General features: G+C 36.9%; 3 protein-coding genes across 4 annotated transcripts in view; all 3 read left to right on the top strand.

Moving 5' to 3' along the window:
- Positions 1-22,193: 22,193 nt before the first annotated feature.
- Positions 22,194-29,233, top strand: LOC140890860 (SWI/SNF complex subunit SWI3B). Of its 2 annotated transcripts, XM_073298998.1 has the most exons (7): positions 22,194-22,465; positions 22,571-23,004; positions 23,248-23,295; positions 23,380-23,619; positions 24,711-24,849; positions 28,594-28,706; positions 28,814-29,233. In XM_073298998.1, exons 1-7 carry the CDS (start codon positions 22,228-22,230, stop codon positions 28,997-28,999), a joined length of 1,398 nt encoding a protein of 465 aa, XP_073155099.1. In that variant the 5' UTR covers positions 22,194-22,227; the 3' UTR covers positions 29,000-29,233. The 2 variants fall into 2 exon arrangements, with proteins under 2 accessions (XP_073155099.1, XP_073155091.1); XM_073298990.1 differs by having other exon boundaries at positions 23,248-23,619.
- Positions 29,234-38,233: 9,000 nt separating this feature from the next.
- Positions 38,234-44,116, top strand: LOC140877238 (AT-hook motif nuclear-localized protein 10). Its single transcript, XM_073280770.1, has 6 exons — positions 38,234-38,369; positions 38,811-39,428; positions 40,178-40,230; positions 42,565-42,696; positions 42,882-43,043; positions 43,480-44,116. Exons 2-6 carry the CDS (start codon positions 38,951-38,953, stop codon positions 43,717-43,719), a joined length of 1,065 nt encoding a protein of 354 aa, XP_073136871.1. The 5' UTR covers positions 38,234-38,369; positions 38,811-38,950; the 3' UTR covers positions 43,720-44,116.
- A 16,729-nt stretch (positions 44,117-60,845) lies between these two features.
- The window catches only part of LOC140888340 (3-hydroxy-3-methylglutaryl coenzyme A reductase 1-like), a 3,935-nt gene continuing 2,384 nt past the window's right edge, over positions 60,846-62,396 (top strand). Inside the window, exon 1 of the mRNA XM_073296023.1 lies at positions 60,846-61,966. Coding sequence (XP_073152124.1) covers positions 61,026-61,966 — 941 coding nt within the window. The 5' untranslated portion in view covers positions 60,846-61,025. The remainder of the gene's footprint in view (positions 61,967-62,396) is intronic.

Genomic DNA, 62,396 nt, shown 5'->3' with positions numbered 1-62,396 from the left:
CTCTGCTGAACGGTAGCCTGAGAACCCGATCCTAAACCAAAACCTGAACCGCCTCCCCTAGCTAATGGACAATCCCTCCGAAGATGACCAACCTCTCCACATCGAAAAATGCCCCAGAAGCTTTACGACATCTGTCTGTCGGATGGTTCTTCCCACAATGGTCGCACTTCTCCTTCTTCCCAAAACGAATAACACCACCGAAACCAGAGGAAGAAGAAGTAGATTCGGGCTTCTTGAAAAACTGAGCACAGGGACACAAGAAACTCGCAGGCCTAGACTGAGAGAAAGACCTGTTACGCCGAATGCTATCCTCCGCCTGGTGACAACGGCTCACCAAACCCTCATAGGTCATATCATCACTGACCGCCACCCGGTCATGAATCTCTGGGTTAAGACCCTAAAGGAACAGATTATACTTCATCTCAGAGTTGTCAGCAATCTCAGGGAAATAGGATAACAGAACGAAGAACTTATGCTGATACTCGTCAATCGTCATAGATCCCTTATGCAAACTCAGTAAATCACCCGCCTTCGCCTGACGGAGTGCAGGAGGAAAGTACAACTTCTGAAAAGCTGTGCGGAACTAGGCCCAAGTGTCAACTCCTATCACCGCAACGAATGGTGCAGAAGTGAACCTCCACCACTTACGGGCTTGCCCATCCAGAAGATAACCAAGAGTCTCCATCTTCTGCTCCTCAGTACAGTTAAATGTCTAAAAATAAGTCTCCATGCGATCTAGCCAGTTCTCTTCATCCTCCAGAGTCTCGCCTCCAACCAAGGGCTTAGGACCCATCTGTAAGAACCGGCGCACACTGAAACGGTGATCATCATGACAACGATGATGGCATTCCCGACGACGCTCCCGATCAGCATCGCCCCAACGTCCACCATATACTGCCATGGCTACTCTGATCATCGCGATCCGCCATCTACAAAATTACCTCACGGTTATCTTATGCAAAATCTAAATCCCAAGATTACTATGCATGCTCTGATACCATAAATGTAGTGACCCTTACCGAGATCACCTACTAATCATAAATTTAGGCATGCAATTAACTTAAATAAACAGTAAACTAGAATTAGACTGCGGAAGCAATAACAATATACAATCCCAAGAAAAGGAATCTGTAATTACCCAAATAGTTATACAACCAAATCAAATACTGTATCAACCCAATACAATAAAATAAAACCCTAGGCGAAGCTCCAGCTGGCCAACCACTGCCTAGCCTCTCTTGGATCCACCCGCCTCATCCAATCGCAAACCCGTCTCATGGAATAGGGTGTCCAGATACACAAAGTACGAGACGTGAGCATAAAACACTTAGCACAAGAGTATGAGTATACATGGATGCAAGTGTACCGCCTACTGACTAGAGGCCAAGAATCAGATAACAAAGATAGACCGGGCCCTGGCATGTAGCACGTTGTGTCATCGCTTCAGGAGGTGGCTCACATACCAAAATACAAGTGGATACTCCGGACCCAAATCCATGGAAGTCCATCCCCTAACAGAATAGGATAAAACCATACTACCAGACATCTCAAAAGAGATAACTCAATATGCAAATGTATGCAGCATATAATCATGTCATATAAATCATGCAGTCACATAATACATGCATACTCAGTCAGGATATCTCGAACAATACTTTTGTACCTCAAATACTAGGCAAGCTCTACCGGCTCAAAGTCCACGCCTAAACTCCGCAATACATTGCGAAATGATACTAATATCATTATAGTGCTCTAAAAGCCTTAACTAAGCTATTGCATACTCCTAAATATTTTTAGAAAACAAAAGTTATACATGCGTCCGTCATCAGCCCGTTGCTGTCGCTTGCCTCAAAACTAGGACACAGCTCCGCTACGACGTCTGGATCGCTATGCTACTTCCGGATTTCCAATGGGACACCTATCCCTAGATCTAATCTAGAATACTAAGGAATTGAGAGGAGAGAGGTGATTGGTGCGTCTGAAAATGAATCTCGGCACCCCTATTTATAGACATCGAACGGAACATCCGTTCCTCCATCGTTGCGTCCGTTTGACGAACATTGCGCCCGTTGGTCACTTCATGTGCATAAGCAATGACATATTCTTGTTGGCACGAACATTGCGTCCGATCCTAGGACGTTGCATCCGTTCCACCTGACCCTCCGGACCATTTCTGATCATTCTGGGTCTATTTTCGAACTCCGCTAATCCATTAAGAGTTCCTTTAATCACGTTTAACTTCAACAAACATGATTTAATGGACTGATTAACACTTAATCACTAATTTCGAGTACGGGATACTACACCAGGATTCGAACTTGGACCACCAGGAATATATCCAAATTCAACTCAATCCTGGTACCACTAAGCTGAATGGACAGGGTGCATCCCTCTGCATCTGGCCCATCTGGCCTTAGCTCTGGGGGCCTGCGACCATACTCATGATCTTTTCCCCACCTTGAAAAGAGATTTTTTTCCCTCCCCAGGATTTGAACTTGGACCACCAGGCATATATCCAAATTCAACTCAATCCTGATACCACTAAGCTGATCCCTTTTATTTAATGGACCGGGTGCATCCCTCTGCCTCTAGCCCATCTGGCCTCAGCTCTGGGGGCCCGCGACCATACTCATGATCTTTTTTCTACCTGGAAAGGAGAGTTTTTGCCCTCCCCAGGATTCGAACTTGGACCACCAGACATATATCCAAATTCAACTCAATCCTGGTACCACTAAGCTGGTCAGCTTAGTGGTACCAGGATTGAGTTGAATTTGGATATATGCCTCGTGGTCCAAGTTCGAATCCTGGGGAGGGCAAAAACTCTCCTTTCCAGGTGGGGAAAAGATCATGAGTATGGTCGCGGGCCCCCATAGCTGAGGCCAGATGGGCCAGAGGTAGAGGGATGCACCCGGTCCATTACATAAAAGGGCGCCCTTTTATGTAATGGGCTGGGTGCGTCCCTCTGCCTCTAGCCCATCTGGCCTTATGCTATGGGGGCCTAGGCCCATACTCATGGTATTCTCCCCACCTGAAAAGGAGATTTTTTGCCCTCCCCAGGATTCGAACTTGGACCACAGACATATATCCAAATTCAACTCAATCCTGGTACCACTAAGCATCTCCTTTCCAAGTGGATAGAAGATCATGAGTATGGTCGCGGGCCCCTAGAGCTGAGGCCAGATGGGCCAGAGGAAGAGGGATGCACCTGGTCCATTACAATACTTCTTCTGATTATTATTATTATTATTATTATCCTTTCTCAACTTTCCCGACTGTAACTCATAATCATCTATATCCGCCTCTTTTAGTCACATCTTTTTTAATGCTAGAGAAATCTGTTATGTGAATCGGCATGATGATGATATCTTCTACGATACTTATACGTATACTCAGCAGATAATGCACAAAATATTTTTTACTTCAAATTGAAATTTTTACATGAGGTTTTGATTACATTAAAGCCTCGAAGGCTGCTATCGCCTTAGCTATCTCCATCTCCACTGCATTCTTCCATGAGAGCATGAAGAACGTAAGCTCTCTGGTAGGAGAGCTAACATAGCCAATGTCCTCCGAACGAATGCGCTCCAGTCCGACAAGCTCCTTAAAGAGCAAGAGCAAGAGCAATAACACGCCCTCGGGACTGAAGATCTTCACCGGATCAGTCGACCCAAGATTTTCTTCATACTTCCACATCTGGGCAGCATAGTCTCTCTCTGGATTCATCAAATCTTGTGGATGAACAGTAGAAAGATAGAGACGCAACTCCTCAATCGCCTCCCATTCTTCAACAACTTAACCGAACACCGTATCTTCATATTCGCGAGATATCACCCTGGTCAAAGCAGCGTTGAACTCTTCAGCAAAATCTCCTCCAGGGCCTGGCATCTTATCGTTCTATAGATTATGAGTGTATTTTGATTGACCGACTAATTTCTTGTTTTCATATTTATAGGCACCCAAGAAAGATGAAGAGTCGGCAGATATCAATTAAAATTATCCAGTGATAAGCCTACACGTCAAATCATATTTCTGGACCTGACGACGTATCCGAAACGCACAAATCCTGATGTCAAACAATCAAGAATGATTACAGACATTGGACTTTGGAACTAACTGCCTTTTATTTATTATATTATATTTATCTTTATTTTACCGCGTTTTGTGTTTTACTTTTCAAAATTCAAAATTTAAAATCTTCAGTGACGTGTACAACACTCGCAGCCATTCTCACACTCAACGCAAACTTATATGTTTTTGCAGCTAATCTTGTATCAACCCCTTGCGTCTTTCTTCCAAAAATATTGATCATACTTTTTTATTACAGAACTCCTCACGATGTCCATACAGAAAACTTGCCTGGCAATCAACTTTGACGAAGTGCACTCCATCAAGAACTCTGAAATTTCTGCGATGTTCAACATGATTGAAGCTTCAGGACTTCGCAAATTTCTTAGTTCTGGATCTATGGTCAACTACGATCTAGTCAAAGAATTCTTTGAATTTGCTGAATTGCATCATGGAAGCATCATTTGCATCATCAAGGGACGGAAGATATAATTCAATCAACATTTCTTCAGTGATACATTTGACCTGCCCACCAGTGGTTTGATGAAATGCGCAGACCTACCGGATGGTAATACCGATCACTGGGCAGCTCAGTTCACGTTGGATGGAGCACCTATCAAAGTCAACGGTCTCAAACAGAGCTTGAAGCTAGCATATCGATTGTTAGCCAACATCGTCGCAAAGACACTCTTAGCAAAGGCTGGATCTTATGACAAGATCACTCTCAAGAAACTTCTGTACATGGACTTCATTGCCTCCCAGTTGAACTTCAACCGGTCATCCATTCTCTACTCTAATCTCTGCGAGATGATTTGAGGCAAAGGACAATCTAAGGCTTTGCACTACAGATTTGTCATCTTCTTGCAGCATTAGGTGTGGACTCCTCAGATTTTGAAGCCCTACATGTCTCTAAATGGCTCAATGCAGTCACTATCCCCTTATTCTTGCAAAAAAATCAAGTGGCCACCGATCAATTAGTGGTACCAGGATTCAGTTGAATTTGGATATATGCCTGGTGGTCCAAGTTCGAATCCTGGGGAGGGAAAAAACTCTCCTTTTTAGGTGGAGAGAAGATCATTAGTATGGTCGCGGGCCCCTAGAGCTAAGGCCAGATGGGCCAAAGGCAGAGGGATGCACTCGGTCCATTACATAAAAGGGCGCCCTTTTATGTAATGGGCTGGGTGCGTCCCTCTGTTTCTGGCCCATCTGGCCTTCTGCTCTAGGGCTCAGGCCCATACTCATGGTCTTCTCCCCACCTGGAAATGAGAGTTTTTGTCCTCCTCAGGTGTAGTGACCCTTACCGAGATCACCTACTAATCATAAACTTAGACATGCAATTAACTTAAATAAACAGTAAACTAGAATTAGACTGCGAAAGCAATAAAAATATACAATCCCAAGAAAAGGAATCTGTAATTACCCAAATAGTTATACAACCAAATCAAATACTATATCAACCCAATACAATAAAATAAAACCCTAGGCGAAGCTCCAGCTGGCCAACCACTGCCTAGCCCCTCTTGGATCCACTCGCCTCATCCAATCGCAAACCTTCCCCATGGAATAGGGTGTCCAGATACACAAAGTACGAGACGTGAGCATAAAACGCTCAGCACAAGAGTATGAGTATACATGGATGCAAGTGTACCGCCTACTGACTAGAGGCCAAGAATCAAAAAACAAAGACAGACCGGGCCCTGACATGTAGCACGCTGTGCCATCGCTTCAGGAGGTGGCTCACATACCAAAATACAAGTGTGTTAGAACCTAATGGGGGGGGGATTTAGGTTCTATTGGCAACTTTAGCAATTTAAAGCGATTATGCAAGTACGCAAGCAGAAGACTTAAGCAATCAAATAATAAGTGCGGTAAATAAATGCGTAATGTAAATAAAGCAGTAAAAGGGATAAGAGATGTTTATGGAAGTTCGACGATAAATCGTCTACATCTCCCCTTCTTGGTTAAGTCGATTAACCAAGGATCCACTAGCACTTCGAACGTCTTGGCCTTGATGGCTCTAAGGATAGCCTTACAACTTGACATGATCACCGCGCCGATACAACTCAACACTCTTGGCCTTAAGGGCTCCAAGGATAGCCTCAACACTCATAAAATACACTTGGCTTCACACACAAGTATTTACAAAACCGAGCAACCAACTCACAAACAAATAACCCTCGATTTTACATCCCCGTATACAACTCGATATGTGAATATATTTTGAACACTCAAAAGGGGCTACAAATTGCTCAACAAATGGCTTGAATAATGCTTGAGAGGATTGAGAGACTTGAAGATGTTGGGATATGTTGAATGGCCTCAGAATGCCTCCTTTTATAGCTGAAAATTCGGCATTGATCGGAACTTCCGATCCCTGCATTGGAGCTTCCGAAATTTGAATTCTGAGATACGCGGGTGTACTGGATCGGAACGTCCGATCCACTTCGGAGCTTCTGATCGGCGCAATAAATGTGTTGTCGAGCAAAAGTCTTCCGGACAAGATTATCAGGCGGCCGTTCAAGATTGGAACGTCCGATCACGTTTGGTGATTCCGATCGGCTTCACTTCGTTGCCTCCGATCTGCTTCCGAACAATATAATATTCTTAGAAAATGATCGGACCTTCCGATCATAGATCGGAGCTTTTGAACTTGTTCTTCGTAGCTTCCGTTCTTCATTCCGAACAATATAAAACTCCCTGGAAATAGATCGGAGCTTCCGAACCCTGATCGGAGCTTCCGATCTACCCTTAGCTTCCGAAGATGCTTCTGATCATGATCGGAGGTTCCGATCTCCAATCGGAGCTTCCGATCCCGTAGCAGTATACTTCTTCGAACTTTGTTTCTGATCTTGAGTATGAATTTAGTCTTAATTCATCTTGAAAATTTTAACTCTGTAATAAGCTCAATGTAAATATTAGTAACATTTTAACCTAGTTTTGTTAATCATCAAAACATAGAGAAATAAGACTTGTTAATGCATTAAAAATATTAATCTCATAATTCGAGATTTATATGCATTTAAGGCGTAACAATCTCCCCCTTTTTGATGATCACAAAACTTGGTTAAAAACAGGAGATAAAATATACGATAATCATAAACAATTTTTATAAGCAACAGAGTTTAACGGATAAACAAATTTTATCAGATAAACAAATTTTATCTCAATTAATATTTTAACCATTAATTCTCCCTCTTTGTGATAAGCAAAAAGTAATGAAACATAGAATTAAAAAAATACGCAACAATTTCATTACAATAATAATTTTTAATACAAAGCAAGAGAAAAAATACAAATAAAAATAAAATAAAAATCTAAGAGTCATCATCATGCAGCGGAGGAGGATAGCAAGCGGCGAAGTCATCAAATCGAGTCTCCAGAGAAGCAACTCTAGCAGTCAACTCGGTAAAATGAGTGTGCATACTCATCTCAATGCGATGAAGAGTCTCGAAGAGTCGGTCGCTAGGAAATTGGTTTATTGGTGTAGGAGGAAACTCAGGAGCTTGGAAAGGAAGATCACCAATGGTAGATGCAAAGGCCTCAAAACTGGAAGAGGATGGAATATCAGTGTTGGGCGGACCAGTCGGAAAACCTTTGGTTTGGATAGAGTGAGGAAGAGAGGAAAAGTTTCGATGAAAATCAGTAATAGGAGAAAATCTAGAAAAAGCTCGACTAGGATCATCAACCCATCGAGAATACACAGGATTCCAAGATAAATCCATCCTGATAATAGACTGATGGTTGATGATATGACTCAACTGGATTTCAAGAGAAGGGATCTCCTCAAAATCAATATCAAAACGACTCAAAATCCGGTTAATAAACCGGGCAAAAGGAAAGGAAACCTTTTTAGCCGTCGTTGCCGTGTGATGCATAGTCTGCATAACAAGGCGCGGAAGGTTAAAAGGTCGAGAGGAGATGATATGAAAAAGGATATACAAATCCAGATATTTGCAAGTGGAGAGGTCTCCACTGCGGGGAACTATGGATGTGGTAATGAGTTTTTGAATGATTTGGAAATTAGGACAAAAACTCTTGAGATGGATTCGATCGTCAGCACCAGTGGCTTGTCGACCGAGAATAGTAGTAAGAAAGAGATTACGATCAAAGTTTGGATCATTTTGTGGCCAAGTTTGGGAAAAGTATTCACCGGGTCCATTCCTGGGAACATCAAACCAGGAGGACAGATCAGCAGAAGAAAAGATGATATGCCTTCCTTGAACGATCGTGGCAATGGTGATATCACCATGCCCTAATTCGAGTTCAAGGTTTGCATAGAACTCGTGAATCAGTGGAGGAAAGATTCGGTCGGGGACAGATGGCTGAAAAAAAGATTCCCAATGTTGAGCATTGATTAAGTTCAACAGTAGGAGATGGGAATGGGCCAAGTAGGTAGTATCTAAGATACGACCCGGATGAATAAGACGATGCAAATAATCATCAGGAATGGGCCTAGAAACAGCTGGTTGGGTAGGATCACGGATAATAATAGGGCGATTAGAACTCGCTTGATCGTGACGGCGTTTGACAGGCATTTTTATAGGTTGGAATCGGATGAAATAGAGAAAAGAGAAGAAATTTAGGTGCAAGAAATCGGACTGAGCGATCTGATATTTATAGGGGTTGGAACGATCGGAAGCTCCGATCCTGATCGGTCGTTCCGATCATGCGATCCACTGAGGTAAGGCCACGTGTCGATCGGAAGCTCCAAACAGGCTTCGGACATTCCGATCCTGAGGCGGTAATTAATGATAAGGCGGTGAAAAGTAATTTGAAAAGACGGATCAGATGGGGATTGGACTTTCCGATCGTGACCGGTGGTTCCAATCCTCATCTTGGAGGGAATTTACCGCGCAAGTTGAAAAGTGGCGGGATACAGATCGGAATTTCCAATCTGGATCGGTGGTTTCGATCTGCCTTAGGAAGAAAGCATGATTTCGACTCTTTAAAATTTATTTTATTTAGCATTTAAGCAAATAATTCACATAAAAATGTGAGCTTCTTAATTTTGAATAAATACAATTGATTTATATTATCCAAAATTAATTTGCTCGAATTTAATATTAAGCTCCCCCTTAATATGACATTAAATTTAATTTATGTCTACAAGTGATTACAACTCAATCATGCCAAGTTCACCACGCAAACGAATAAAAATATTTTCATCTAGTGGTTTTGTAAATATATCGGCAATTTGATTTGACGTGTCAACATATTGAAGTTCAACTTCATTTCGTTCGATGTGGTCACGAATAAAATGATGACGAATGTCAATATGTTTGGTGCGCGAATGTTGAATCGGATTCTTTGTAAGACATATGGCGCTAGTGTTGTCACAGAAAATAGGGATTTTTGAAAAAGATACACCATAGTCGAGCAATTGATGCTTCATCAAAAGAATTTGCGCACAACAACTACCGGCAGCCATATATTCGGCTTCAGTCATTGATAACGCAACACAGTTTTGCTTTTTGGAAAACCAAGAAACTAAACAGTTTCCTAAAAAGAAACAAGTTCCACTAGTGCTTTTTCGGTCCACCTTATATCCACCAAAGTCGGCATCGCAATAAGCTTTTAAATCAAAGAACGAATTTTTCGAATACCACAAGCCGAGATTTGGAGTATTTGAAAGATATTTGAAAATGCGTTTTAAGGCGAACAAATGTGATTTCTTTGGACATGATTGAAATCGTGCACACAAGCAAATACTAAACATAATGTCCGGTCTACTAGCAGTAGCATATAATAAGGAGCCAATCATACTACGAAAGGAAGATTGATCTACAGATTTACCATTTTCATCCTTGTCGAGTCTGATTGTTGTGCTCATCGGTGTGGATGATGATTTGGTGTTCTCCATCCCAAACTTCTTTAGAATCTCCTTAATAAATTTGCTTTGGTTCACAAAGAACCCATCTTTATACTGTTTGATTTGCAATCCAAGGAAACAGTTAAGTTCCCCCATCATGCTCATCTCAAAGTGTTCCTGCATAAGCTTGGAGAAATCTTGACAAAGAGTTTCGTCAGTAGAACCAAAAATTATATCATCAACATAAATTTGCACAATCAAAAGATCATTTTTGACATTCTTGGTAAATAAGGTAATGTCGATCTTTCCTCTTGAAAAACCATTTGAAAGCAAGAAAGTAGACAGTTTATCATACCAAGCTCGAGGAGCTTGTTTCAAACCATGCAATGATTTGTTTAGTCTAAACACATGATCAGGCAAAGAAAGATCAACAAAGCCATCAGGTTGCTCAATATAAACCTCTTCTTTCAATTCACCATTAAGAAAGGCACTTTTGACATTCATTTGAAATAACTTAAAATTTCTAGAGCAAGCAAAAGCAAGTAGCATGAGAATAGATTCTAGTCTAGCAACAGGCGCATAAGTTTCATCATAATCTATGCCTTCTTCTTGACTATATCCTTTAGCAACAAGCCTAGCTTTATTTCTAGTGATAGTGCCATGCTCGTCAAGTTTATTCCTAAACACCCATTTAGTACCAATGATAGATCTATCATGCGGCCTAGGAACAAGAAACCAAACATCATTGCGTTTAAACTCATTCAACTCATCTTGCATCGCAATTATCCATGCATCATCTAATAAAGCATCATCTATGCATTTAGGTTCAACATGTGAAACAAAGGCAAGATGATTACAAATATTATTAAGAGAGGATCGAGTAGTTACTCCCTTCGAAGGACTTCCAATGATAAGATCCATAGGATGATCTTTGTGAAGCGTCCAATTCTTCGGAAGTGATGTTTCCTCAACAGAAACATTTAGATCATTTAGACTTGAGGAGGCCAACTCTTCTTCGAGTAATTCTACATCATCAATGTTAGTGCGAACAATAGTAGACATAGATTCATCAAAAATCACATGCATAGATTCTTCAACAAGTAAAGTACGTTTATTAAAAACTCTAAAAGCCTTACTTGTGGTAGAATATCCGGGAAAGATACCTTTGTCGGATTTGGCATCAAATTTGCCAAGGTTGTCCTTACCATTATTGTGTATGTAGCATTTTGATCCGAACGTTCGAAAGTAAGAAATGTTAGGCTTTCTCCCTCTTTATAATTCATATGGAGTTTTCTTGAGAATTGGCCTTATTGATACACGATTAATGATGTAACAAGCAGTGTTCATTGCTTCAGCCCAAAAATATTTTGGTAGAGAATGCTCACATATCATGGTCCTCGCAATCTCCACAAGTGTCCTATTTTTTCTCTCAACAACCCCGTTTTGTTGAGGAGTCCTAGGACAAGAAAAATTATGATCGATGCCTTTCTCTTCACAAAAGTTTGAAAAACTCTCATTTTAAAATTCAGTTCCGTGGTCACTACGGATCTGCTTTATTAAAAGATTTTTCTCATTCTCAACACATTTCACAAAAGTTTTAAAATAATCAAAGGCATCATTTTTGTGGGCTAAAAACAATGTCCACGTGAATCGTGAGAAATCATCCACAATGACAAATACATAAAGTTTCCCTCATAGGCTAGCGTTCCTTGAGGGACCACATAGATCTAGGTGAAGAAGTTCAAGGGGCATAGAGGTTGATATAAAAATTTTTCTTTTAAAAGATTCTCTTGTATGTTTGCCAAGTTGACATGCATCACAAATAGAATCTAATTTTAAATTGAGTTTTGGCATACCAACAACTAAATCAAGTTTAAAAAGTTTTTCTATGGTACTAGGACCAACATGACCTAGTCGTCTATGCCAAAGAATGTTGTCATCAACATTCAAAGATACAAGGCTTTTAATATTTGATAAAGATAAATTGTTTAAAGAAACCTTGTAAACATTTTCACTTCTATATCCTTTGAAATTTATGGATTTGTCAGTCGTGAGTGATATAGTGCAGTGTTGGGGAGTGAATTTTACTTCATAACCTCTATCGCAAAATTGACTTATGCTTAGTAGATTATGCTTAAGCCCTTTCACTAGGAGTACATCATCAATCAAGCAAGATTCAGATATACCTATTGAGCCGATTCCTTCAATGATTCCTTTGCTGTTGTCTCCAAAGGTTACAGTTCCCTTCTCCTTTGGTTTGATTGATTGAAGTAGCTCCTTGTTCCCCGTCATATGTCTAGAACATCCAATGTCTAGATACCATATGCTAGGAAGAACAATTTTCCTATTTCCCTACAAGAAGAGATTTTGGTACCCTTTAGTTCTTTTGGGTCCACAGTGTTAGAAAAGAAAAATACAAAACAGATTTCCAAGAGTTCAGTCTCTCATAGCGACATCATCGCCACTTTTCAAGAGTGCTCCCAGTTGTAGGTAGGGCTATGCCTCTTTAAAAACCTATTTCCTCGGACAGAGCAGCGTTCATCAGGAAGATCAGTCGCAAGTCAAGGCAGTTTAAACCGGTCTATGATGAACTCCCTTGGATCATGATCTCATAATGCCGACTAATGAGTTGTTAAGTACTCTTAGGCCTCCATTTCATATAGCTCTTTTTATCATATTGATATTTTAAAGATCTACATTTATGTCTAGCATGTCCTATTTTACAACAGTAAGAACATGCAGGGGGTGATCTCATTTTTGCTTTAGCAATTAAACTAGTGAAATCTATAGATTTCTTACCATACCTATTCCACCCTTATCAAAACTACATTTTTGCATGCTTAGTAAATTATTCAAGTTATTACTACTTACATTGAATTTATCAAAAGATTTCTCTAAGTGAGCTATGTCATCCTTTAATCTTAGGTTTTCATGCTCCTTAGTTTCTAATTCATGTTTGAGCTTTCTATTTTCTTTTCTAAGAGATTTAGCCATATCAAACATGTTTTTATATGCATGTAGTAGTTCGTCATAGGAAGGTACCTCATCATCATCGTCGGAGACGATGTCATCACTTTTAGCCATGAGGCAGATGTTGGCTTCCTCCTCGTCATCGTCGCTATCGCTCCAAGTGGCTAGAAGTGCTTTCTTTTTTCCCTTGTCAACTTTCTTCTTAAGAGGACACTCATTTGCATAGTGGCCTTGTTGTTGACAGTTGTAGCAAGTAACTTCCTTATCCGGCTTCTTTTGGAATTTGTTTCCTCGCATGAATCGTTTGAACTTTCTTGCGAAGAGCGTCATATCATCATCATCATCATCTTCTTTGGATTGGCTAGATAGAGCAATCCCCTTTGCCTTGGTATATTCTTTCTTTAATTCCTTCCTTATTGATAATTCCAGCTCATGGGTTTTTAGAGTCCCATGTAGTTGATCAAGATCGTAGGATGCGGTGTCGCCTTTGTTTGACTCGATGATGGCCGTTCTCTTGGCATCCCACTCCTTAGGTAAGGCGCGTAGAGCTCTCCTCCACACTTGTTTGGTTGGATATTGTTCTCCGAGTTGGGCTAGCTCATTGATAATTTGAGTAAGCCTTCGGAACATAGTATCTACATCTTCGTTTGATTCCATCTCGAATGTTTCATATTTGAGTTGAAGTAGATCGATCTTCGTCTCTTTGACTTGATTAGTCCCTTCATGGCATATCTCCAACTTGTCCCATATCTCTTTAGCGGATGAGCACATTGAGATCCGGTTGTACTCATTCATATCTAAGGAACAATGAAGAATATTCATGGCTTTAGCATTTTGAGAAATTAATCGCATGTCCTCCTTGGAAAAGTCGTCCATTCCCTTGGGAATTTTGACACCCTCAACCTCTTTAGTAGGTATGTAGGGACCTTTCACAGTAACTTTCCAAAGATCATAATCTACGGATTGGATATATAGGGACATTTGGTTTTTCCAATATCCGTAGTTTATGCCATTGAAAAGAGGAGGACGATTTGTTGATTGTCCTTGAGTATAGTCGCTCGCTAGATTTGCCATAGAGCCTTATTGAAAATATTTTGTAAAAAAGTGGCTCTGATACCACTTGTTAGAACCTAATGGGGGGGATTTAGGTTCTATTGGCAACTTTAGCAATTTAAAGCGATTATGCAAGTACGCAAGCGGAAGACTTAAGCAATCAAATAATAAGTGCGGTAAATAAATGCGTAATGTAAATAAAGCAGTAAAAGGGATAAGAGATGTTTATGGAAGTTCGACGATAAATCTTCTACGTCTCCCCTTCTTGGTTAAGTCGATTAACCAAGGATCCACTAGCACTTCGAACGTCTTGGCCTTGATGGCTCCAAGGATAGCCTTACAACTTGACACGATCACCGCGCCGATACAACTCAACACTCTTGGACTTAAGGGCTCCAAGGATAGCCTTAACACTCTTAAAATACACTTGGCTTCACACACAAGTGTTTACAAAACTGAGCAACCAACTCACAAACAAATAACCCTCGATTTTACAACCCCGTATACAACTCGATATGTGAATATATTTTGAACACTCAAAAGGGGCTACAAATTGCTCAACAAATGGCTTGAATAATGCTTGAGAGGATTGAGAGACTTGAAGATGTTGGGATATGTTGAATGGCCTCGGAATGCCTCCTTTTATAGCTGAAAATTCGACATTGATCGGAACTTCCGATCCCTGCATCGGAGCTTCCGAAATTTGAATTTTGAGATACGCGGGTGTACTGGATCGGAACGTCCGATCCACTTCGGAGCTTCCGATCGGCGCAATAAATGTGTTGTCGAGCAAAAGTCTTCCGGACAAGATTATCAGGCGGCCGTTCAAGATCGGAACGTCCGATCACGTTCGGTGATTCCGATCGGCTTCACTTCGTTGCCTCCGATCTGCTTCCAAACAATATAATATTCTTAGAAAATGATAGGACCTTCCGATCATAGATCGGAGCTTCCAAACTTTTTCTTCGTAGCTTCCGTTCTTCATTCCGAACAATATAAAACTCCCTGGAAATAGATCGGAGCTTCCGAACCCTGATCGGAGCTTCCGATCTACCCTTAGCTTCCGAAGACTCTTCTGATCATGATCGGAGGTTCCGATCTCCAATCGGAGCTTCCGATCCCATAGAAGTATACTTCTTCGAATTTTGTTTCTGATCTTGAGTATGAATTTAGTCTTAATTCATCTTGAAAATTTTAACTCTGTAATAAGCTCAATGTAAATATTAGTAACATTTTAACCTAGTTTTGTTAATCATCAAAACATAGAGAAATAAGACTTGTTAATGCATTAAAAACATTAATCTCATAATTTGAGATTTATATGTGTTTAAGGCGTAACAAAGTGGATACTCCGGACCCAAATCGATGGAAGTCCATCCACTAACAGAATAGGGTAAAACCCTACTATCAGCCATCTCAAAAGAGATAACTCAATATGCAAATGTATGCAGCATATAATCATGTCATATAAATCATGCAGTCACATAATACATGCATACTCAGTCAGGATATCTCGAACAGTACTTTCGTACCTCAAATACTAGGCAAGCTCTACCGGCTCAAAGTCCACGCCTAAACTCCGCACTACACTGCAAAATGATACTAATATCATTATAGTGCTCTAAAAGCCTTAACTAAGCTATTGCATACTCCTAAATATTTTTAGAAAGCAAAAGCTATACCTGCGTCCATCGTCAGCCTGTTGCTGTCGCTTGCCTCAAAACTAGGTCACAGCTCCGCTACGACGCCTAGATCGCTACGCCACTTCCGAATTCCCAATGGGACGCCTAGAATTCCCTAGATCTAAGCTAGAAGACTAAGGAATTGAGAGAAGAGAGGTGATTGGTGCGCCTAAAAATGAATCTCGGCACCCCTATTTATAGACATCGAACGGAACATCCGTTCCTCCATCGTTGCGTCCGTTCGCCATCGTTGTGTCCATTCGACGAACGTTGTGTCCGTTGGTCACTTCATGTGCGTAAGCAATGACGTATTATTGCTGGCACGAACGTTGCGTCCGTCCCACTTGACCCTCCGGACCATTTCTGATCATTCTGGGTCTATTTTCGGACTCCGCTAATCCATTAAGAGTTCTCTTAATCACGTTTAACTTAAACAAACATGATTTAATGGACTGATTAACACTTAATCACTAATTTAGGATACAGGCTACTACTTTCTCCCCCACTTAAGATATTTCATCCTCGAAATCAGATCTTAAGTAATGAATGTAAAACAACATGCAGAAACATTCTTTATTCAATTTAAACGTTTACGAAGTTCACAACTGAATACAATAGGGAAATAAAGTCAAAATAACTCAGGATGTTCCGAACGCATCCTGCTCTCAAGTTCCCAAGTGGCTTCTTCAGTGCCTCGACGCTGCCACTAAACTAAAACTAGAGGAATGACTTTATTCCGCAATACCTTATCCTTATGATCCAGAATACGAATAGGCCTCTCTACATAGGTCAAATCAGTATCTACTTGGACCTCAGAATGTGAGACTGATCCGCCACATACCGTCGCAACAGAGATACGTGAAACACGTCATGAATACTGGACAGATACGGTGGCAAAGCCAAACGGTAAGCCAAATTTCGTATGATCTCCAAGATCTCAAACAGACCAATGGAGACAACTTGCCCTTGAGACCAAATCTGAGAATCCTGCGAAAAGGTGAAACTCTCAGAAATACTTTCTCCCCAACATCAAACTGCAAAGGCCTACGTTTAGTATTAGCATAGCTGGCCTGACGATCATGTGCAGTCTTAATCCATTTCTTGATCTGCTATTGTGAAAAATGATCGCAAGCGTACGAGTGTCAAGTTTTAATAAAGTGATGAATCAAGTATCGTTCTCACAAGGAGTAAATTGAAAATATTCAATACTTGTAATTAAAATAGTCCAAACTTTATCTAAAAAATCAATATTTGAGAGATTTGCATAAAAATAAAAATAAGAAATGACTTTTTAATAACACGCACACAGCTTTCAGAGATTAATCAATCGGAGAAAAAATGGTCTAGAGGTTTAGATTTCACCTGGTTTCAACAACAATCATTCCTAATTAATTTAGTTTCATGAATTTCTTTCAATTAATAGCCAAGAACACTTAGATTATTCTATTTCCCTCTCTCGAGCAACAAATAGATTATATCAACTACAATTCCATTCCAATATCCCTATTAAAAATCTAATTGCAGTGATCAATGTAAAACAATGTTCTTCCTAAAAGCTCCGTTAATATTCTATACTCTCTCGATCTATATAATAATTAACATTGTTAATTCTATCTGTCCTATTCAAAATCCCCTCTGTCGAGTGCTGGATTCCAAATAAATATAGCAAATCAATTATTGATCAAGTAATTGAAACGACAATAAAAACTAGAAAGAACAATTAATCTAAGGGAATTCAATTCAATAAAATCAAAAATTCATGAAAGCGTCTACACCAGGTTTCATCCGACCTCTAGACTCTAAAAATTTAGTTTATAACTGAATTAAAATAACACCAAATCATATTCAAAAATCAAGACATGAATTCAAAATTAAATAAATAAAATTAAGTAAACAAATCTGTCGTCGACGCCATGTCCGGTCGATCGAGCTTCGTCTTTGTTCTTCAAGTTTCTGCCCAGAATTCTCTTTCAAAAGTTTACGATCAGCTTCTCTAAATTATTCCTCTGTAGCGTGTAGCGGCCAACCCTCTTTCTGCTCTGAAAAATCCTTTTTATATGGCCTCAAAAGTAATCCAAGAAAAAGCCCACGAAATTACTCGAGTTTCCTTCCAAATTAAAATTCCCGACTTTAGATTTCTGTCGCGCGGGCGCGCTCCTTAAGTGGCGCGGGCGCGCAGTGCTCTCGGCCTTTCAACATTTTCCAAGTTCTTTTCCCAGAAATAGCAATTCGATTGTTTGCTCTGCTTATGAACATGATGGTAAAAGTCATCCAATGCCTTTTTCTTCCTCACAAATTGTCTATTCTACTCCTCTCGAGTTAATATATGCTGATGTATGAGGTCTAGCCAATAAACTCGTTATTACATTATTTTTATTGATGCTTTCAGTCGTCACATGTGGATATATTTTCTTAAATTGAAATAAGAGGTCTTTCAAGTATTTCTCAATTTCAAAAGTTTTGTTGAAAATCAATTCAATACCACAATTAAGGCTATTCAAACTGACTGGGAAGGGGAATTTCGAACCTTAAGTTTGTTCTTAACCACAAATGGAATTGTTCATCGTCTCACGTGTCCCTATACTTCAAAACAAAATGGTTTTGTTGAACGTAAACACCGTAATATCGTTGAAACAGAGCTCTCCCTTCTTTCCCATGCTTATATACCTTTTGAATTCTGGGAAGAGGCATTCTTCACATCAGTTTATTTAATTAATCACCTTCCAACTTCAAGTATTTATGGGAACATTCCACTAACTAAATTGTTTAACAAAATTCCAGATAACACTTCTCTTCGAGTTTTTGGATGTTTTTGTTTGTCTTGTATTTGTACCTATAATCGCCACAAACTTGAATTTCGTTCTTCCCCTTGTACCTTTCTAGGCTTTAGTGAATATCACATATGATATAAGGGTCTTGACTCTAATGGCATAATTTTTATCTCCCGTAGTGTCAAATTTGATGTATTCTAATTTCATTTGCTAAAGATAACAATCATTCATGCTCTTCAATGTCTGACTCGAATCCTAACTCCTCGTGTTTATATATGCCACTCACGTCCTTACTTTCTGCCAATTCTTATTCACCCGAGTCTATTTTTCCTTCTGCATCTCAATTTTTTTCGTCTTTCTCCCCATCTGAAGTGTCTGATAAGTACATTAATTTGTCATATTCTTCAGTATCTTCAGTGAACCACCACCCAATGACAACTCGATCTAAGGCTGGTATTTTCAAGCCAAATGTTTACACATCTATGTGCTCTCATCTTTAAGAGCCTTTAAATTATAAAGAGGCTCGGTTACACTTTGAATGGTGTCGAGAAATGGATTCCGAGTATCATGCTTTGCTAGCTAATAATATTTGGACTTTATTAGAGGTTCCACAAGACAAACCTGTCATTGGTTGCCTCTGGGTTTTTAAGACTAAAAAAACCTGATGGTTCAATTGCTCGATTTAAGGCTCGTCTTATAGCTAAGGGCTACTCTCAAACACCAGGTCATGATTTTTCTGAAACTTTTAGTCCGGTGGTGAAACCAACGACCATCCGTCTTGTTCTTTCTATTACGGTAGCCAAAGGTTGGTGTACACGACAAATTGATGTGAATAATGCCTTTTTAAATGGTACCCTTCAAGAAGAGGTATACATGCAGCAACCCCTAGGTTTTGAGGTTGTAAACACAAATAGTCATCTTGTTTGCAAATTACATAAGGCCGTTTATGGGCTGAAACAAGCTCGCCGAGCATGATTTGATCGGTTGTAGAATTCTCTCCATCTCATGGGATTTGCTGATTCTAAGGCCAATGTCTCATTGTTTATTAAATTTCATCATACATTCATTTATTTTTTGGCATATGTTGATGATATTTTAATTACAGGGAGTGATGTTCAACAGATTCAAACCTTGGTTGATCAATTGAATAAGTAGTTTTCGCTAAAGGATTTGGGTGAATTTTCTTACTTTCTTGGAATTGAAATGTTTAAATCAATGGACATATCTTTGTTTCTTACACAAAAAAAATATGCTCATGACTTACTAGCCAAAAACAATATGTTTGATGCTAAACCATTGCCCAATCTAATGGCTACTGGTGACAGATGCTGATCCATTTGACAATCCTACATTATATCGAAGCACCGTCGGATCTCTTCAATATTTAACTATTACTTGCCCAAAAATTGTTTATAGTGTCAACAAGGTCTGTCAATTCATGCAATCACATTGTTTTTCTCATTGGAAAGATGTTAAAATATTATTGTGATACATTAAAGGCACTCTTGAGTTTAGAATTTGGTTGGATGTTGTCTCAAACTTTGAATTATCAAGATATTGTGATGCGGATTGGGGTAATGATCCTGATGATCGTCGGTCTACCTCAGGTTTTTGTTGGTTCCTTGGTAATTCACTCATATCTTGGAGTTCTAAAAAACAGCTAGAGATTTCTCGTTCTAGCAACGAAGCAGAATATATGAGTCTAGCCAATGCCACTTCAGAGTTGTTGTGGATTCAGTCACTCCTTACTGAATTACATGTCTCATCTTCTCATGTTCCAGTAGTGTAGTGTGACGACATGATCACTATTTCCTTGAGTGCTAATGTGTTACTTCACGCTCGCACTAAACACATGGAGCTTGACCTTCACTTTGTTCGTGAAAAAGTTATCTCCAAATTTCTTTCAGTGAGATATGTTCTATCTTGTGATCAGGCTGCTGATGTTCTTACAAAACCATTAACATCTCTCATTTTTCCTCGTTTTCGTTCCAAGCTCAGCGTGTTTCCTTATCCCTTGCTGAGTTTTCGGGGGCAAGTTAAGGAGAATGAAGTTCAAGATGATGGCTATGGTTATAACAAGTCCAAAGAATATACAATTTCATCAATACAAAATAATATTGGGCCAAAGTATGAAAGTCTGAATCAATATATGAAAGCCCAAGTTCGATAAGTTATTTGTACTATAGTTAAGAGAATATTCTTTATGTTTTTGATTGGCTGAGTTGTTTATTTTGTTATATCACAAAGGGTAGATCTCTTCCAAATGTCGATAGATTATTCACAGTATTCTCTTATATATGTGACTGATGGTGTACAGGAAATCCAGGCAGAGCAATAACATTTTATTTTCATCACTTCACTCTCGTGATTCTTTTTTCCTAATTAGCAGTGATGATGTGGAGTTTTGGCAAAATCTAAACGATGTGGTATGGAAAGAAAAGTGCAAACCAGCAGTTTTAATATTTTCCTATGCCATTGATATTCGTTCTCAATGGCTTGCTGCACATTGTAGGACAGTACAGTCCCCTCTCCATCTCAGTCATCAACATCTCTTGTGTTAGAACACACCTCCAGCTTCTTATATTAAATGCAATGTAGACATTGCGGTGCTTAATAACCCTCCTCGTATGGGTTTTGGCTGCGTACTCAGAGATTCTTGTGGTATGGTTTTTGGAGCGATTCAAGGCAGTATTTCGGGTATTCAATATCTTTGGAAACAAAGAGGCGTTAAGTTGGCTCAAAGAGTTCTAATATTAGCGAATTCTTCTTGAATCCGGTGCAAAGATTTTTATAGACATTTAATTTACATTTTTCAATTGCAGATGCTTTAGTTTGGGTTTATTAGTTTTAGATTGTAAAATCCAAGCCGAGGGCTTTTAATCATGTTTTTTTTTTTTTTACTAACCCATCAGCAAACCAAGTTGCTTGTGTCTTGGCTAGGACAATGGGTTATATGTCTGATATAGAAGATCGAGTTACTCCTTCGTCTTTTTTTATTTAAGACGTTATTTTGGTTGACTCAGTTTAATGATTAATTTCATTCTCTAAAAAAGAGAAAATGATAAAGTTCTGATACATGATAGTTATATTCACTTTAGAAATAATATATCGTAAAATAAAAATGTTTAAATAAATTATATCAACATAACTATCTATAACAATTTAATGAACTTAAAATTAAATTTATATACAAATTCAACGTGTATGCGCAAATCATTAGTCAACGACTATTTAGTATTAATTGAAAATAATATTTTCCAAAACAATTATATGTATCACCAAAATACCTATATATAAAAGACTAAAACTTTATTTTTTTATATATAAAAACTAAATTGCTGGAGATACCATTCCTCTTGCTGAGTAATAACTCATGCAATATAGCTAACAATTCACCATCAAGTACAGATTCTAGGTTCTGTATTTTTGTAGCAGATGTTACCACAAAGTGGAAGTGTTTTCGGATCACTTGCTGCTATTAGTGCGGTGAATGATCAGTCGGAAGTTGTAGGACATGTTGGTTTGTTGATTGCCCAGATCCAAATGCTTATGTCGGATAATTTTGAGGTTCTTTCGCATATGAGACGTCAAACAAATTCTGCTGCTCACTTACTAGCTAAATTTGATTGTATTTGTATCCACAATGTGTCGTAGAATGGGTTTCGAGATACCCTACCTTAAAAAAATTTAAAAAAAATAAATTGCTGTAAAAAGTTATTCATTAATAATCCCAATCAAATCTTTATTTATTTATTTATTTATTTATTATTATTATTATTATTATAATATTAGGGACTCTTTCATTTATACTCCGTGCTGTACGCGTTGTACCAATATAAAAAGTTGCAGATCCAGGGTTTATTTTATTATTATTATTATGGCCACTGACATCACGCCCCCTCCCAAACCCTCCCCTCAGCCCTCATCCACAGACGCTGACGCCGCCGCCGCCGTGGACCCTCCGCCGGAAACCTCTGAATCCGCGACCGCCACAATCGCTGCCGAATCGGCCACCCCCACTACTGCCACAAACAGCTCCCCCACCCCGCCTGCTTCAATCACTCCTCGCCCGCCTGAACCCGACGCCGAGGTCATTCACATCCCCAGCTATTCCCGTACGACCATTCCCTATAATCTTTTCTCAACTATGGTGTTTAATTTTGATTTTTTTAAAAAAACTTGTGCTTTATATGTTGATTTGCTGCTCTTGCTTTCATTAGGGTGGTTTTCTTGGAATGCTATTCACGAATGCGAGCTTCGTTTCGTGCCGGAGTTCTTTGATGGAAGGTCGCCATCAAAGAACCCCAAGGTTTATAAGTTTTACCGGAATGCCATCATCAGGAGATTCCGAGATAATCCTACCCGGAAAATAACGTTCACGGAGGTGAGGAAGACCATAGTCGGTGATGTGGGGTCTATTCGGAGAGTGTTTGATTTCTTGGAGTCTTGGGGTTTGATCAACTTTACAGGTTCTAATTTGAAGCAGCCGCAGCTAAAGTGGGAGGATAAGGAGACCAAATCCACAACCGCCACCACGCAGGGTGGCGAAGCGCCTGTTAGTGGCAGCGGCAATGCTGATGTTGCTCTACCGAAGAACAGGCTCTGCAGTGGCTGCAAGACACCTTGCACCATTTCTTGCTTTGCCTCTGATAAGGTTTTTTATTGTGATTATTTTTTTCTGATCAAGTTCACTTTAACTTCTATTACTTCTATGTTGTTTGTGCTCCTTGATGTTTGTATCGAATAATTGTTTGCTTGATCTACTGTTCCACGTTCGTATCTTTGTTTTCTCTTGTGTCTCATCCTTACATTGTATATGGTTTGTTCTTTGTTTTTGTCCTGGTAGATTTTAGAACCTAATGTGGTTAATTGCTGATGTTTTTAATATTCTGTGCAGCATGATATGATACTTTGTGCAAGGTGCTATGTGCGTGGAAATTATCTGGTAGGTATGAATCAATCAGATTTTAAGCGGGTTGAGATCAGTGAAGAGGCAAAGACAGATTGGTCTGATAAAGAGACTTTGCAGCTTCTGGAAGCAGTTATGCATTATGGTGATGACTGGAAGAAAGTTTCAGAGCATGTCGGAGGAAAAAATGTGAGGGATTGTGTAGCTCGCTTCATAAAGCTTCCTTTCGGGGAACAGTTTGATGGTCCTCCAGGATCTGCTGAGCTGGATGCAGAGTTAGGTTTACAGAATGTGGCAACGCCAGCAAAAAGAACGAGTCTTTCACCACTCGCTGATGCAAGTAACCCAATATTGGCACAGGTAACCATTTCCTCTTCTACAGTGGTTGAACTGAGTTCTTTGGATATTTCGATTAGAGGTATAGATGAATAGTGCCATGGTCTATGTTTAAAGAGAGAGTTTACACTTACTTTTTATCGTGTTTAGGAAAAATACGGTCTTGTCTTATATCTTTATTGGATATTTTGCATTTTATGCATAGTTAAGTGAAGGATGTCTTTAATGTATAATCTTTTTCCTGGGGATCAAAATGTTGTTCATTCTCATTGCCCTATGGAAATAGGCAGACTGGTGGATTTATTAGGCTAAAGTGAGTAGGTTTGCTATTTCTTTGTAATTCGAAGATTGTTCTTCTCACTAATTGTAACTCTCTCTCTTTTTCAAGAAAGGAGTTGAACTAATTCCTCGTTCTATTTGAGCAAAGATGCAGATGACGTGTTGCTGGTCATTTAGTCAATGATCTGGGCATAATTTTTTCCTGTTTTTACTTTTTAGTTTGTTTTTACTTTTTAGTTTGTCTTTAAGGGTCTTGGATTAGGGATAATTGGCAACTCACTTGTTACTCTCAACAAAATACTAGCACTGAAATGCTCATGTCATTTGAAGGAGTAAAATATCCAATTGAAAGCTGTAGGAATTAGTCTTACAAGAACGACATTTTGAGAAGGCATACTGAAGTTTTATACTTTAAAATACCGATTTCAAAGGTTGTCTAAACTGTTCATTGATGTATGCAAATAAATAAACAATAGTTAACTAACTTAACTTGCTAGTTGACTTTTTTTACCATGAGTCATTCACTTTTTGGGATGTAACACAAGCTTAGCATGCTTGTGGGAGCTCAAATTTTGATGACCTCAAGCTTGTATATAATTGTTTGAGTGCTCACGTGTTGGCATGCAAGTCAAATTTATCATCATGCATTGTTGCCTTCATCATATGAAATTAGATTCATTTCTCTTCATGATTGAATGTGCTAGCTGTTTTAGAACTTGAGTTTGGAACCTGATGAACTAAAGTACTAAACTTAGAAAGAAAAATCTTATCTTGAGCCTTTATGGCTTCATATGTATCTTATTCATGATTTTTTTGTCAATAATGTATATCTTTAGGCTGCCTTCCTCTCCACATTGGTTGGGGTCGATGTTGCAGAAGTAGCAGCACGTGCAGCAGTAACAGCTTTGTCTGATCTCGTAGATGGAAAAATTGAGGATCATTTAAAAGCTCCGTCCAACATAGCAAAACAGCAAGGTAAGAACTATGAACTGGAACTCGTTGATGGTTCGTCAGAGGAGACACATAAAGTACTTGATAGCAGTTAAGGCCCAACTTCATGTGCTCTATAAAAATATGCATCCTTCACTTTTCTGTTAAGTTTTCGGTTTTCACAAACTGTTCTCCACTTGTTTGCTGTGATGCATGTGGGTATCTGTTAGGAGCCCAAGCATAATGGGCCTAGATAAGATAATTTGGGCCTAAGTGAGTGTTTAACCCATCGATGGTTCTAGAAATAGTGACTTGAGGAAGGGGGAATGAAAAATCATATAAAGAAGGGAGTTGGCTAGATTTAGGAGCATCATTCGGTTGTTTTCTTTGAAGGTTGTAACTAGCATTTTTGGCTAGGGAAATACTAGCTTTGGCTAGGGTTTATGTACAGAGATTTATATCTGGGTTGTTCAAGTTTGTTCTTCCAATATTAATTCTAGGTGTTTTTATCTAATTCTTGTGGCCAAGAAACCAGTAGCCTAACAATTGGTCCGACCTGCCATGGCCACCACTCGTTCGGACGAAAGGATTGAGATTCTCGAAAACTCAGTCTCGGTGCTTCAGGAGGAAATGGATTCCGTCCACAAAAAGCTAGACTACGTAACTTCTCTTGTGGAGAAGTTGCTGCCCGATAGATTCAAGGATTCCGGCCACCAACCTGGATCTCATGAGTACCATGCAGCCTCTGCCCAACGTGAATCATCGAAGAAGGAGCTGTCTCTGAAAATATGGGGTCTGGGTGCATTTACGAGCGAGAAGGAGATGGAGAACGAGGAGTTCACTGGCCATATCATAATAAAATCTAGAATACATGTTATAGTGAAGGAAGAGAGGCCACAAGTCTCACAAGGAGAGGTAGATTACACGGCGATCATCAAGAATGAGTTTGGATCTAGGAGTGGATGCCCAGAACTCTTCTACAACCACGTCACTGGTTTACACGGCAATTGGGCTTCAGATACCATAGTGGAACTTTCTTCGGAAACCGATCCGAGAGTGGAAGGCAGACCGATGATCCAAGGATTCCCATGGATTAAAAAGAAAGATCTAGAAAAGGAAAAACCGCCATGGAAATTTCTCGTAGCGTTGAAGAAAGGGGAGTCGATCATGGGCTTGCAAATTGTGAGACCTAAAGTTTGGACTACCCAGAAATGGGCTCTGGTAGACTTAGAATACATGGGCTATTGGGTTGATAGACCCATGGACAATTGGGAAGCCCAATTAACCCATGGCCCAATTACAATTACTTGGGCCCAACTACTTAGCACTGGTATTTTATCCCGCCGCGTGGAACATGGCTTAACCCTACGTGGTGGTAGACAAAGAAGATGGTGAAGTATTACTCGAATACCAGTGCATAGAGGCCGTTGTTGAAGACGTCGGTGATAGAAGGACAGGGGACTGTGATTCCCATATGTCAGGGCTTACAATGGATGGGGTAAATGTACTATACGGTGCGATTGTGTTGACTCAGGTAAGAGATCGTATGGAAAGGCAGAATTTATGTTGTTTCAGCGAGTTCAAGAATGGAATTTGGATTGGAATGAGAACCCATAGACTGATTCCAGTTGCAGTTGTTAAGGTTCAGAAAATGAGTCTTGGAGGGGAGGAGAAACAAGTGAATGCTAGGCAAAAGCTGTTCGATGTAAAGAAAAATGAAGGGCTACTTTTGCAATCATTGGAAAGAAAGAACAAGATACTAATTGGTGAACATTTAGCTGCCTGGCAGAATGGAGAGAAGAAGCTACCTATACACGGGTGGACAGAGGTTGTGGTGAAAGAATTAAGAGCTAACAAGACAACAGAATTCAACTTCAAGTTCCTAGATCAACATATGACCATAGTGGGAGTTGCTAAAGATGGAAGAGAAAAAAGTTCCTAGATCAACATATGACCATAGTGGGAGTTGCTAAAGATGGAAGAGAAAATCTTGTTGCTGGTATAAGAACTGCGATGGATTATTGGGGCCGAGACTATGGTGTTACGGCACAGGAAGTAACTGTAGTGAAGGGATTTTACAAAAAGGTCGACAAATCTGAGATAACTACAGAGTGGGATGAAGAGTATCCTCTTTATTTCCTCTATTTTGGTAATGAGTTTTTTGAACTTGGTTTTGAGATAGTTGTCTTCGATGTCTGGTGGAAGGAATGGCAGCCCTACTGGTTTCACTTCTGGCAAGAAGGATGTTCAACCTTAAAGCCAAATCGACCTCTTAGCTTCAACTCCAGCCTTGTCCTCAAGGCTGGTTTTGAGAAGATGGTATTGTTAGGAGCCCAAGCATAATGGGCCTAGATAAGATAATTTGGGCCTAAGTGAGTGTTTAACCCATCGATGGTTCTAGAAATAGTGACTTGAGGAAGGGGGGAGGAAAAATCATATAAAAAAGGGAGTTGGCTAGATTTAGGAGCATCATTCGGTTGTTTTCTTTGAAGGTTGTAACTAGCATTTTTGGCTAGGGAAATACTAGCTTTGGCTAGGGTTTATGTACAGAGATTTATCTCTGGGTTGTTCAAGTTTGTTCTTCCAATATTAATTTTAGATGTTTTTATCTAATTCTTGTGGCCAAGAAACCAGTAGCCTAACAGTATCCTCTTATTTACAAATAAAATAAGTGATGAAATTGGTAATTCATGAACAACTAAATAAATATGCTGGGCTTGTGCCTCGACTTTTGGAAGTAGGTGATAGCCTTAGGAATGTTTGCAACCTCTAAAAATAAGTGATTATGAATAATTTCTTAACAAACCACTGCCTCGTGTTTGACCTGATTTTTAGATTTTTTTTAAAAAAAAATTACCCATTGAACTAAAGATTCAAACAAAAAGGACAAGTAATTTATAGGACTTGCATAGCTCATGTTTTTACAAATCTCCAAGTGAAGTTCAGAAATTGAGTAATGAGATGTTTACACTGTTCCAGTTACTTTATTTGTCCCCCAAAATTGGGAAACATCATTCAGTGCTTCATTAGGTACAAAGAAGATTTTACAGTATCAGTTGATGATAAGAAAGTTCAAAAATGTTTTTCAAAAAAAAAAATAGTTCAAAAATTTTATGCAAGCATTTGGACTGAGGATGGCAACGGGGCGGGTTTGGTTGAACTCAGGACCCGCCCCGGAAACGGCGGTTGGAACCGCTAAAAATTCCATACATTTTAAAATTAGTAATTATTTAATAAAAAAAACTTTAAAAAATTGATAAATCACTGAATTTAATTTTTCAACTTTAGATTATAATATTTAGGGACAAAAAAAGTTATCACAAGTTAAAATATTAATTTCTGTTAATTTATATTCAAATTATAACAAAATAAAAATTAGAATTATATATTTTCATTTTAAAACACATCATTATAAAATATAATTATTTTAATCTTAAAATATTATGAGCTAATTTAAAATTAGAGATTAAGATAGACGTTATTCCATAAATAAAAAATATAAATAGATTCTTAAAAATGTATGTACATGTATATGTATATTTATAAAATGTATATATATGGTGATGGGGCGGGTCGATAGAATCCCTGGACTGCCCCGGACCACTTGACCTCTAAACTCGCCCTATGGTGCGGTCCATTGTCATACCTAATTTGACAGAGAAAGGATATTATTTTAAAGTAACATCTTTACCTTATTCTTGCCATATGTGGGTGGATCACCTGTTTGGAGTTATACTTCGATGGAAGAGAAGTATCATTTCCTGCTTAACTTCCCATTTTCCAATGCAGATTCTGAAATTGAATCTAATGGTACAACGGAAGGAGCTCTGGCAGAAGCCAAATTACAGCTTAAGAAGGAAGACGAAGAGCTGGAGAATGTGATATCTGGCATTGCATTTCAGGTATCCACTTCTGCAACTTCTCTTCATTCATACGGTTTATAACTTCGTTTTGTGCGATTTTAAACACCTGCTGGCCGTCTTCGTTATTTGTTGTTTGCCCCACGCAGACTAAGGAGATCGAAGACAATATCCTTAGTTTTGAGGAAGTCGACGTACAAATAGAGAGGAAATGGAAACAACTACAACTATTGCAGAGCTCTCTTTTTGTTGATCAACTCTCTCTTCTGTTTCACCAGTCTAACGACTCGAAAATTGTCGAAAACACAGGTTCGGATGCCATTAAAATTGATTGATGTCTTACCCTCTTTATTTAAGCTATGGTAGCCCCTTCTCAACTTTTGTACACTAGTACTAGTATTCTGCTGCCAATATTGTTATAGTCGTCCATTCAAACGCCTCCAGATCTTTAGCTCACATACAAGTAGATAATGCCTGTCTTTATTTATGTTGGAGTTCTGTGTAAGAGCCAAAGTGTTATATAGAAAGATATTGATTACCATATGGACATATCTAACTTAAAATGTTTATGGTTCAAGTAAGGATATATTTTAAGTTGCAACAGAACTCGTATGAGACGTCTCACGAGTCAATTTTATAAGACAAATATCTTATTTGACTTGATTCATGAAAAATATTTTTTTATATAAAAAATATTAATTTTCGATGTAAATATGAGTTGAGTTGATCAATTTCACGCAATGACGAAGCCAAAAGGGGGCGGTGGTAGGGGTGGAATCGGGTCGGGACCCGTCCCGTAACCCCCTTATCCGATTTTCGTTCCGATAGGAATTTGGATTTTTTTTTTCTTCCGATCCCGCACCCGAGAAGTGATGTTCGGGATCCCGTCGGATCGGAAGAGGGTAATCCCGAATAATATTTTTTTTTAAAAAAAAATTCTACGAAAATATTTTTTTAAAAAAAAATTATGAAAAAAATCAAACAATTTTTTAATACATTACAAATAAATTAAAATTTTTTTATATATAACCATTAAAAAACTAAAAAAATTTTTAGTACATTACAAATAAACTAAAACAACTACTTAATTAATAAAAAAACATATAATTATTCATAATAATAAAAAAACAAAATAAAAATTTATAACTCAATGTTAATATTAAAAAAGATAAATATAAAAATATTAATATTAAAACATAAAATTTTAAAAAAAAATTATTTTTTAATTAAAAAATATTATTAAAAAAATATTATTTTTATATTCGGTCGGGTCGGGAAGAGTAGCCTATCCCGATCCCGAAATTAATCAGGTCGGAAAAAATCTCGACCACTCAGGTCGAGAAAATTTTGGGTCGGATTAAAAATCGAAACGAGTCAGGATTTATATAAAATTTGTATCCCCAGGCGGTGAACCGTCCCCCTCAATTGCTCTCAATCTCTCCCCTTTTCTCCTATTTCATTAAGGAATATTTATTTTTAAAATAATTTTAGCAATTTGTCATCCTTAATTTGGTCAAAACTCCCAGAGTCTTACAAATTTTTAAATACAAATTTCTTTAATTTAATAATTCAATATTTTTTTAAAAAAAAAATCGATAAGTTCACCTGTCAATAGATGCAGTTGTTAAATAAAAAAATCGTTTACTATTAATATTTATTTTATTAGTGTTTTGGAAAATAAGTATAATGAAATTTCGGCTAAATTTCCACGTTTCTGGTGGCATAGAAGACATATTTTTGATGTCAAGTGCCTCTAACACAAAATGAAGTGTGAATATACCCGCGATAATATTTATAGAGGCATGACACATTGAAATTGCATTATGCTTGAGCCAGAAAATTTCACAACTTTGAGTTTGAATTCAATTATTATTGATTCTCGTACTTGGGATCGACAAACTCGATTTTTCCTCGAACATTAATCAAGTCAGATTGAGACGAACTTGAATTCTAGTTCGATTGTAATAACAAAAAGAGAGTGATAATTAACTAGAATTGATTACTGATACTCCGGTTAAATATCTCGGGTTTTCACCAAACCCGAGTGGTTGCCAAGAGCCCAAATACGGAATGGTTTTTAGATTGATGGGTAAGAAAAGATCAGAGAAAGTGGAGGTATTCCCTTGCCAAGAAGCTCCTCCCTTTCCATGCAAAGGACCCTTCCCGGGCAAGAGCTCCTCCCTTTCTCAAGGACCCGAGCACCCTGGCCTCCAGGAGCACCATGGCCTCCCGAGCACCCTGGCTTCCCGAAGCACCCCGGCCTCCTGAGCACCCTGGCCTCCCGAGCACACGGGCATCCAGCACCCTGGCCTGACCATGTTACGGGTCCCGCAGTATGGGCATCATCTGAGAGTGACAAAAAAAATAATAAATAGGTATGGGCATTATCCAAAAATTACGGGAAACATCTTGTCACATTAAATACTGTCAGGAGGCCCAAACCATGCAATCATTAATTTTCGCCAGGGATTTTCTATAAATATCAGGCCCCGAGCCTGATTGAGGTACGCGCTTTTACGTCTTCATATTCACGTTCATATTTACACACACTAAATGTCTCAATCTCATAAGCTCACTTCATACATCTTAATCTGACTTAAGCATCGAAGTGACGACGCTGGAGAACTCCTCCGACGCTCCACTTACGAGTTTTCTTGTTTTTTGTGTGTAGACACCACTTACAGAAACGAGAAATCCCTTCATCTGGACTACCCGGGCTCTCACCCACAAAGTACCTGGAAACCCATTTTATTATAATCACATCAATTACAATTAACAGCTTATAAAAGTGGGGATCTTAATTATATCAAGTATCAGATTTTCTTGTCTGAAGACTCGTAATCATGTCATAGATTTTGGAATGGCCTCTTCTAGTTCTTGCAATGGAATCCAACTCAAATCACACAACATTTGCAATATATTCTATTGCAGCGGTCTCCCATATAGAGATTAGAGAGTGGGGGGCATATTTATTGAGTTAATAATATAATAAGAGCAATGCTATATGTACAACAAATTTTGTACAACAAATCTTACAACACAATGTAAAAATTATATATATCAAAATCTCACGATAAATTGAATACAAAATTTCACGATAAAATAGCAAATCTCACGATATAATTGTTGTAAATATCGTTGTACACGATATTTGTTGTACCTTTAGCATTATCCATATAATAATTTTATACTGTAAAATATTGAGTTATTTGCACCAAACACCCCTGTGAAATATTGAAAATGCACACTTTTTCCCTGTGAAATTTTAATAGGCATCTTCAACCCTAACCTTTTAAAAAATTAGCACACTCGCCCTTTCATATGAGTGATTGTTGCGCACGCGCCCCTCATGCGATTGGGCAAAGATTTTGATAATTTTTTGCACCAAATACCCCTGTGAAATATTAAAAATAAATATTTGACCCATGTGAAAATAATTTTTAAATCTATTCAACCCATAATACACAATTTTTATTAAAATTTAATTATAAAATATTTAGCAAACACTTTTTGTTTTATTAATTTTATTTTTAATTTTAAATTTATTATGATTATATAATTATTTTCTAAAAAATATTATTATTTTATCTTGTTATCATTATTTTATTAAATTTTCTTCTTGTTTCCAACTTTTTCATTAAACATGCATTCATAAACAAGTATTTAAATAAATTCAAGTACCAAAATATTGAACTAAACCGATAAGTTCAATATTGCTTTTTCGATTTAAGACTATATATTATTGAATCAAAATTTAAATTTTTTGAGAATATGCATTGCACAATTTGTAATAAATAATAAAAAAATAACATGCTTATATAATTCTAAATCGAAAAAGTAACATTCATGAACTTATTATTTGGTTCAATATTTTGGTATTTTTAGATATTTAAATCCTTATTTATGAATCATGTTTAATGAAAAAGTTGAAAACACGAAGTGATTTGATAAAATAATGATAACGAGATAAAGTAATAACTTTTTTTAAAAATAAATTAATTATAAATTTTAAATTTAAATTAAAAAATAAAAATAAATAAAATTTAAAATGTTTGAAAAATATTTTATAATTAGATCTTAATAAATATTGTGTATTATAATTTAATGCAAATTCTGCATTGCATTTTAAAAAATTTAGATTTTGGTTCAAAAATCTATAATCCTAAATTAAAAAGTAATATCCATGAAATTATCATTTTGATTTAATATTTTGGTACTTTTAGGTATTTAAATCTCGTTTATGAATGCATTTTTAATCCAGAAGTTGGAAACAAGAAGAAAATTTAATAAAATAATGATAACAAGATAAAATAATTATATTTTTTAGAAAATAATTATATAACCATAATAAATTTAAAATTAAAAATAAAATTAATAAAACAAAAAGTGTTTGCTAAATATTTTATAATTAGATTTTAATAAAAAATTGTATATTTTGGGTTGAATAGATTTAAAAATTATTTTCACAGGGGTCAAATATGCATTTTTAATATTTCACAGGGGTATTTGGTGCAAAAAAAAATTTTAAAATCTTTGCTCAGTCGCATGAGGGGCGCGTGCGCAACAATCACTCATCTGAAGGGGCGAGTGTGCTAATTTTTTAAAAGGCCAGGGCTGAAGATGCCTAATAAAATTTCACGGGAGAGAAGTGTGCATTTTCAATATTTCACAAGGGTGTTTGGTGCAAATAACTCGTAAAATATTAAGTATATTGTACACATAATACTTCAGTATATTAGTTCAAATCAAATGATAAATCTATATGGCTATTATTTATATAAAGTAGGATATTAATTTAACATCATTCTCATATGCTATTATGTGTCTCACAAAATCAGCCGAATTATAGAAATATACTACTCTTATTGTCTCATTCATTTAAATTATATATATTTTTTCATCCATCACAATTAAATAGTCTAGTTTCTATATTTAACGTTATTTTTTATACTATAATGCCAATTTATCTTTATTAAACTAATATCATTAACTATTTATATGATTATTTTATTCTATTAAAAATCTTCATTGAATAAGTGTAAAATGAGAAATTGTTTTACAAAATTTATTTTTCCAAACACTTTTTTTAATTTGTGTGAAAATACACACAAGCCAAAATGAATGCGACGGACGGAGTATATATTATAAATGTCTTCCTGCTCTCTCCATCTCTACCATGATTTTTTTTTCATATTAATTTTTATTATATAAATATAATTTTCCTTGATCACACATAACTATGATATTGAGCAATCCCCCCACACCCCCACCTTTTTTTTTTTTTTTTTTTTTGAAATGGTATATTGAGCAATCTTATTCCACCAATCAATCGGGATATAGAAGATAGTGATTATAAAAGATTTATTTAAGACCATTTTTACCCCATTACGGTATTTTACCTCAATACTAATTTCAAAATAATTGAATTTTTACGTTAAATATAAAACTTATCTTTAGAGTGTCAAACGGGCCAACTCATGGCGGGGCGGGCCGGCCCACCAAAATCCCACCTTTTGGCGGATTGATGGCGGGCCGACCCACCATTCTGACAGGCTTGAAATCCTCAACCCAACCCAACCCAACCCAAGGTGAGTTGCGGGTTAGGCGGGCCGGCCTGCGGGTTGGCTAATGACAAATAAAAATAAATAAAAAATATTATAATTAATTATAAATATCATTTCATAAATAAATATTAATAGAAACATATTAATAAAAATTTTAATTATTGATTTCATGTATGTAAATTTTATATAAAGTAATTAATAAAAAAAAATTCACAACTTTTATTAAAAAATACATATATCACAATAAAAATAAAAATAAATTATTAATTCTCCAGGCCCGCGGGCCAACTCGTGCGGGTCTTGGCGAGTTGGCCCATCTAGGCCCACCTTTTGTTAGGTTGAAAAATTTTTAACCCAACCCACTTAAATTATGTGGCGGGTCGGGCCGGGTCGACCCGACGGGCCTAACCCAAATTGATTGCTCTACTTATCTTCAACCTATCAAATATAAAAGGAGCATTCTTGAATATTCTCTATCATTATTTACAAAATATAATTTAATTGTTTCTTTCAATGTGGTGGTCGTTTGCATATATCATATATATATATATATATATATATATATACACACACACACAACATAAATTTAATAAAAAAAAGACGATATTATAAATGCTAGATTATTTAATTTAAAATTTTAAAAATATATATAAAAATACGATTGGATTTAAACAAAATTTAAAATAGCGTTTTTCATTATCAATCAAAATTTAATTTTTGCGTTTAATAGGATAATTGTTTTGAAATAATTACATTATTATGAGTAAAGTTGGTATCAGAAATTCGAACTTCAAAGATTGTGTATCTCATGCATATACAGTAGATGTATTATATAACATACTATTTTGGTTTTTTTTATTTAATTTTATATACTTTTCATATTAATTTTTTTATTATTTGATAAAAAAATATTTTATACTAACTGTATGGAGTTTATTGTAACCTCATTTTCTCAAATTATTACGTGGTTTATATTACATTTGCATTTTTTCATATTTTACTTTTCTACCTTGCTATTTCAATTTTAAAAATTAACAAATTTTATTTTAACATTTAAAAAATTTATCCTTTATTTTTTAACATTCTTATAGAATACAAGTACTACATACATCAAATTTATAATTATTGGATAAAAAATAACTTCAAAAAATAAACAAAAATTATAAATTTATAGTATTTGAAATAATATTTAGATATTTTTTGCAACAAATCAAACAAAACAAAAGATCTGAATTTTTTTTAGATTTCAGAATTTAATATGTAGAAAAAAAATATCTAGAAGAAAAATATTCATCACAATATTATGATTTTTCTCCTAAATATGTGTATAAAATCAAAATAAATAAATAGATAAATGCAGTATGAAAAAAAACTTTTATAAAAAAAATCTACATACTCTGAGTATATACCATTTTCAAAAATAAAATGTTGAAAGGAATTTGAAAAAAAAGCCATATGTTCTCGATTTTTTATTCAATATGTCATGATGATTTTTTGGTACATTCATATTATTATTATTATTATTACTAAGTATTTTTAAACAAAACATTGTACGAATATTTATTCTAATAAAGATATTATTTTTTGATGACCAAGCCAATTATTGTCACATGTATGTCTTATTTTAAAGAGTCCGATGTTTTGTCATTGTCAATTGTATCCAGAGTTGTGAATCACAATAGTCTGAAAATGTTGAATCTCAGATATCTTAAAGTTTCGATATGTGATAGTGATAGCAACTAGAAAAAATTCAACGACAAATGTTGTATTCTGAAGTTTTTCATCATTTCTACATCATTTAATTTTTTGTTTTCCAAATGTATGGTTTATAATCAATTTAGTTTGCATTTGGATTAAGTCATTTGAAATCTATGTATTTTAAATTTATTTTCATTGTTAAATAACATAAACAAATGAAACTCAAATAACTCTTTTAGTTATTTTCATTATATACGGTGTTTGACTAAACTTATTAAAACAACTTATAATTTCTACGATCTTGTAAGTTGTTTTATGAGATTTTAAGATGTCAGGTGTTATTTAAAAAAATAAATTGTTAAAGTGTTTGGATGAACTTATTTTAAACAACTTAAATATATTGACGTGTTTGATATTATAAGATCTTTTTAGTTTCAAAATGATCAAAAAAATATAACTATAAAGGTAATGTAAGTAATTATATACATACAAAAATAATTTTTGAATTTTATCATAAATGCTAAACTTATATTAAAAAATAAAATATTTTTTTGAAATAAAAAACAAAATTATTTTATATTTTATGTTAATGAGAAAAATGAGTGGCTGTTAATTTTATGTTAATGTGAAAAATAGGTGGAAAGTATGGTGGACATTTAACCAAATATACAAGGATAATATGATGAAGTAAAATATTATTTTTATGCCAAATTATTTCTAATAGTTTATTTTACTAGCTTATAAACTGTTTTTTCTTTAAATTGCCAAATAAAACTAAAGATTTTAAAATCTATGCAAAACACCCTCTAACAACAATAAATTTCAAATGATTCTAATATTCTAAGATCATGCTTGATACACAAGAATGCAATAAGTCAGGAATATAATCAACTATGGAATGAAATAATTGTGACTTGTGAGAATGAAATGACATAAATTTTTATTTCCAATGCATGGTATCAAAGTGAATGTGATTAGGAATGAAATATTTATTACTTATTTGATTACGATAGTATGATTGATAGCTCAAAATAAGTACTAAGAATGTAATGAAATTATTTTTTTTTTTTTGACAAAATTACCTTTTGGGTTAAATGAATATAATAAAAATCAAAATATATAATTCAGCACAATATATAATTTTTTTTTTGTTTTAAAAGAAGAACCCACCAAGAAAGGAGATTTTATAAAGAAAGAAAAATGTTTAAAGGCTACATGTAAAAATACATGGACATGGGGAGTTATATAGATTACCTAGGAGGGACTTGAGGAAAAATCGTGATGGGAGGAGGAAGAGACGTAAGATTTGAATGGGAGGGGAGATGACCGAAAATGATATTTTATCACGTTAAAAAAGATAAGATTATTTGATATCAGCCAAGGAATCACTGTTCAATCGGGGAATAGATATTCCACAGGAATGTAAATTCCTATTTTTATGCTGTTATCAAGGGTGAAATTTGGAAAGTTCGTTTCATTCCCACACCATCCTATCATGCATGACCTAAGATTTGAAATCACGATGATTAGCTTATATAGTAGATAAATATATAGACGAATTTGATTTTTTTTGGCGTGTAAATTATATTTTGTTGTATGTAAATTATCTAAATAATGAAGATATATTTAAATCCATAGATTTCAAACCATTTCATAAAAACCACGTCCTAATTTATTTGTATTTTATTTATTTATTCAAACACCCATACTTAATAATTTTTATCATTAATTATATAAAATAACAGCTCATGCATCGCGCGGATGAAATTCTAGTTTTACAAATAATACCAAAATAGTTACAAATATTTTTAATATAAATTATTCTTAATTTAAATATTATTTTAACTCTAAAAATAATTATTTTTTAATGGACTCTTAACAATACTTATTAATAAAAAAATAATCTTAAAGAACGTAATATATGAACAGGGTTACTAAAATTTATTCGATATGATATAATATATATATATATATATATATTTGAGCTCGATATAATATATATTATTAATATTAATAAATAGATAATGAACAGTAACTATATTTGGTGCGGTCTTTTGATATTCTACCTAATAATAATGTTTTTAGTATTTTATTTTTTTTCAAACATTGATTTATACACATATTTTATTTTATAAACTAATTATAAAAATTTGTCAAAAAAAATTAATTATAAAAATTGATGAAAAAAAATAAATTAAAAATGAAATCACGATTGCAATTCGCACAAGTATACCGTTTTCTACTTTTCTTGGAGTGGGTTATATAAAGATAAATATATTCACACACACATATATTAACCATTGGATCTAATATTTATTTTACAGGTAGCTTTCAAAGCAAAACCTAATTTTCTATCTCTGTTCACAATCCCTAAAATTGAGTATTTCTCCCGTTTTGATCCTCTTAATCCTCCGCTGCTGCACAAAATTTCTCCAATTTATTGGTAAGATGTTTACGATTTTTCTCTATTTTTCGATAATTTTTCATTTTCGTGCAATTTTTGAGAAATACTATTTCGAGAAGATTAAAATATTCGGAAAAAATGAGTTTTTTTTTTTGATATTTTTTTTTTCTGAAATTTGATGGCTTGCTGCTTATGGTAGAATCTTTTACAGCAGGCAAGCTGTGGCATTTACAGCTCGCTTCTTCACTGTATTTATCTTTTCTCAATTGTCAGTTTCGCGACACTGATTTTATTGCTTTTTATTTTTTCCCGAGCATAATGTTGGCGAATTTTGGTGTTTCCGGTTAAATTTTCATCTCTCGAATTATTAATTCTTCGAACAGAATGAAAATTCATCGATTTTTTTAGTGCATGCGCGCGCTTCAGTCGAGTGTCGTTTGAAATTTGAATTGAAGCAATTTCGAAATGTCTGGGTTTTAGGGCTTAACACTCCAAAGGAAGCTAGTGCTGCTGCTGCGGCGGAACTGCGGCGGAAGAGATCTGCCTTTCCTTTGACTATTTTCAGTGGTCCTCGAGTAATTTGCGCAAATCTCGAAGGGTGATTTCGGGAATCTGGCAGAATGTCTGAAACTACCGCGATGTCGAACCGTGAGCAGTTCACCGGAGCTTCCACTCTCTATCCGGGCGCGGTGCAGTCTTCGGTGGCTTCACAGCCACAGCTGGATCATGACATGCGCATGGGCTACACAACCGAAGGCATGGCCGCCACTTACAGGCCAATGGCATCGCCACCGCCGCCGTTCCAGTCCATCTCTGCCGGCTCCACGAAGCACGCTATGAACTCGAGTGCCGGTGAGCAGAAACGCAAGAGAGGGAGGCCCAGGAAGTATGGGGTTGATGGCGGCGTGGCTTCTGGACAGCAGCCCATTGATGTCGCGATGCAACAGTCACAGACGTTCTCTCCACAGGCGGCGCCTCCACCAATGCTGCAGCAGGATTCCCAGCTACCAATGGGTGGATCGGCTTCTCCCACGTCCAAGAAGGCCAGAGGCAGACCTCCTGGTTCCAAAAACAAGAAGCAACGAGTCGAAGCTTTAGGTAAAAATTTAATATTTGTCATAAAGAATGTTTATTTATATAAAGATTATTGGTTTTACACGAGTGGCAGGGAATATGGGCTATTTTTCTGTGTGTGTGATTCGATTTGGACTTCATATCTCTTGCGCTTGTATGAGATTCGATTTGGTTTTCTTACTTTCTTGTTTTATTTTATGCTGTTGAAACAGTACATGATCCATAAAAATGTATTGATAGACGGTAGAATCTGTGGTGCTGCAATCGAAGAATATTGTAATGCAAGTGGGTTGTATGACACAGTACTTTTTTATTGAACGGATTACATAGCAAAATGGTAAGCGAATAATATATTATATGAATGTTGGAATTAAGTAACGTACACGAGTGTGGTGGATCTTTGTGGCCTTTGGATCTGACCCACTCCAGGTTTTGGTAACTATTTCATAGTTACCAAATAATTTAAAAACATTTCCTCTTTTCTTTAATGCTATCTATTTAAGGTTTCCAATTTTTTGCTGTAGCCAATCTTTTGATAGACTATTTATATCTTTAACATTAAGATTAAAAACAGTGAATAATTTCAATTCCTCCCCGTTTTGCTACAACTGTATGCTTTATATTCGGTTATTGCTTTTGTTTGTGAGATTCCAAACTTGATTGTGGTTCTAAAATTTAAGCTGCTGAACATGTTGAGTATCAACGCCCCCTGTTTGATCATCATTCTGAGGAATGCCACATCGATGAACTCTAACATAAAGTTATGCCTGCAGGTTCGACTGGTATTGGATTTGTACCTCATGTTATCAACGTAATGGCTGGAGAGGTTGACCTTTTAATTCTTGCATTAATTTCTGTTTAATGAATAAAAACTATTAATTATTCCTTTATGTTGGGACTTGGGTACTTGGGTTTATCCATAAATATTTCATTATTGCCAAAGAACATGGAGTTAAACCAAGATTCATAGTGTCCTATCCCATTTTCTTTTAGAATCGTTCTTAGGATTACGTTACAACTAGTGCTTTGAATCTAGTCTACCATCTCAATGTGCATCGATCAAATTAAGATCATGATTCCGTTCAACTTTGGTATCTGCAGAATGGTGGATCAGATTTTTATATGATAGTAGTGATGACTTGGCTTTCTTGTCTCTGTGATATTTTCTCCCCTGTAAAGCTTAAGCTCAATTTAATGGTAAGGGAAAAGTTAAAATCTATATTCCACTAATAATGGGAAAAAAACTTTACCTGTCATGAAGGTGATTCTATGCATTAGGTATGGCAGGATTAGCAGCCAATGCAAGAGCTGGGGAAGAGAGAGAGACTAGATACTAAAATGCATTTTTAAACAGAAATGACAGGAATTTGATGCTTAATAGAGATATTGAACAAATGGGGGCCCTAGGGGTCCTTCCCAGTATTGTCATGCAATTTTTGATTTATTGCATTTATTTACAATATGGTTGCATCTGTTTTTAGAAGTTAGAATGGACAAGAAGTATTTGGTTTAAGCATTCAGATGAATGGATGAAAGTTTGGCTTTCACGCGAAGTGCCGAGTAGGAAAAAGAGGAAGTTTCTTTGCAATGCATTGCCACTTAGATCAAGTCACTGAGTGGTATATATATCCAAACTAGCAGTATCTTACCTTGGCAAGGATAAAATGGCTTCTCTGTGGGAAATATGTACATCTCTAGTGTATGTTCCTTCTCAGGGACTTCTACATCATACTAACCAGTAGAACAGTGTGATTCCTATTTGATTTCATTTAAGCAAAATATTAATCATTTAGGTGAGCTTGCCTCAAAGACACACAATAAGATATTTGAGTTAGTATTTCAAATCTTATGATTAATTGACCTAATTTGTTTGGTTGGCAAGTAGGGTTTCAACAATTTGCTGAAGTCCTCGTGTATAATCTATAATTTCAACATGTTACTGGGTGAAATTTGAAGTAGTTTATCAGCAGTTTTATTTCTTTTGGCATCATGATCTTGAAGGGTAATACTTTCTACACTTCCATGTAGTTTCACACGAATGGACTAATTGAATTGGTTCATGATCCCTTTTGATGTATCCATGTGTAACATTATCTGCTCCCTTGTACTTGTTATTTTGTTGTTGTTGGTTGTGCAATGCACGAGGACCTTTTCTTTTTGGTCAATGCATGCTTGTTTTATTAACTCCTCTTGAAGAGCAGTATGTAATTTATAGTCTTTCACAACTTCATGTATCACGCCACTTCAACACTTATTTTGTGTGTTTATGGCACACATTTTACCATTAATTGTCTGCACTTTACTTGGATCAATTTTAGATTTGTGGCACACATTTTGCTATTGATTATTTGCTCTTGAATTGTTTCTGCATCCATCTTTTCCCAAAAAGAATTGGGTTCACTTGAGAATTAGAGGTATTTTTAAATGAACAAGATATTGGCGTGTGTCACCAGAATTCAGATACAAATTTAGGGATTACAATGGGAAGGGGGTGGTGATGTCATCTCTGTCTCCGAATCTAAAACATATCTTCATTCCCGCCCCCATACCCGTTTCTTTCTAGTTGAGGAAACTCCATCTCCAATCCCGCGAATTAAATTCCATCTTACTTCTCATCATCACACAAATGGTTTAGGAATGGTAATGTGGAAGACAGGATTTGTCATTCTCATCCCTGCATTCATGACCCAACGAGAATTAAATAATCATCTTGATCACTGCTTCAAATACTCATTTAGACAAAAAAACTTCAAATTTACTCAGACAATATTGATACAAGAATCCAATTATATAATAAAAATACTAATATTATTTAAACATACAAACTTTGGTAATTCATAGTTTAATAAAAGAAAAAGATTAAACCACAACATTATCATTAGGGCAACGGGTTGAGTGAACGACATTTGAAGGTTATTAATTTTGTTTTTCTTTTTTGTTAATTGTTATGAAAATTATCATCATCATCTTCGGACGGGTAAGGGTATGAGGATAGCCGTTATCAATTTGATTCGAAAAATCCCCAAACCCGAAGATATACCCAAAAACTCACCCCTGAACTCGTCCCGTTTCGGGCCGCGGGAAGAATTGCCCTGCCTGTACAAATTACCAGTCAGATTATATTATTTGCATAACTAAAAGTCAGCAAATGATATTTCAGGATGTATCTTCAAAAATAATGGCATTTTCTCAGAATGGTCCAAGGGCCGTTTGCATCTTATCTTGCAGTGGTGTAATATCAGACGTGACTCTCCATCAAGCTGCAACATCTGGTGGAACTGCAACTTATCAGGTTTCTTGTTTTAAATCTATATTACCATTGCTGGCTTGTGAAGCGTATTTTTTATTTCTAGAAGTGACTCATTAGCATGATAAATTCCGCTTTAGAGGTCAACAACCGAACTAGGATATTGGACCCGAGTTTTCTTATTAAATCTGTCCCTGTTTTCCTTGTTATAATTTGTTCTTGTTCTGCAGGGGCGATTTGATATATTGTCCCTATCTGGCTCGTTTCTGCTGTCAGAAATCTCTGGCCAGAAAAGCAGAATTGGTGGATTAAGTGTCACGTTATCTGGATCTGATGGAAGGGTTTTCGGTGGCTGTGTAGCTGGTTTGCTTATTGCCGGTTCCCCTGTGCAGGTTGGTTATATGGATTAGAATTTAGAAGAAAGCTGTCCAAGATCTTGATTTGCGAATATAATTTTATATGTATCCCATAGCTGGTAGTATCAGTTGCTTTACATATAACAGCCTTACACTAATTATTTGGAAAATTCAGAGATCAACTATCATTCCACCCATGGTTATTTGTTAAATATCGGAGGGCAAGACAGCAGAACTAATCCTTGAATGGTTTTTTACCGTCTAAAGTGCATCTAAAGTGCATCTGTGCGGGGCCATTCCTAGCCCGAATTATATTTAATGATTCTATACTGTGAGGAAACAAGTTGTTCAAGAGTTTTTGTCGCTTTCACTATTTGTTCGACTGTAATTCGAGTTATGGGTGCACATTATACATATAAAAGTGATTTATGGAGTTCCATTATGTGAAATTATTTTTTTTCGCTTATTGCAGGTAATAGTTGGAAGTTTTCTCGCAGATGGTCGAAAGGAACCGAAATCTGCAAATCACATGGAGTCTTTATTTGCTCTGCCAAAAGCTAACTTGGGTGGTGCTTCAGGTGCCAACAGCTCACCATCTCGAGGAACCCTCAGCGAATCCTCTGGGGGGCCTGCAAGTCCTCTCAATCTGAGTTCAGGAGGCTGTAACATAAATAATAGCCTCCAAGGCATATCGGGGATGCCATGGAAATGATCTTTTTCGCACTATCTTTCGCTGGCCGTTACTTGAAAATAATCCATCTTAGAAGCTAACTTATGGTAGAAGTAGAAGTAATCTCTGTAGTTTTTTAATTATCTGATTAAGAACCGCAGCCTGCTTTGCATCTAGACTCTAATTTATGGGCATGAATGAAGTGGACCTGGGCACTTGGTCATTTGATACACTAGTTTTTTTTTTTTAAGGATGTTGTAGTTGATGCGACCTTTGGTATTCTACTGGCCCTGGGTACTCATCTTCCAATTTCATCACCTGAACACTCAACTGCTGTGTTTCGCTGTTCTTGTACTATCGACGTTTGGTGAATCACATCCATTCGCATTCATGTTTTAACGCGGGGTTAGGTGGCGCGGCCTAGACCAGCATGTTGAATGAAAAAATATCTAATTTGTTTGCCTTACATTAGATTCTGGTGCGTTTGGGTTGGAGGTAATTTATTCACTCGATGAATTCACACAACCAAGCATAATGATAGTTGGCCGAAGTATATCTTCCACTATGTACAGGGGAGAAAATTGTTATAATCGAGTCAGGGTTTGAATTGAGACATCGTTTCATATCTGAGATCTTGGTGTTGGATAAGTTACACATTATCGGCTAATCTATTCTTATCTATAAATATGTAGTTTTCATTATGAATTTCCTCACTTTCTATTTTCTTATATTATGTGAATGAAATCTTTTATCTTCTAAGTTAATCCACCATTAATTTAAATATATTATCTAAATTTTTTATTCATGTTTTCAATGGTTAATTACTTAATTGCAATATATATTCACTTTTCTAGTTATATTATTATCCATAAATTTTTTTGGGTCACAAAGTAGTGGAAGAATGTGCCAAATTTTTCCACTAGCATAAGGATAGTATCTTGACATTGATTGCAATAATTTAAAATTGATTTGGACGTATGACGTACATAAAATGCATGAACTTCAAATAATCAAGTTAAATTTGAACCATTTGATGCAGCACGATGACACCAACTCTATGTTAACATAATCGACATTCTTGGGTATTGAAAAAGTTTCAGAAAAAAAAAAAAGGAAAAGTTTAGTGAGAAGCCAACGATTCGTCGGTCGGGTGTTATTGACGATAGCGAAATATTTAATTAAATTATTGTTAAGATCAAAATAAATTTGCATGCGACAAATCCATCTGAATCATGATTAAAATATATATATATATATAGATTAGTATTTTTACATGTGATTATCATGAGAGCAATTTTATATTCATCGAATTCGACGCCATTCTGCTAACAAATATATATAATCAATTCATATAAAAGTTTATACCGTAAAGAATCGCGTGTGATATCATCATGTGATACATTTTGTAAATAAAATGAATCAAACAAATTAGTGAAACAAAACAAACAAAACATGAAAATAACAAAAAAAATTGAAAAACAATATGGCGGGGAAGTTATTTATGATCCATCGATCAATTCAAGGTCTTGTCGATTCCGGCGGTCTGCGTAGATGTAATTCCTCCAGCGGCGGCGGCGGCACCGCCACCCTGGGGGCTGAGATTCCTCGACTCGAGGAATCCCATGCGTCTATAATCTTGCAAATCGGTGTACCTCAAATATGGACTTCTCTCTAATGGCATCTTTGCTTCTGCTGATTTGGCTCCAATTTGATCTGTTTGTTCTATAACATTGCTTCTGCGTAATTGTTGCTGTTGCCCTTCCATAATTTTTTTGTGAATTTTATTGAAGTGGGTGGCTTAAATTATCATTAATATCAATAGATTGGTGATAAATAATACACAATTTATATGCACAAAATGAGCAGCCTAAGAATCCGTTCGGCCTCTCACTTGTCTTTAGATCACAAAATAATAGTAATATGGTATGGTGAGCCGTGAGCACACATTGTGGGCATATATGTGAACATCAGTTGAGTCTGAGATGTAGATGTACAAAACGTTAACTCAATTATACTCACATATATAGGTGTTCATTATATTAAAATCATATATATATAAATATTTAAAAAGAGTAATTATGAACTTTACTTCATAAAGTTTTTACACACATACTTTTAGTCCGACGATTTAAGTAGTATTTACAAATACTTAAAAAATTGATTATGAACTTTCTATTTATAAAGTTTTCAATGATAAATTCATAATCTTGATCATTCTATCATCGGTTTGCTCTGACGCCATATGTGAATAATACTGGAGCAGTATATGCTACCCCAATCGGGCAGTGCTCGGATGGGGTAGCAACGGCCCTTATCACCTGGGAGATCACATGATGTGATCTCCCGGGTGATCCGGGCCATTGATGCTGGCAGATCGGGCAGTGCCCGTCTGCCAGCATAGACTGAGCCGTAAATACTAAAGTTATATAATGATGTTTGACTCTTATTTTTTTAAAATGTATTGTATTTTTTATGACATTGGAATCCATACGTCCCACATTTGCTACTTTTTTGACGCACATTGGATAAATCTCGGATCAACATAATAGTCTGCAAATTATGTTAGTCAGAAAAACTGCATTGGACAAGTCCTGCGTAACATGTTGTCCAATAAAATGTTGACGGTGAAAATCAAACAACTAACTAGTGATCAAGTGCTTCCTTGTTCCACCAACTTACACATCACTTCGATAGCAATGATGTTTTACACTTTACCCCTACCTAATACTGGGTAGGTAGCACGTGCATAATTGAGACTTAGTGTGACCTATTTCGTGACGCGGATTGAATCTTACAAAAACACGCGGACACGCCTGTTACTTACTAGAGTGAAGGTACATATTCGATTTAATACAATGATTGTCTTTAAAAAAATAATAAAAAAATAAAAAAATCGAATATAGGTGTGTTCGGTGCATGAGATGCCACATGAGACCAAGCACTAGTGTCTTTCAGTACAATCACAACGTTCAAATTAGATGTAGAGGTTTTTATTTTTTATTTTTTCAACAAAATTTCGTGTAAAATATTGAAAATTATATTTTTGTATGAAAATTAAATAGACATTTAAGCACTTGAGTTCTTATAATAATTTCAAGATATACCTTTACTAAGGTGAATTTTTGAACAAGTGTTTGATGCTCATCCCGTGGAATATATCAATATACCAAAGTGAAGTCCAACATTAATGATCTGAGATTTTCTCATACAAGCTAGGAACCATGGAATCTTCTAGCAAAATCTCGTGGTTTCTTGCTCAGCCTCGATGCATGTTTGGATTTGAAAGATTATGTTTCGATGGATATAATTTATGTGTACATGAAATATATTATAGATCAATAAAAAAACTATTTTGTATATTTTACGTAATATTGTTTAAAAAATTGTTTTTTAGTCGTAACATAAACACGTGTTCAAAAATTAGTGTCAATAAGGGTAAATCATGTATTTTTACAAAAATTGAAGTACTAAAACATCTATTTAATTTTTTTATAAAGATGAAGTACGTATTTTCGACGGTTCACCTAGGGTTTCGAAAAAAAAAAACAAGAAAAAAAAAAAAGGAAGAATCGTTTGGTGTAAGTATATAAAAAATATTGGCCCCCATGTGAGGCAAACCCTGACATGCATGTGATTAAAATTGAAATCCATACAAGAACAAAGACAAGGGTTGGAAATTCACCATTATAACCTAGTCGATTTCTAAAACGTTTATACGGATCGGAGTCACAAGTCATTTTATCATTCACTGTGAAAGAGAGAGGCATATGATTTGTTGATTGAGATGTATAAAAAGACGGAAGATGGGTGATTTCGACAAATATTTTAAAAATATTTGTATTTTTTTGAATTTATGATTAAGAAGTTCCCTCGTTTATTTGAAATTGCATGTGCTAAGCATATAGTCTGAATAGAATGATTAAAGAATATTTGAGTAATTTTTTAGAAAAAATTTAGAAAGTATTTTTCAATTTTTACTTAACAAAAAGTTGAGAAGTGCTTACTAGAAGATTTCTCAAACAGTACTACCTTAGTATTGGCAAATTAAATAAATAAGTTCATTTCTCTTAAAGTTTAAAGATATGTATTTAGGTAAGATTTGTACAAAATTTTCTAATTTTTTTAAAATAATTATATATTGAGCGATATTTTTGGATATTTTTAGAAATAAAAACAATGATGTAAATCAAAACATATAATTTTTTAACTATAAAAACGTTTTTAGAGAATACTTGTAAATGCGTTTTTTAAAACAAATTTTAGAACCTTAAAAACGCTTTTATAAAAATATTTGTAAGTATTATTGTCTTCATAATATTCCATTTCACAAATACTCTGGTACGGTGAGACGGTTTTACTGTCAATATTGTGAGACAGGTCACTTATTTGGATCACCCATGAAAATGTACATTACCTCTTATGCCAAAAATATTACAAATTTGGTGAAGTTAATATGGAAGAATTAAGTTCAAAACAAAAACTCTTGGGGAAGCAATATTTCAGATTTCATCCAACTCGTGTGTGTGTATATATATATATATATATATATATATGTATGTATGCATGTATGTATTACATAAAAACGCATATGAGACGGTTTGATGAGACAATTTGTGAGACAAATTTTCTATTCGACCCGAACCATGTAAAGTCCATTACCAAAATAACAGCAAATTTGGTGAAGTTAATATGGAAGAATTAAGTTCAAAACAAAAAATCTTGTGGGAGAAATATTTCAGATTTCATCCAACTCGTGTGTGTGTGTGTATATATATATATATATATATATGTATGCATATATTACATAAAAATGCATATGAGACGGTTTGATGAGATAATTTGTGAGACAAATTTCCTATTCGACCCGAACCATGACAAAATATTATTTTTTATGTCAAAAATATTTATTTTAATTATAAATATGAGTCAGGTTGGAATGGTTCCAGACCACATTAAACAAGTTCCAGATTTTAAGGTGATTAAACCGAACCAATCATGTACAAGATCGGATTGGATCGGTTTTAGATTTACCGGATTGAAAATGTAATCCAATCCAAAACTGAAATCTAATTAAGGTGTATTGAAATTGTGTTATATCCCTTAGTTTTGGTGATAAAACATCCCACTACTATTGGTCAAAATGTCATTACTTGTATAAGAAGAAACCAGTTCAAACCGCTCAAGATCGCAACCACACAACAATTCAAAAGATTAAAATGGTTCTATCAATTTAAAATTATTCAAGTTAGATCAAGCCTGCTCAACCATTTTAGGCAGTCCAAGATCAGTTCGGATGTGTTCAAGACTGCTCAAACATCCTAAGAAGTTTGAACTGCTCATAAGTTCAAACCGCTCAAAGCCTAAACTGTTGACGCAATGTGTCAACTGGTCCTAATAGTTCAAACTGATGAGTGTTTATTTTCATTGAAGATACCATTGAACTGGTTAATTAACTTCAATATTTGTGCAAGAAAAGTCACCCTTAATATACTTTAAGAGTAGTCAAATTTATGGCCATAAATGTGCAAGATTCAGACATTTAAATCTTTGTCAAAAATAGTACCTGCGAGTAGTTCAATTTAACAGTTGCAATAACCGCTCTCATATATTTTGAAAAAAAAGTCTTGTCTCGCATTTATTAAGGAGATACAAAGAGTTAGAATGAAATGAGCTAGACATATTTACTCCTCGTATTTAATGAAGAGTGCAGTCAAACATTCGCCATGCAACCTATAAATATAGGATGCAAAGTAATTTTTGAAGACACACTAGAACAAAAAGTTATCTATGTGCAAAAATCACATGCTTATAATTTTCTCTGAGCACTCTAAAGCTTATCATCTACTGTGCTTAACTTGCCAACACGCAACAACCTATCAGATCATTAAGGGCCTAGAGTCAATCGTTCACCTTAAGCTGTTGAAGAAATTGCTCGTTAGTTTGAATCTGAGCATTCATTCTATATCAAATTTGTGTATTTGTATTGGTGTTAAGACATGTTGTATTAATTTGTTGTTGACTAGGAGTTCCAGTCTAAGCAAGGGATAAGTCCTACGATTGGAGTGAGTTGTATACAAAAAATCGTATTAGTTGTCTTCTAGTAAATTCTTTTTTAAGTGAAAGAAGGGAAAACATAGCAGGATTTTACATTCAAACTTCTATATATCTTGTGTTATCTACTTATATGTTTATATTATCTTGTTAACTATTTTTACTTGAGCATAAAAGAGTCATAAAAACTCTTGGACCATTTATCTGCATTATATTGTGGTCCAAACAGTTTTTAAGGCTAAGAAAATTGGTGTTGCTTATCTAACCCTAACAAGATTGTCCGCTTTATTTGAAAAAATATTTGAAATATTTTAAAAGTATGTTATACTCATTATGACATCATTTAACAAGATCTCTATGTTCTCAAAGGAGGATTACTTCGTATACAGACACATTTATCTGTTCAAGACGATGACATGTGGTATGTCGTCACTGATGGTCCAATGAATATCCTTAAAGCCAATACAATCATTTCTATTACAGAAGGAGGATCTCAAATGTTTGAAAACACATATCAGAATAGACTTCTGAGGATAAGAAGACCAATCTTGAAAACGTGACCAATGATATCTTGTACAAGACACGAGACAAAAACATGTTTAGTAAGATAAAAGCCTCCACAATCGTTAAGAAGATCTGGGAGAAGGTTACCCATTTTTGCGAAGGAAATGACCAGACCAAAGATAACAAGCTCACTATTGTCATCCAAAAGTTTGACAGTGCTAAAATGAATCCAAGGGAACCATGACTGAGTTTAATGAATGGTTTAACAATATTGTTGTGAACGTATTGCTTTAGATAACTTTTATTCTAACTGTGAGATAGTATTGAAGGTGATTAGAGCCTTGCCTAGAGAATGAGATGTGAAGACTCTGGCCATGCGAGAATCTAAAGTCCTAAGCAAGCAGAACTACATGATCGGTTTGCTAATCTCAAGTCCTATGAGTTCAAACCGAGCATTCGAACAGAAGAAGATCCATCCATCTCACAACAAACAAAGGCCCTTTTTGCAACCGTTGCTAGTCCAACAGTTGAATAGGGCTTAAGAAAAAAATCTACATAACAGTTGAGCAATAAAGAAATGTCCCTATTTTTCAAAAAATTTGATAATTTCATGCGTAAAAATCAGTATAATTTTATCAAACCATACGACAAAAAATACCATTTTATTGCAGATTTTAACCGGTCAAGAAATTAGGAGAAGAAACCATTTGAGAAAAGATGGTCCAAAGATGAAAGAAGATCTTTCAAGAATATGAAAGATAGGGGTTTTGGTTGCTGATGAAAGTAAAATCAAGTGGGATAATTCAGATTCAGATTCAACCAGTCGGAAAGCTCTTCAAGTGAAAGTGAAAAGGAGAAGGTTCAATACTTGATGGCCGATTCTAAACCGGAAGAAAAAACTGATGAGATATTTGAATTTGACTCTAGTGAATTCACACGTGATGAGTTAGTCACTGCATTACATGATATGGCTAAATACTATAAGAAGCTATCTCAATCATTCGAGGAATTAAAGATAGAAATACTAAGCCTAAGAGATAAGTCGAGGAAGCAAGTTGCCTACAACGAAAAGAACTCGATGGTCCCAAGGTGAACTCAGTCTACTGATTAATTAATGAAAATGATAATATGAAAAGAGTGTCCGAAGCCACTTTGAATGAAAATTAAAAGTTGATAAAGGTAATCAACACTTGAAACCAGTCTTCAGTCTTTCTAAGTAAGATTCATGAAAAACAAAAGCAAACCAATGACGGAACCGGCCTGGGCTAGGGCTTGGGAGTAGAGGTTACCGGTGGTGTAGTTTAAGAGTATTTTTTTGAGATAATTGTTTTCATTTGGATTTTATATATAATCTGTTTTTTTGGGTTTCAGTTAAATTCGGTTGCATACCACATGAATTTTTTTTTATTTTTTGCATTATATTTGATTATGTTTATCTGTTTGAGTTAATCACATGCTTAATTCTCTATTTAATAGATGATTCGCGATGAGTCACTATAACATATGTTCAAAAACTAAAACAAATTACGAAAACAAAAAAACAACGCAACTTAAATAAATTTTTTAGTTATCCATTGTTTGGTTTCACTTTTTACTTTTTTGTTTGGCAGGATTAGGGATGCAAATGAACCAAACTGCTCATGAGATATTCGAATCTTGATTTGATAAAATCTCGTTTGAGCTCGTTTAATGAGACTCGTTAAGATCACGAACCAAGCTCGAGCTTTACGATATTCGGCTCGTTAGCTCGTGAACATATTCGTTAGTAGGCTCGTGATTCAGCTCATAGATGAAAAAAAAATAGTTTTGATATTTAATTTATAGATTAAAATATATAAAAATCTATTATCATAATAAAATTATAAATTTTTTATGAGAATATTATATTTTTCTATAAACATAAAATGTAGTTTTTAATAAATTTAATTAATATTTATAATTTATATTTATTAAGTTTATTTAGGCTCGATAAAAGCTCGAATAAGCTCGTGAGCTACAAATATATTTGTTAAATAAACCTCAAGCTCGGCTCGATTATAAACGATCCAAGCCCAAAATTTCAAGAGTTTGGCTCGGTTCGGTTCGATTACATTCCTAGACAGGAGCAACTCCCCAACCACATTGAATTGGTTTTAACATCAATTAAACAAAAAAAATTAATTTGCTTGAAGTTTTTGATAAAAATAAACCGAACCAAAACAATGACATAAATATAAAAAAATTATGTAATAATTTTTATTAATTTTATGCGATCTTTCTTGGATGTAAAAATATTTTATTTGTGGTGATTCGTCCCGAATCACATACTAAACAGAAACTTATCATGCAATTAACTTAAACAAAAAAAATAATTAGAGATTACTGTGAAAACTTAATTAAATGCCAACCCATCAGAATAAAACCGGAATTAATATGAAAATCCAAGATAAATGATTAATACAACTCAATCGAAAATAGTCAGATAATAATACCAACTACAACCTCCGCTCTCAAGTCCTGGTCACCGACCAACTACTGATCCAATACCAGACAACCTAGAAACATATCCCTCTAATGAGATGTTCATGATAAAAACACTGACATGAGCGAAACTAAATATGAGTACACAGTCTGACATGATGCATGAAAATGAAATGAATGGTAACTGATCAAGTACAATCTTGCTCAGGTTCGGAAGCACCGAACCCTAAATCGAAAGCATCGATCCTACATTTCTAAACACTTTACTGGACACCGTCTATATTCGGAAGCACCGATGACAAGTTCGGAAGCTCCGAACTCGACTTCGGAAGGTCTGATCTCTCATGCAGCCCATGTGTCAACAACACTTTGACGCCTCACGACGAAGTTGATTTTTCACTTATTTTTAACATAATAAAACCTATTAAATCATGTTTTTACCTCTTTAAACATGTTTAGCCATATTACGTAAAACAAAATTCGGGTTACTACATTATTTGACTTTTAGTTTGTATTATACTATTAATACGGGGCCGGGACGAGTTTAGACTCTATCCATTGCCACCCCTTCCTGCATGTGCATATTCATGTTGAGCCATATCTCTTTCGTGATAGCCTTCGAGTAGGGTTGCTGTAGTGACCCTGCATGGAATCACCTACTAACTGGCAACTAATAGCATGCATTAAACTTAATACAGCAAAATACTTAACAGAGTAAAAACGTGCGGAAACATAATCCATAATTTACATATCAGCTTAGTAATATAATCCAAGCTTAAATCTGTAGTGATACAACCATATCGAAATTCTTAAAAGTAAACATTATACAGCTAATAAATCGTGCTGTATAAAAACTTTCAAAGCTCCTGCTCCCTAGTCCTGCCTTGAACTACCAGCTCCGTCCATCCTGCGACCTGCCCCATGGAATAGGATGTCCAAGATAACAACTAGGACGTGAGCGCTACGCCCAGTACATAGACATGAGTAAACATATGTATATAATGCATGCAACATGATGACTGGTACAGGGTCATCTGAAAAGTCATGCTCAGAACCGGCGCCATATGAGTGCTGCCACCGCACGGATCAACCTCTGGGTGCAACCACACTCGTCTAGTACACCAGAGTAGACAGACATAAATGCCCCCGCCGTCGCGGTACTCTCAGTGACAGACTATCGAGTATAGAACTGAGCGGCTCTATAGTCAGGTATAACAAGGTATAGGCTCAACGTGTATATGCACATGACATATGGATATAGAAAGCGGTAAATCATATATCATGCCATATAATAATGCCAAATAAATGCAACATATAAACATGTATACTCGCTGGCAATCTCAGTCAATGTGTACGTACCTCTAGGCTAGTTCAAGTATAATAGATCCTAGGTTCCAAGCCTATATTCAAAAGTTCACCGTATCACTACATAAATTCTATAAGCCTTAACTAAGCTAATAAGTACTCCCAAAACTTAAATAGATTCCCGGACCATACCTTCGTCCGTAGTTAGCCCTTTGGAGTCGCTAGTCCCGGATGACTATAACCACACCTTGGTTATTCCAGAACCTCTATTATAACCGATAGGGCCCTCAAGTGTATATCTCACACTATATAACTGAAGAAGGAAACTCGGGAATTCGTATTTCAAAACTGAAGCAAATGAGCCCTATTTATAGCCAAAATCTCGGCAACGATCGGAACCACCGATCTCGGGATCGGAGCTTCCGATTCCAGCTCATTCTGTGCATGTCCGACACGTCGGGATCGGAACCACCGTTCCGGGATCGGAACTTCCGATCGAACCCCCGATCAACACTTGTCAAAACTCACGGCTGAGTCATCGAGAATTGCTGGCTGGCTGAGATCGGAACCTCCGTTCCTGATCGGAACGTCCGATGATTTACCGCTTTCTATATCCATATGTCATGTGCATATACACGTTGAGCCTATACCTTGTTATACCTGACTATAGAGCCGCTCAGTTCTATACTCGATAGTCTGTCACTGAGAGTACCGCGACGGCGGGGGCATTTATGTCTGTCTACTCTGGTGTACTAGACGAGTGTGGTTGCACCCAGAGGTTGATCCGTGCGGTGGCAGCACTCATATGGCGCCGGTTCTGAGCATGACTTTTCAGATGACCCTGTACCAGTCATCATGTTGCATGCATTATATACATATGTTTACTCATGTCTATGTACTGGGCGTAGCGCTCACGTCCTAGTTGTTATCTTGGACATCCTATTCCATGGGGCAGGTCGCAGGATGGACGGAGCTGGTAGTTCAAGGCAGGACTAGGGAGCAGGAGCTTTGAAAGTTTTTATACAACACGATTTATTAGCTGTATAATGTTTACTTTTAAGAATTTCGATATGGTTGTATCACTACAGATTTAAGCTTGGATTATATTACTAAGCTGATATGTAAATTATGGATTATGTTTCCGCACGTTTTTACTCTGTTAAGTATTTTGCTGTATTAAGTTTAATGCATGCTATTAGTTGCCAGTTAGTAGGTGATTCCATGCAGGGTCACTACATTTTTGGTATCAGAGCATGCATAGATTTTGGGATTAGTACTTGGGATTTAGTTTAGTCTTGAGTAATTCTTGCGCATTTGGGATTTTAATGTGCAATTCTTTTCAGGATATGGCTGACGAGAGTCACGGTAGTGTTGGCCAGGGAGGTGGTCATCATCATCGTCGCCATCATCATCAGGATGATCAACATCGTCCTCATGAGGGTCGACGTCGCTATACTATTAATAAGTTTATGCAGGTAGGACCGAAACCCTTAGTGGGAGGCGAGAATCCTGAACAAGCTAGAAGCTGGATGTCTAAACTTGAGAGCACGTTCCGAGCTTTTGAGTGTACTGAGGAGCAGAAACTGGAAGTTCTAGAATTCGTTCTAGAGGATAGAGCACGTTTTTGGTGGGATGCCAAGGTTGCTCAGGCACGTACTGAGAGAGGACAGGTGACTTGGGGGGATTTCTGTCGGGAGTTTCAGAAATTGTATTTTCCTCCGGCTGTTCGCCAAGCACGATCTATGGAGTTGCTTACTTTGAGGCAAGGATCAATGACTATTGATCAGTATCAACAGCGATTTCTTGATCTGCTACCTTTCAGTCCTCATATCAATGAGAGTGATGCGTCGAAATATGATATCTTTCTGCAAGGCCTGAACCAAGATATCTACTCTCAGGTTGTCGTCTGTGATGACCCGGTGTCTTATGAGACTTTGGTGAACCGTTGCCGTCTTGTGGAGACCAGCAACAGGCGTGGACAGTTGATGATGCCAGCACAGCCTAGTGGATTTGTTGAGCCTCGAGCTCAATCTGTTGTGCAATCCGGACCTACGTCTTCTTCTACTCCTACTACTTCATCTGGATCTCGTGGTTCACGAGGTATGTTCCGTTTTGGGAAGAAGAAGAAGAAGGAGGAGTTTTGTAGCCATTGTGGTGGGAAGCATCCTGTAGCTTCATGTCGGAGAGCTACTGGTGCTTGTTATATTTGCGGTCAGCAGGGACATCTGCGGAGAGATTGTCCTCAGCGCATGGGTTCTGCTAGTGGATCGGGATCCCAGGTTGGATCTCAGGCTTCTAATTTTCCACGTCAGCAGCCAGCACCACAGAGTTCTTCTGGTTATCGTCCCCAGACTCAAGGGCAGGTGTTTGCTCTGTCTCAGGAGCAGGCTACTGAGGGAAGCGATCGCATGTTGGCAGGTAACTTCTTGTTATGTGGTATTCCTGCACTTGTATTAATTGATACGGGAGCATCGCATTCCTTTATTTCTAGTCGCTTCGTTAAGAGACATAGATTACCTTATGTATCATTAGATATGGATTTAGTTGTATCTACTCCGTTGGAGCAGGAGGTAGTAACTAAGCGTCTAGTATGGGTTGCCTTCTGGAGTTTGAGGGTAATGTGTTATCGGCTAATTTGATGATATTAGCGATGATGGATTTTGACTGTATCTTGGGAATAGATATGCTGACTTTGTATCACGCTACTGTGGATTGTTATCAGCGTCTGGTACAGTTTCATCCCGTTGAGGGTGATAGTTGGTACTTTTATGGTGAGGGTGCACGACCTCCGATGCCACTTGTTTCGGCTCTGAAGGCATGTCATGTCTTGGAGTCAGGTGGGGAGGGCTACCTCATCTATGCAGTTGATATGTCCATGAGTAGTACGGGTATTGATCAGCTACCGGTTGTCAGCGAGTTTCCTGACGTATTCCCTGATGAGATTCCTGGTTTTCCTCCGGTTCGCGAGGTTGAATTTGGTATTGATCTAGTACCAGGAACTACGCCTATATCCCGAGCACCTTATCGTCTGGCACCGTCAGAGATGAGGGAATTGAAACAGCAGTTGCAAGATCTGCTTGATAAGGGATATATTCGTCCGAGTGTTTCTCCGTGGGGAGCACCTGTTTTGTTTGTCAAAAAGAAGGATGGATCGATACGATTATGTATTGATTACAGGCAGTTGAATCGTGTCACCATCAAGAATAAGTATCCTTTGCCGCGGATTGATGATCTGTTCGATCAACTACAGGGTACTTCTGTTTATTCGAAGATAGATATGAGATCTGGATACCATCAGATGCGGGTACGAGACTCAGATATATCTACGACTGCTTTCAGGACCAGATACGGGCATTATGAGTTTCTGGTGATGCCATTCGGTTTGACGAATGCACCGGCAGTCTTTATGAATCTGATGAATCAGGTATTTCGAGATTATCTGGATAGATTTGTCATCGTCTTCATAGATGATATTCTTGTCTATTCTCATGACAAGGATGAGCATGCACAGAATTTGAGAATTGTTCTACAGACGTTACGAGATAAGCAGCTATATGCGAAATTAAGCAAGTGTGAATTCTGGGTTGATCGGGTAGTATTTCTCGGTCATGTGATTTCTAATGAAGGGATATCTGTTGATCCTAGTAAGATAGAGGCAGTGCTGAACTGGTCTCGACCGACGACGGTTGCTGAGATTCGTAGTTTCTTGGGTCTAGCGGGATATTACCGTCGGTTCATCGAGAAGTTTTCACAGTTGGCCAGGCCTTTGACTCAGCTTACACGGAAAGATGTTGCCTTCATTTGGTCCTCGGATTGTGAGGAGTCATTTCACGAGCTGCGTAGACGTCTTACTACTGCACCTGTGCTAGCTCTACCTTCTGGATCAGGAGGTTATGTTGTCTATACTGATGCCTCTGGTCAGGGGTTAGGATGTGTTTTGACACAGCATGAACATGTTATTGCCTATGCTTCTCGACAGTTGAAGTTGCATGAGAGTAATTATCCAGTGCATGATCTCGAGTTAGCCGCCATTGTATTTGCGCTCAAGATTTGGAGACATTATCTTTATGGCGAGAAATTTGAGATATTTACGGATCACAAGAGTTTGAAGTATTTATTCACTCAGGCAGAGTTGAATATGCGACAGAGACGCTGGATGGATCTCCTGAAGGATTATGATTGTGAAATCAAATATCATCCAGGTTCTGCTAATCTTACTGCTGATGCCTTGAGTCGGCAGGTGAGACTGTCTGCACTTCAGACTAATGAAATATCTCATATGATTCAAGAGTGCTGTTCATTGAGTTTTACGCTCAAGCACAAGAAAGGGAGGAATGGGATTCGTTTGTATACTATTCTATCTGAGCCAGCATTGTATTCTCGGATCAGAGATGCTCAGATATCTGATGTTAAGACTCAGCGATTGGCACGTCTAGCCAATGGAGTTAATACATCTGGATTCCATTTTCAGGCAGATGGTTTATTGTGCCTATCCAATAGAGTGGTTGTACCTAATGTTGCGGAGCTCAGGAATGATATTCTATCTCAAGCTCACAGGAGTCGATTATCAGTTCATCCTGGAAGTATGAAAATGTATAAGGACTTGCGAATTAGATTCTGGTGGAAGGGAATGAAGCGAAGTGTTTATCAGTTTGTTTCGAGATGTTTGGTTTGTCAACAGGTCAAGGCTGAACATCGACGACCAGGTGGATTACTGCAGAATCTTGAGATTCCCGAATGGAAGTGGGAGCACGTAACTATGGATTTTGTCACCCACTTACCTATGACGTCACGTCAGTGTGATTCTATCTGGGTCGTTGTTGACCGTTTGACAAAATCAGCACATTTCATTCCTTATAACCGGGAATATTCTTATGATCGCATGGCACGCTTATATATCCAGGAGATTGTGCGATTACATGGGATTTCAGTGAGTATTGTCAGTGATAGAGATCCGCGATTTACTTCACGTTTTTGGGGTAGTTTTCAGCAGGCGTTGGGTACCACTCTGAGTTTGAGCACTGCGTATCATCCGGAGACTGACGGGCAGTCAGAGCGCACTATTCGTACGCTGGAGGATATGCTACGTTCTTCTGTCATGGATTTTGGTTTATCTTGGCAGGATCAGTTACCTTTGATTGAATTTGCCTACAATAACAGTTATCATCGTAGTATTGATATGGCACCTTTCGAAGCATTGTATGGTCGTCGGCGTCGTACTCCGTTATTCTGGGATGAAGTCGGGGAACGGCAAGTCGAGGGTCCTGAATTGGTGCAGCAGATTGTAGACAAGGTAGATTTGATCAAGCATAGGATCAAAGTTGCTCAAGATAGACAAGCCAGTTATGCGAATATTCGCCGCAGGCCACTTCAGTTTGAGCCTGGTGAATATGTTTTTCTGCGAGTATCACCTTTCAGGAAGGTGATGAGATTCGGTGTGAAAGGCAAGTTGTCTCCTCGTTACATTGGGCCTTTCCAAATACTGGAGAAGATCGGAGATGTTGCTTATCGTTTGGCTTTACCGCCATCTCTTTCCAGTATACACAATGTTTTTCATGTGTCGTTGCTTCGACAGTACATAGCTGATGAATCTCATGTGATTCAATCTACTGATATTCAGCTAGAGCCAGATCTGTCTTTTGTTGAACGACCAATCTGTATCCTAGACAGGAAGGAGAAAGTTCTTCGGAACAAGACTATACCACTTGTGATGGTACAGTGGCAGCGCCGAGGCGTTGAAGAAGCAACTTGGGAAACTGAGAGTCGTATGCGAGCAGAATATCCTGAATTGTTTGCTTTGTATTTTTGATTACCATATAAGATGTAATTACCGTTGTTGTAATAAGACATAGTTTGATGTTTCATATTGTTATCTTTATTGTCTTTAGATGTTATTTCGCGGACGAAATATCTAAAGGTGGGGAGAATGTAGTAACCCAGATACCATTTTAAGATAATAATATGTTAAACATGATTAAGGGTTGGTAATTGATCTATTTCGGAGTGTTATTGGACTTCGGAAGAGGAATTTGGGCTTTTGACTTTGGGCCAGATCGGAAGCTCCGATCCCAGTTCGGAAGCTCCGATCCTGACCACTTCGGAAGCAGATCGGATGCACGGGGATCGGACGTTCCGATCAGGAACGGAGGTTCCGATCTGGCCCAAAGTCAAAAGCCCAAATTCCTCTTTCGAAGTCCAATAACACTCCGAAATAGATCAATTACCAACCCTTAATCATGTTTAACATATTATTATCTTAAAATGGTATCTGGGTTACTACAGTTGCTCAGCCTACACCCTTATGTATGGTCTGACACTTGGAGACATCGTGATGATGTGGACCGACACTACGGTGATATTGACGAGTGTGTGAACTACCCCGCGCGGTCGGATTTCCAGATGGCACTACGCACTCCTTGGTGCTTAGTTTGAGGGAGATTGATTTTGTTATCAGTACACCTAGTCATTTTATTTTGCATACATCATGTCAATTTGTATACTCGTGTTTACATACTTGAGCGAGTATCACTCACATCTGTGTTTTTCTCATAGACACCCCATTCGAGAGGCGCAGATTTGCAGATTGACCATGAGATAGATCGGTGTTGGATCGGTGACATGGACCTGGGAGCAAATGTTACTAGTGGTTTGGTTTAAGATTACTTTTTTGGGTAATTGTTTTCATTTGGGTTGTATAATAAAGTTTTTTAAATCATATTTTATCACTTTAAACATATATAACTATTTTTATTACGGTAAAACGAAAAACACGATTGATACGCGAGATTCTCTCTATAATTAATCTGTATTAAAAATGACGCTTAAAATTTGAATGCTACTTTTGTCATAAAAAAATTAATATTAGTTTTCAGAAAAGAAAATTAAGAAAAACGTTGAGAAGAGCACGTTTGACGCCTGGCTGGCTGTACTCACTGCTCTCCCAATCTCTATATTAAACACAGCCCTTCCTCCCGAAATCATCGCTCCGCCGTCCGCCGCCCCCGATTTCACTCTCCACCGCCGAAGCTATGGACATCAGCCGGAGGCCGCCCAGATACAAGCCACTCCTTTCTCCTCCTCCACCCCGCCATTCATCGGCCTCCGGCGATTCCTCCGATCACCGTTCCTCCCCTAAAGCGTCGGACGCTCTCCCTCTTCCGCTTTACCTGACCAACGGCATTTTCTTCACCTTGTTTTTCTCTGTATCCTACTTCCTCCTACGCCGTTGGCGTGACAAGATCCGTAACTCCACTCCTCTCCACGTCCTTTCACTCTCTGAGCTTGCGGCCATTACTTGTCTCATCGCGTCTTTCATATACCTCCTAGGGTTCTTCGGCATCGACTTTGTGCAGTCGTTCATTTCCAAACAGGAAGGGGAAGATCATCAGCCCCAACGCTTCATTCCCGACATTATCCAGGAAGATCGGAGCATTCACTGCTCTTTGCCACCGCCGTCTCCTTCCAAGCCCAAACTCATGGAACTTCCGCAAGATGACGAGGATCTCGTTAAATGTGTTGTTTCGGGAGAAATCCCGTCTTATTCTTTAGAGTCAAAGCTCGGGGATTGCTTTAGGGCTGCGAAGATTCGTCGGGAGGCGCTCCAGCGGCTGACTGGGAGATCCATGGAGGGATTACCTTTGGAGGGATTTGATTATGACTCGATTTTGGGGCAATGCTGCGAGATGCCAGTGGGGTATGTCCAGCTTCCGGTTGGGATCGCCGGCCCACTGTTGCTGAATGGCTGTGAATACACGGTGCCGATGGCGACGACAGAAGGGTGTTTGGTAGCTAGCACGAACAGGGGGTGCAAGGCAATCCTCGCATCTGGGGGTGCTACGTGTGTGCTTCTCCGAGATGGGATGACCAGAGCTCCGGTGGTGAGGTTTGCCTCCGCCAAGAGAGCGGCCGAGCTGAAATTCTTCTTGGAGGATCCTCTCAATTTCGATACGCTGTCCGTTGTTTTCAATAAGTAAGCACTTTTGCTCTTGCTTTTTTTCCCCCCAAATTAGTATACTGATGTTTTCTTTGAAGTTGCATGCATGTAGATTTGTAGCTTGTTTGAAAAGTTAATGGATTAAATTCTCGAGTTGTGATTGAGATTAGGTGTCTTGATTTGCTTACTATGGAGGGGGTGTGACCTTTTACTTTAATTGAAAAAGAATTTAGTGATTAATCCTTTTCAGTCTTTGTTATAGAAATTCTTGTCATCAAATGTCACCTTCTCGGATTCATTTCTGACTTTTTTTCTGTAGTTGTTGGATTCCTAGAATTCTGTTGATGATACTGTTCTATGTTCCATCAATCCAACGAAGATTGGATTTCTGAAAGATATATTTCTTTTTACAGAAAAAGTTGGATTTCTGAAAGATATATATCTTTTTACAGAAAAAGTTATTTCC

The sequence above is a fragment of the Henckelia pumila genome, chromosome 1 (genome assembly GCF_033568475.1).
Source record: "Henckelia pumila isolate YLH828 chromosome 1, ASM3356847v2, whole genome shotgun sequence".
Lineage (NCBI taxonomy): Eukaryota > Viridiplantae > Streptophyta > Magnoliopsida > Lamiales > Gesneriaceae > Henckelia > Henckelia pumila.
The sequence above is the reverse complement of the archived record's forward strand: the minus strand, read 5'-3'. Positions and strand labels throughout refer to the sequence as shown.

What these genes read in the sequence shown, in the direction of transcription:
- LOC140890860 (XM_073298990.1), top strand. Translation starts at nt 22,228, where the DNA reads ATGGCCACTGACATCACGCCCCCTCCCAAACCCTCCCCTCAGCCCTCA. An exon ending in CTTGCTTTGCCTCTGATAAG is followed by an intron (nt 23,005 to 23,247) that starts GTTTTTTATTGT and finishes TATTCTGTGCAG; the next exon opens with CATGATATGATACTTTGTGC. An exon ending in GTAACCCAATATTGGCACAG is followed by an intron (nt 23,620 to 24,710) that starts GTAACCATTTCC and finishes GTATATCTTTAG; the next exon opens with GCTGCCTTCCTCTCCACATT.
- LOC140877238 (XM_073280770.1), top strand. Translation starts at nt 38,951, where the DNA reads ATGTCTGAAACTACCGCGATGTCGAACCGTGAGCAGTTCACCGGAGCT. An exon ending in TCAACGTAATGGCTGGAGAG is followed by an intron (nt 40,231 to 42,564) that starts GTTGACCTTTTA and finishes ATGATATTTCAG; the next exon opens with GATGTATCTTCAAAAATAAT. An exon ending in TTGCCGGTTCCCCTGTGCAG is followed by an intron (nt 43,044 to 43,479) that starts GTTGGTTATATG and finishes CGCTTATTGCAG; the next exon opens with GTAATAGTTGGAAGTTTTCT.